Below are 72,089 nucleotides of genomic sequence, written 5' to 3'. Positions count from 1 at the left end.
AATTTGATTAGCAGGGACAAAGAAAAAAAAATTAGATTGGATTGATTAAAGCTACTATATCATTAATAGTTTGCCAAAAAAAAGAAACTTGCGATGAATGTAGATTTCTTCCATTTTCTGGTAAATTATTAATGACACAGTAGCTTTAATCAGTTCAATTTCATTTTTCTTCTCTGTCCCTGCTAGTCAAATTTGATTTATAAATATTGTGAAATAATATTTTGATTCTTTACTGATTATTTGAATGATTAATATAATTTATAGATATGAAGTGAACTATTTAAAATTTTAACAATGATTATTTCGTTATTTCAGCATTTTAAACGTGAACTAACTATTTCTAAAATTACTTACTACAATATAAAAAATAATGTAATATTTGAAATAATATGAATTTAATTGTGCTGAGGACTGGTTTGGACAAGTTCATTATTTTTATTTATTTGTATCTGTTTTATTTACGCTTGAAAAATTACAAATCTCGTAATATGGACGAATGCATTTTTGAGGAGTTTTCCCTTGAATTTTGTGTTCTAAATAAAAACTCTGTCTCGCTGGAGTTTTTCTAATTGACGTTCTGTAACCACTGTTACAACTGAGAACAGTATAATTTTACACGAAAAAATATGTCGAAAACATGGAATAACTTTGTTTTAATTTGTGGCCAGCCGTTTCAGAGAATCCTGGTGAAATTGTATGAAATTTTGTGGAATATGCTTGCACTTGCTTGATTCGACTAAATATAGATGGTATAATAGACTGGAAATTTAGTGAACCGAAAAAAATTAATAAAATATGAAGTAAAACATTTATATTTGAAAATTATCTTTTTCAAACGAATTTTTCAACTATATTTGTATTTGATTTACTGCTAATCTGAATATGTTAAAGCTTATTTTTCTCGAAACAGACATTTTAAATAACAGATTTTTATGTACATTTTTCACTTATTTTTGTATGTAAAATAAATATACGTACTTTTGATACTCTGAAAACGAGCTGTCGAATAAAAAAATTGTATTTTATATTTTCATATTAATTTTCTTGAAGTAGAATCACATAACTTTCAATTAAACCATCGAGTACAATGCACACTGAACATTTTATCCTTAAAAATAACATTATTATCATGAATTTATTACTAATATTCAAGAATTATAATATTCTCATAACGTTTAATATTATTTATTAATATTACGTAAACCAGACATATTTCTTCATTTAATACAGTTGATTAATCCAACTAAACTAATATTAGATATCGAAAATCGAAATTTATACACAGAAAACCTTTCTGTAATATAATTTTATTTTATTTCACACAACGTACATAGGCATAACTTGTTATTGATATCAATTTCATTAATTGAACTAGTGAAATTCTGATTGAAATCGGACTTCAATTTATTGCTGAGAAGAAAACCGCACAAATTTTTTTCCGATATTTAATATACCGCTTATTTAATTAACGAAATACTGAAATTGGAAAGAATTGCAAATTGTAAAAAATTACATTTATAAAGAAACTTTGTAGTCGACTGCCAGTGCATATTTTTTGGGGAATTATCTTTGATTTCTGTTATTTGTGTTTTTGCCAAGTGTTGAACTGATGAAGTTCACTGGCCAACATACGTGCTGCAACGCGACGCGGAGTTAAACGTTCCAAGTCCTTTTTGTTTCCTTTCAATTCTAAAGATTTCTATCAGTAGGTTTCCGTAGAAAACTTTGTGCACTTAAATTCATCTATGAATCTCAAAATGAAATTCATGTTTTTACTATTACGAGGACAAGTAATATTAACCCCCTGTAGTATAATATCCAATGATACCTGTGATAAAGATAACTAACTTAATTTCATACAAATTTATATTACTGATCGTTCTAAAAATCAAAATAAAAATCTACTTCGATATTATTAATATTTTACCTTCCAACTAGATGCGTATCTATAACAAAGAAAGTATTTTTTCTCGCTGAATTATTATTAATAAAATCAATTGTACTAGTAAGAAAATGTAATTATTAAAATCATAATGATTAGGTTATAATTAAATATTGTAAATAAATTTTATTACTAATAGTTACGAAAAAACATCGTATAACGATTAAAATAAAATTCTTCGAAATTTCAAAACACATATTGTTCTAATTTATATGAAAAATTATAAGATCACATTCAATTGAATTATTCGATAATATCTCTAAACAAATCTGCACGGCAGTGGCTCGCAAAGAATAAACATCCTTTTTCCATCGGGCCCATAAAATTATTCATAACTCACCGAACAAAGCTGTATCTACGAATGAAATATTCAGACCATTGTACGGGATTCCCGACAATATCCCAGCGTCAGTAGTTAAGTTTCCCCGATCACGCGGTTCGAGCGCTGGATACACACGTTTCCCGCCCACCCGCTCTGCGGGAGAACGTGCGCGAACAGCCCTTCGTTCCTTTCTCCAAAATAAATTTTCAAAATTTCATTCGTCTCGTGGCGAACACGGACGAGCCCGAAACGGCCCACCTATTTCGGAGATAAAGCATCGACGACTATGGGATTTCGCGCGGATATCGCTTCGCGTATCCATCATCGCCTGTCGGTTTCTCTATTCTATAAAACCAACGACAGAAAAATAAAAAAAAGCTGAAAATAGAACAGAACAAGAAAGAAACCAAAGTGAAGACAAATTTAAATTTATTTATAAAAGGCCGTGGGTATTCCGCAATTCTGACGGATGTCCGGATACCGTTTGACGCAGTTGAAAGTGAGGTGAGGGAAGAATGGCAAGAAATGAAACAGAACAAGGACAAGAAAATAGATAGAAAAATACAAAATATTAAAGAATGGAACAGAAAAGGAAATAAAAGAAAACGAAGACGAATTTATTGGGCCATAAGACAGCGTCGGTATTCTTTAATTCCGATGGGTGTTCGGGCAAAGGTTGGTGCGGTTGAAAATGGGACGAGGGTAGAAAGGCCAAGAAAAGAGCACAGAGAAGTAAGAAAGAAACAAAAATAGAGCAGAAGAAACAACAAAACAAGGGGTGACAAATTTATTAGATCGATGTAATGGCAGGTTTGGCGCGGTTGAAAATGGGGCGAAGGAAGAAGGGAACAGAACAAGAACAAGAAAAGAGAACAAAAAAATAAAAAAGCCGAAAACAAAACAGGAAAAGAAGCAACCTAAATAGAAGACAAATTTTAATTTATTTGTAAGCGAGCGTCGGTGTTTAGTAATTCTGATGGATGTCCGGACAGGGGTTGACGTAGTTGAAAGTGGAACGAGGGAAAAAAGGGTAAGAAAAGGAACAGAACAAGGGTAAGATAGATAGAAAAATAGTACAGAAAAAGAAACAAACGAAAGTCAAGACAAATTTATGAAGCCATAAGAGACTTTCGATATTCGGCAATTCCCATGGATGTCTTGGCAGGGTTGACGCGGTTGAAAGTTGGGTGAGGGAAGAAAGGACAAGAAAAGGAACAGAACAAGGACTAGACAAAAGATAGAAAAATAAAAAAACCAGAACTAGAACAGAAAAAAAAACCAGATAAAAGATAAATTTATTAGGCCATAAGAGACCTTCGATATTCGGCAATTCCGATGAATGTCTGGGCAGGGATTGGCGCGGTTGAAAGTGGGACGAGGGACGAAAGGACGCGTGGCGAAACAAAACACGGCTATCTCGGTGAGATCCCAGCATTTCCATGACGGCGTCGATGAGCCGAGAACGATCGTGGGCTATTCCATTTTCCATCCGAGTGGATCCGCTCGCCTAATCGATAGTTATAGCGCAGACACACCCAGCGCGATAACTCGGTCACCGAGACCGGCCGGCTGACCGGCCGACTGGCCGTAGAGCAGATGCAAAATCACTTCACGACGTTATCGACGGTTGGCCAGACGCGATAATAGTTATCAGTGCTATTCCGCAGATTTAATGGGACACGCAGGACGAAATCGGAGAAACCGCGCGGTCCGCGAATCAATCGACCGGCTATCGCGATAGTTGCTCTATTACCTCGCGGGTCGACCGCCACTGGGGGTCAAACGTTTTCGAATCTCCGAAGACCTGTGCTGACGCTAATTGTGTTCGAAGATCGTTGCAGTTTTCGACACCGGAAAGTCTCCAAAGGGTGAAATCGCGGTCAGCGATGGTTGTCGTACCAGCTGTTGGTACTGAGCACACGCGATGCGACCGGCTTTATCGTTGGTTCTGTCTCGCTACGCTTTTCTCAATGAATGGAAGCAGCCCTCCTCGTCGTCCTCCTCGCGCCGACGTTCTCCATTCTCCACAGCACTCATTAGCCGGTCGAATTGTGACGAGCAAATAATTGATGAAGTCTGGTAACTTATGCACATTACAGGTGATCTGAATCCGCTCCGTTAATAGGTCGATCGGGACTCCACGAGACGAACTGGTGTGACTTTGGGTACTGAAGGTTGGAGGAGTGAATTTAGATTGGTATTGTTTGAAGTTTTTGATTAACTTGCCTTAGGATTTGATTCTCAACTATGGTCGGTGAAACTAATTTGTTATTAATAATTTATTGAAAAAGGAGAAACGTTCTAAGAACATCCTATGCCTATGTTTCCTCTAAGATATATTATTTGCTAATGAAAAAGTAATATTTAATTTAAAATTAATATTTAAAAGGATTGGACAACGAAACAAGAAATCTCGATTTTACATAAATATTTATCTATTTAACTTCGCTAATTTCCATACTGTTTAAAAAATATTTAATTTTAAATATAGTAATATAAATTGATCTTCTTGAAAATCGTTGACTACAAGGTCAGTTGTTTGAAAATTAGCCGGTCTGTTACGGTACGTTTTTATTGATTCATTTGTTATTTATCGACTTCTTTATTGGTTTGAAGCAAATTATTGCGGATGGATCGTATTAAACCGATAGATGATTAAGAGACCGTGAAACCTGTGTATTAATAGCACACCCATTGAAATCGAATTTTTTGCATTGCACGGTACCAATTCCTTTATTCGAAACTGAAATAGGTGTTGTTAATCACGGTTATTGAGAATCCAATACTGCTCTCCCTACTGTACGTTCATTTCTAATGAATTATTCAGACTATCGTAATAAATGGACCGTTTATTTTGAAAGTGATACTGAACCACTTCTTTTTAAATTGAGAAAATGAAAAATTTACATATTCTTTAGTTTAAACTTGTCATTTATAATCAATTTCTAATTGACATCTCAACGGTTTAAGTGTATATTGGAAATTTCCATACATTTACAATAAATGCCTGACCTAATATATACATACCTACATTATAACCATTTTATTTAAACACGTGCCGAATTGCTTGTTTATACTTTACTATTTTGATCTCAAAATTCTATAGATACTTAATACTAAAGCACTTAATCATGGATTTTCGTGTATTGAATTAAGAAACTTTCGAATCTCCGGTATGATGTATCTTTTACCGACTACTTTGTAGACCTTGAAATTATTGAGGCACAATACTTCATAAGATCTTGAGATAGTAATAAATCTTTAACATTTGATGGCAAAGTAATATTTCTATTATATGCATGTTACATTTAGAATTGAACGTTTTTTAAAAAATTCTGGAACTGCTTTTAAAAATAATATTGTGAAATGATCGTACATATTACCTTAGAAATCAATGTATATCGGACAATGGAATCGAATTTGTTTAATTTTCGTTTAGATTATTCTGTAACTTAACTTACGTGTCTGATTTAACTGCAATGAACAATTAAAATTGTATAAACAACATTTGGACCGCATTCTAAATAAAAAGTTTTCGCTTCTTCGATATTAGTCGTCGATTGTTATTGTTTTATATTTAGTATTGATCATTATTATTTGTATTTTATATATAATAGAATGAAATTAAAAGTAACTAACCCTAAATAAAAAAATATAATCTTATGAAAATGTGCAATAATAGCGTCTAAAAATAAAGAATTCATAGAGAAACATCATTTAAAGTGACTATACTATTGAATTGAAAATGTCATTGATAATACGTTTTGCTATCTAACTCCAAACCTTCTCTGTTGTTTATTTCATTCTATACTTACTTTTACATTCTATTAATTTGAGATTATACTGTAATAATGCATTTTATACTGTTTAATGATGATATATGTACGTAGCTTGCACGTGGGTATATGTACAATATAACCTATAATACTAGGTATCTGAGAACTGACTTCATTAATGATATGAGACCTAACATACATCTTACATTACACAGTGTGTAATTACAGAAATTTAATTTAATTTCATTAAAAAATTCAAAATTTCCACCCAACTTAAGATTTATTATTAATAACATGTCAATAAGACAGTCCACGTTATAATACATTCATTTACAATTTCTTTTGTGGTCGTATTCAAAATATACTTAGATACTAAATATTATACATAGTGTTCATTCTCCAAAACTTCTTAAATATGGTATGACTTAATATTTCTTAAATTTCCTTATCGTATAGCAATGTCATATTACTAAAAATTATAATTAAGTTAATTATACATATTGTATCTTTAAAAACTGGCTTTATGTTCAAAATAAGAAATTTCAAAAGTTACTGATCAAAATTTTAAAAAGATTTTCTATTGTTATTGTTTTAGAATGAAAGAGTATTTGAGAAATTTTTTAGGACAAATTATCACACATATCATGTTGAAACTTTATACAGTTTTTATTCCGTATTTCAAAGACGTAGTAAAACGTATTAAAATAGCGTAGTTATAACGTGAACTAAAAATAAGATAATTGTTAGAAATATTGAAAACGCGCGTTAAACTTCACAGCATATATTCTTTGTTTGTAATCATCCAATTACAAAAATGAGTTATTTGAATAAAATTGGCTTAAAACATGTTTCGATTTATAAATTATGGAATAAGTAATAACAACGTCCTTAAAAAAAATATCAATTTTTATAAAGGAAGTTATAACCTTTTAAGCCTCAAAATTAGAATACCAAATAAACTTTATGTGCACATTTGCACAGCATAAAATAGATCAGACCAGTGAGATATTGTGTCAGCTAGATATAAAAATGGTGTCTTGAAAGGAACGCACTAAATGTTTTATGTATATTTTTATACTTGCATAAAGTGCAAAATATATTTACACCTAATCAGCTATTCCAGAGCCATATAATGCAGCTACCTCTATTTCGTGGGGAACGTTTATAAGCGCATTAACCTTCTATCAAACAATTTCTGGCTTTTCGATATCGTTTATTCGTGTTTTCTCTCGCAACCCATAATTCTCTTTCAGTCCCATGCAACAGTATAATTCGAACCAATCGATTAAGTTACCATTGCCATTGTTTCAAATATCCTAACAATGGATATTTGAACTTCCTCACAATTTGTTGCTGTCTAATAATTAAAATTTTTAATTCCGACAACAATAGGTGTATGTATATACTTTCAGAACAGCATAATAAGTTATTCAAACTTTGATTATTATTCTATTCGTTATTTTCAGCATTAATATTTTGTCCAAATAAATCAGTTGTTGATAAATCTCATTAATTTCAAAACTCTATCTGTATTACCTATTTTCTTTAGCAACAATTTAATTTTATTTCATTAATTTTATACAGTTTTAAAGTCCGACTGTTTCACTTTGTTTACGAATTTTCTTATTATCTTCATCTTTTTTATCTTTCATTTTCAGAAATCTTTTCTATTCTTTCATTTATAATTGACTCTATAAGTAATTTATGAAGGGATTCTGACATTAGGTAAAAATTACGCAATCTAATAAGTGACTCTTTTCCAGACGAAAAAATGCTCCGATTTAAACTTGCGTTCACAGTGGTCCATATTATGGAACAATTAAGGAGAAAAAAGTCAAAAATTGAAAGTAAAAGAATATAAGTACCAGTAAATGTTTCGTGCACGATATACACTAGTCAATACTAGAATTACCAAACAGTATAATTATCTAATATGTATCTTCTTCAGACTACATTTATGAAGACTTCGATTTATTTGTAAGTATTGTAAAATGCACACTGATAAATTAATCAATTCAAACATATCATAAAAAGCTATCTCTATCTTTTCAGAAATCATAAAAAAAGAAATCCAATACTATTCCGATCCATTTATTGATTTTAGTTATTAAACACATGGTAAACTTTGGTATCAGACTAATCTACAGTAAAATAAATCACAGGAATCATGTACAAAGTGTTCCATTTCAATTTCTAAATACAATTATCTCCCAAAGAATTCTCTACTTTAAAAATATCTTATACAATCTTCTGTTTCAAACCATCACATCCCATAAAAAAATATTATTCTACCTTTCCCATCTACTTTTCCACACAAACCAGTTTCCAACCCAGTTAAAATTTCAAAAACACCCAATACAGAACAACGCACAACACTGTGTTAGAACATTCGCGAAGAGTCTTATCTTCCCGATCGTAAAAAAACGTTTCCACAAGTACCTGGGCAAAATATTTCTGGCGCTCTTATCGCGAATTGAGTAATGAAGCATTTAAATAACGAAGGCTCACCGACAAATAAATCGGAAGGTCGAGCAACGTGGTGACACGTTTCGGCGACATTCATCCCCGGCTCAAATTGCATTCTAGTTCGTCGAATAATCGATGCTTCTAGTTGCTCGTGACACCGTTAAAGCGGCTCGTTTTGCTGATGCCGGGCGCACGAATAATTGGTGGAATACTATGAACAGCGGCGAGTCCGGTGTTATACTATGAATTTATGAACAACTCGCCGTTACATTGCAACAGGCCGCGTTGCCCGCGGTTATCTTACGCGCGGGCGCGACGTGTTTTCGCAGCCAATTAAAATTATATCGCAGTAACAAGTCACATGTAATTGTCCAGGGGAAATGAGATCGCTGGTCCGCTGGACGGCCTGGTTTTCCAGGTGACGACAGTAATGAAAGAAATTTATTGAGATGAATGGGGCGCAGCCGTTAATAAAACGTCACGACAATTCCGTCTATCAGGCCATCGACGTTCCCGCGCTTTAATATTACTTCGCAGAAGGTATTGGAAGTTCCGCGCGAGAGGAACTTGAACAGTGGAACTTGTTTCTCTTCGCTTTTATATTTTCCCGCCAAGTAATCGGGGACAAATGGAAATTTATTGTTTGACGTGGAGAATAAAGTTTTTCGCTGACGTTTCGACTTGTTTGTACCCGAAAATAGGACTGTGACCGGGCACTAATCGTGTAGTGGTGTTGATTTGAAGTCGGGATAAGATCCGAATCCAGCTTCTCTGTTTGTTCTCCGTAAAAAATGATGATGCAATTAAAAGAAGCGATCCGAATTTCAGAACGATCCAAACAAATAGATGAATGAGGGGATATTAATGCAATGTTAAATTCTTGTATTTTTGTTAATTGAAACTTTTACCTGTCGAATTGTGAGGTTTTTCTGAGTAAAATAAGAACAAACACGATATATTTAATAAATTACTATAATCTATTTTCTTTTAATAAATTGTAATTTAAAGTATGTCATGTTTGGTCTTGTTTGAATCAGAAGAATCTCGCAAATCCATTAGTGAAACTTACGTTCATAAAAAAATCCTTATCAAAGAGTTTTATGATTGCATTAGTATCGTCTCATCGATATTTACCACCACTGAACAGCGTATCATATTATTTACAACTACTCGAGCGTCCAACTTCGTGGCTTGACGGGGGAACTCGCCCTTCAGTGGTAATGACTGGCAAGAACTAATTCTGTTGTATGCATACAGAGCAGTGAATATGATTTTTTTATTGCTTTGTGTTCTTTTGCTACGTTCGAAAATATTTGAAATTGGAAGCTTCGAAATTTTTGCATTGAATAAGGTATCTTATTTCGTGATTAATTCGGTTCTGAAATAGAATTTTATTATTTTATTTATTACTGGTCTGAATTTTGGGAGAAATCTTAAATATTATTGAATTATATCGTGTGAAATTAATAGTTCAGTTGATACCTCGATTATATTCTGATTAGTTCTTATACTACAACTTCATGTTATTAATGCGGTCACAGAGACAACGTAATTGTGAAGATGATAATTATTTCACTAAAAAACGACGCAAAATCTGATGATTTCGAATTTACAATTGAGATAGGAGGGCAGATGTTCGTGCATTTATTATCAGAATGACAGTTAAAGTAAATATGTGATAGTTTCACGTAATAAAAGAATTAATTTTTTTCAGATACGTTACCTAGGTAGTCGATTATTTCTTTTATGAATTCTGAATAAATGATAGCAATGATAACATCGTTTACTTCTTTATTATATATTGAGGTGTATATAACATCTATTTATTTATTACTAGAAATTAAAACTGCTTCAAAGGAATAAATATTTTCTGTACCTTGAAATAAGCTACCGGAAGTAAAAAACCTTAATGTTCATTCAAACGTATTAATATTTATTCCTGTATTGACTTCAGTTTCTAATTGGTATTTATCCTCGTTTTCCACAAATGTAAGCTTACTTATTATAAATGGCTAGTGTTTATACAAATTCTCATTTCCATTCACAAATTCCAAGAGAAAAGATTTAAGCAGTATTTTATTTTCAGTAGTAATAACTTCACTAGATGAAACGTAATCTCCAACTGTATTAAATTATATTCAGTTTGTACAGTACTGTTCTTCTCAAACTTTTATAGTATTTAAATGTATAAAAATCTACAGTCTATTTATAAGAAATTGTAGATTCCCACTGCAAAGTCAGATGTCTTCGAAGTTTTTACATTTAAATGAATACAGAACAGTTTGAATTTAACGTTCAATAGACTTGAAACGGTTCTATTTCAATAACTTCCATAAGCCCCTGCCTCACAATATGAAATCAGTCTCGAGGATTTTACATTGAATTTAATATAATACATATGAAATTATTCAGTTCATATTGATTGAAGAAAGATATCGTTCATCGTTCCTCAATGTTTAATCGTTTCAGTAAATTTACTCTTACAATGAATATTTAATTTTTATTTCTGCTGGAAAATTATTAATATGTAATAAATTGTAATTATAATGAGAAAGAAAATTGTACTAAATTAATAAATCCTCGTGTGGCTGCGGTTAAGTCAAATAACGATTGCGCTATTATATTTTGCAATGGAAATTAGTATCACTTGATACTCTTGTAATTATGATGAGGATTTAAAAAATTCAAAGACTATTAAAGAATGAAGTATAAGATTATGAAAATATTAACGTAATTACTTGACACATTATCTATCAGTAGTTATTGAACTGTTTATTGGAAATTCACAATGAATGCTTAAGGATTTCTTAGTAAATATTTTAATAGCACTAGCAATTTTTATCCTGATCAACAAATCATTTTGGTAAATATAGTTTAATTATTTCCTTTGAGACTACTTGAGTTAATAGTTTAATTATTTCCTTTGAGACTACTTGAGTTAATAATTGCCTAGTAAATAGAGTGTCAAAATATTTTAGAAATTTGCAACCTGTTTAATTACATAGACTTTTAAGAAAAGGTTGCATAAATATGATTTCTTTTTTTACGACATAAAAATTACGGTTCCAGTACTAACGCATATTATATTCTTATTTACGAAAGCATTACCAAAATCAGTATTTACATATTATACGAACCATCTTTGTTTCTTCACTGAAGCTCACGCTGGTCAGTTATTTGGCCTGGATTTATTTAACCCTTTGAGTGCCAAGGGAAATTTTCATACATATTCAAGAAATGCGAAACAATTTTAAACAAAGATGCACGATTATAAGCAAAAATTTATAGTTTTAAAGTACATAAAATATTTACACAATACTAAAAACATGTTAGACATCCTTTATTACTAGTAAAGTCAAAAAGAAACATTTCGCAAGTGCATAAAGGAGCGATATATAACACTCAAAGTGTTAATATAAAAATATATTAATAGTAGTTTATTATTATCATTACCATTATTATTGTCATTTTATTTCTTAACGCCTTGCTCTACAATTTACTTCTGAGTTATGATCGATACAACTACTTGGACATTAGTATTTTATTGAAAAAACATAAAAATTTTATGCATATTGTATATCTACGCTTGCTCCGAAGTATAATTATTGATAACAGAAGAGTAATATTTAATTTGAATTCCAAAAAATTGAGTAATACTTATTCTTGTTAGATTTTCTTTAAAATATTCACCACGAGTCTGGCACCTTATTGCAAGCTAAGGAGTTAACACTAGAACTACCAAACGCGTCAAATGAACCTATTCATGAATTCTTCTTTCGCAATTGCTAATATGATCATAAGTGTTTTGAGGAATTACTAAAGATCGTAGATACGTCTAAAGAACTGCTAAAGAAATTGATTTAATAATAGGCAAATTGAATCATAAGTCAATTGAAATCTCAATTACTGCACCCTTAGAGCTCTTATAGAAAGATTCGAAAAAGTCAATTCGACTGCTTGATAGCTTTAGTGTTCACGAATGAGTTTAAATGGTTGCCTGGTAGTCCGTATAATATGCAAGTACCCTAAAATCACTTCTCAAGCGTATGGAAATCCGAAACAATCGGAACATACCTCCATCAACTCCCAGCGAAACAGGAAACAATCGCCGCGTCCGTTAACTCCCATTATAGATCAAAAAGGAACCATCGAAAGCTCGTTCGTATGGATTGAAAGAGCGCCAAAGATCGCGGCAGAAGCATCCATTAATAAAATTCGCTTCGCTCGTACTCGGGAAGCAAGGGAACGCGCACCGGACACAATAATATTCACGGTGGTGCTCTCTTTTCCGCGGGAAAAAGACCGGTCCGAACGATCAGCGGCAAGCGTTCGCCTGGAATTTGTTACGGCCCCATCAACCGTTTATTGTAAAATACAGCTGGCGATTTCAGTTTCAATCGCAGCCACCGATGGTGTTGTTCCGCGGCGTTCACCCTTGTCCCGAGATTAATACGATTTTCCGCATTTGGCCGTGAAACGCTACGCCCTCGAGTCGCATAGGTTCCACACGACACAGCCGTCTTTTCGGTGTCATCGAATTAAATTTGACAATGTCTCCGGTTGATCTTGTCAATAGTATATCTAGCAACACATTACCATACTTTAACTATCTGTTAACACAGTATTTTTACATCTTTATTTTTCTTTTATTATCTTATTGTATATATTTTCTTTATACTATATTATTTTTATTCTGTCACACATTTTATTTATTGATTGCAACAATATCATTGATATTTCGTTGGAAAATAATGATTATTTGGTCAGGAAAATATCCTGCAGTGCAAAGGGTTGACACTTTTGAGAGATTTTTAAGGGCAACACCTATCAATCGGAATTTTTCAAACACTATATCAATTACGGGTTTGTTCGCATGTTCACAAGTTTGATTTCATTTTCCAGGTTTCGATATCTTATATTAGGTATGAAGAAATTACTTGCAATTGTTTAAAATTTAATTCTTTATCAACAGAACGATTATTTACAAAGAATGTATAATGCCATATTTTTCAACATAAAATATTAATGAAATAAATCAACCTATTTTTAACTACTAATGTTAATAAAATGAAAGATACTTTTGAGACAATCTAATATATTTCAAAGTCATCGAAAAAGATGATGAAGCCTCTTTTATAAATAATTAGGGGAAATTAAGGTAAAACGGGACAGTAATGTTTTTATTATTATTGCCGTATCATTATCACAGTAATCTTTTATTTCTCTGTAGCCGAAGGTCTATTTAAGACTTCCCAAAAAGATGATTATTACAATTGAAACAAAAGCGTCCTATTTTATCCGATTTTCCCTTATCGTGTTATTGTTGAATCGACTTCGATCAACACTTGCTCATTTCTAAAAGAAAGTCGGGGGAGGGTAGCGTGACACAGGTGTCGATCGTAACCCGCCCAGGGGGTTGTTTTCATATCGATCCCCTCGTCCATCCGTCTCGCATGACGCGCTTTCCCGCGCGAACCCTTCGAACACGTCGGACAATGTCATCGTTACACTTTGATGCTTATGTTTGGCATTACAGTATCGCTATGGCAACTTGATCCACAGTTCGACCATGTATTTCGCTTCACTTCCGCAACCGCTTTCCACGCGGCAGGTTACTGGTTACGATTTTAACTGAGTTTGCCGATCGGTGGTCTCACGCGTTCGTCATCGATGAATTCATCGGAAAATCGCGTCCATTCGACGAGACAGGTGTGACGACTCCGCGAAGAATTAACGAGCTGTCGCGTTGGAGAATTTCGGATCCATCGCTGTCGCGAATTCGGGATGCCGGACAGATGCTTTTTTGAGTGTTAACGGTTGGAGAGTACTGGTGCGTAGGTGGAAAAGACACATAGCGGAAACAAAATAGTGGTAATGGTACAGTCATATACGTTGCATGTTGGATCACCAGTAGAAATGAGAGAAATTAAATAATGTATATAACGATTATACTGAGCGTGTAATTAAATTTGTTTAGTTCAGATATTCTTCTGTTTTCACCATGAGGTACTAGCAAAATGAGCGACGCGAAAGAGGACTGAATCTTAGAGTAAAGGATCTTTCTTTATTGTTATATTAATTATTAATAAAGAACCATTCTTTATTCTTAGAAAGAATCTGTCTATCAAGGTTCAACATTTCTGCATTGATATGTTTTGTGTAAAGTATTAATGTATCTTGTTAAATTTCTCATCTATAAATAATTAGTCTTGAATGAAACAGGATTTGACAATTAGTGTGTTGCAAAATTGTCTCATTTAATCTGAATACAGATATTTCACTTGAAAATATAGGATATTGTATTAATTGTCGTGAAGAACTTCAACTGTATTTCACGTATTTCATCAGATCGTATTTTCAGTTTTTTTAAATAATTCCAAAATTTTTAATTATATTTCAATATTCTAATTTAATAATACGTTCAGAATATTTATGTTATATTAGGTTTACGTAGCTTTACTATTAAGTTTACATAATCCTGTAGTATTAGATCTACGCCACAATCGTAAAACTGAAAATAACATTCAACTGGAAGTATTGACTTTACAACTGTTTTCATAATATTATCGTTCTAATTTTTAAACAAAATATGTTATGTCTACAATATACTATAACATGTGTATCTAAGGAGTAATAACAGAAAACTCGAATAATGTAATATTTTTAATTAACGAATATCAACTCAGCTGTGAATACAAAAATAAATGTGATATCTTCTTTTAACAATAATATATAATAGATTTTTATGCACGATACATTTGCATAATATTTTCATAATTAATTAATTCTTTACACAAATGTTTAAACCTTACTACGCAATCGCAATGAAATGTATTGTCATATTTAAAAACAAAAAATGAGGGAAAATTGTCATTCAAGAAAAACATAGAGGTTGAATCAGTACAAAATTAATTAATCTTTAACAGTGTTATAGTAAAAAACCATACTACAATTTTAACCCTTTGGAAACATTGTAAATAAATAGTAACCTATCAAATAAAAATATACGTATGAATTTTTTCTTACATTTATATACTTCACTACACTAATTTCGTGAAATAATATTGCATTTAGAACTAATAACAGAAATTTGGTAATGTGGGTTCATTTTTCATTTTTTTGTTTGATGAGTGAATTTACTTTTGCGTTGGAAGTAAGTCAGTATCTGTTTGCATTACCTTTACAATTACACATTATAAAAATGTCAATGTATGAGATTGTCGGAAATTGACCTCAGAATAGAAGAGACCGTCACTGTGTCTGACGAAACACTAATTAATTAAAAATAATGAAATCGACCGGGTATAAGTACGGCTAGTCGTACTCTGCGTTTGACGGTTCCCACCCCCACGAGGACCGTTGAATTATCGCAGGGGAAGTCGTTTTTCCAAGAGCTCGTTACATTTACCTTTTTCGAGATACCTTACCCACGAATTTTTGTATACAACCACGCTCGGCTAACCGGCAAATTTTATAATTTGTACTTTTCAGCCTGACGGACTCGCAATCGCAAAAATATTCGTGTTTGGGCAGAATTAATGGAAGTTTGATAACAATGACACTGTTGCCGGAGTAACGGAATTACAAAATATGTAATTTTGTTTTGTTAGGAAAAAGGTAGCATATTGTAACGTTTTAATGTATTGCATAAATTTTAGTTAAATTAAAATGACCATAAATTGTATTGTAATGATTGACTAATGTAATAATATTAATTAGTGTGTTATCTTTTCTTGATTTTTAAATGTTTTTCTATAGGCTTATAGAAATATTAAAATTTTTGACACCTTTACACATCGGTCTATAAAAAATGTTCTTTATTTGTATATTCATTTTTTTTTCAGAATACGATTAATTCATTGTTAATTTTTATAGAATGTACATACTTTGTGATTATAGATTATGGATCTTGAAATCTGATAAATGGGAACAAGAATTCACTTTTAAACAAATATTTTATTGTTTCCCACATTTAACATATAATTCCTATATCTTGTCATGCATTAAATCTAAACATGGAATTTCTCGTCATCCTCTATTCCTGAAAAACATAATTAAAAACAACAAATTCTTAAACTAAAATCTTATTTATAAATTAACCACAATAGTTATTCAATAATTTTCGTCACTGCATCATTTCACATGCTTTTCAAAATTTCAAAACCATCCGTGAAACCATTTACGAAGATTCCGTTTTTCCAGAATTCAATCTCCCAAAAATTAAAAATAATAAACCAATTCTTCCCAGAATCACAGATGAAACGAGAAATTTTATAGGAATCAACCAGTGAATATTGTACATTAAATGTCCCGGCAAACAGTAGTATTTGCAGTTTCGAACAATTTCGCAGAAACATTCGTCGCGATATTTAACCATGAAAAACTTGTACAAACTCTATACGAATAAATGTCAGTATTTTAAGTTCCACGTTCTTTTGAATGCAGGTTGGTTGTCGGTACATTCGACCGGCAGCTTTCGATCAGCCATATTCCTGGGAAGAGACGCCCGTAAAAATCCGCAGTGCTAGTCGATGATCTTCCAATCCATAGGATCCCAAACACAGGCGGCGAGATAAATTTGTATGCGAACAAGGTACACGCAGATGCAAAGCCTAAAGATTCGAAAGTTTTCCCTTGCTTTGGGGCCGCTGAATAAAAATCTCGTTTGCACAGCAACGTTACGGGAACGGGGAAGAAGAGAAAGACGTTGTGGAGAAGGGATCCTACGAGGGGGACCGCAAAATGCCGATTGATTTTTACTACTTCCCGCTCAGTCCACCGAGTCGGTCGGTTATGTTGCTCGCAAAAGCGATCGGTGTTCACCTGAACTTGAAGACGGTCAATGTGCTAAAAGGGGAGCACATGAAGCCGTCCTTTATAAAGGTCTGCCTTATAGATGCGAGGCATCGATTCTAGATTTTTTAAATATTTTTGGAATATTCTCTGTTTTATGTATTACTTATATTATATGTATTAATTATTGATTATTATGTATTAATATTTATTAATTAATATATATATAATCTATGTCCATGTATAACGTTGCAAATTGCAGCATGAAATGAACTTGCAAGGAAAGGTATCGAACGAAAATTCATAAAATTGTGAAACTTTGTGTATAAGTAGAGTAAGTCACGTATAATACATTACAATTTTTTTCGTGCCGAATTTCACTATGAAGGAGTGAAACCACCCCTTGAAGAAAATGTAAATTTTTCTTTCCCGTGGATATCTTGAAAATGGTAAGGGATAACGAAAAAAGTTTCAACGAAAAATACATGGTTCTTTCACATCTATAAAATTGTAAAATCAAATTTTAAAGATTCAAAATTCAAATTCAAAATTTTGAAAAATTGTTATTTTTATTTAATTTTCTAAATCGGAAAAGGTTATTGAGTAGTGTACTAAAGACACATCTCTGAAAATCCGCAATATTATATTAAAATTGAGTATATATATATATATATATATATATATATATATATATTGTTATTATATTATAGAACTCATAAATATTATACTAATTATTTAAGAAAATGATTTACAGAAATAAATCAATTTGAAAATGCGTTTGCTAGATATCATTGGGTTTTAAAGGATTAATTGGTTGTGTGTGTAGTATCGTATTTAGTTATAAATTCAAACAATTTTGAACACCATATTGACATATTTATTTATTATCCTAAAATAAAAATTTATATCTCTCAAACGCAATCGTAAAAAGTCATTTGAAAGAGAGAAAACTTACTGTTCCAGTTGCGTTTAAAACTGCACAAAAATATGAAATTACTTATTTTTCTTTCCGTCTGTTCAGTATTCAACACTTTTAATAAGCATTTGCGTAATGCTTTTCCCCTTGTTCTTTATAACATCTAATAATTTATCAGCAACGTTGTTAGGAGTACTTATATACATTACCAAACACAATTTTAAAGCTTTGTTTCAATTTTCTCGTTTAGTCTTCTTTTCTCTTGACGAGATTTTTATCACCCTTCTTTCCATAAATTTTATTTTTCTTTTTTATTAATTTAATTTACTTTTCTTTCTCTTTTTTCTGCAATATTCTTCTTATTCTTTCTTCTTCCTGTACCACTTCAAATCGTTTTTCCTTGTATTTCATCTGAGCACTCACTTAAAAGCAGACAAAGATGACAAACAAAATTATACTACTTCAATAATAAAATGTTATTAAACTATTATGAAAAGAATTCGAAATCGTAAAATATTTTGTCGTAAATATGTCTCGAGGCTTCAGATGGTTACATTGTCTTAGATAATTTAAACACGTATTTTATTCCGCTTTTACGAAAATGTACATCTTTCAGATAAATCCACAGCACGTGATACCAACCATAGTTGATAACGGATTCATTTTATGTGAAAGGTGTGTAATAATCGATTTTAACCCTTTGCACTCGAAAGTTTTTTGCTAGATAGAGGGTACACCAATACGAATCGGATCATTTTCTGTTTGACAGTGTGTAAATAAAAATACTTGAACATTAATTATTAGAAATGAGAAATCATTTTTAAATCTTTCTTTTGTAAAGAAGAAACGAAAAATGAGATATATAATTTATAATATAACAAATGTAGATTTGACTCTTATTTTGATTCGATTCGCCTTGGTTTACTCTGTTTATAAGTTTCTAATGAAATATTGATTAAATTTTCCATAATATTATATATAAATTTTAGACAATATTATATATAGATTGTATTTATATATTATATATAAATCAGATACGAATTAAGGGATAGAATTATTTTATTTCAATATTCCATGTCTGATTAAAATACATCAAATGTATAATCAAATGGCGACTGTGAAATACTTTTCGAGTGCAAAAGGTTAATTCGGCTGTTTGAAGTTTCTTAACAGAACTACTTCTTCACAGCCGGCCGATCATGGGATATTTAGTCAGCAAGTATGCGAAAAATGACTCATTGTACCCCAAAGATTCGAAAAAGAGAGCCAAAGTGGACGAAATGCTATTCTTCGACAATGGGACACTCTACCCGAATATACTGAAATGTTATGTATGTATTTTCATTTAAAATCTTGCAATTTAGTATTACCGATTCCTCACAATATCAAACCGATAAAATTATAACAAACAAATAATCAGTTGAAAAGAACAATCAAACACTATGTATTTTCTTTTCTTGTACATTATCATTAGATAATTTCTGAGAGAAAAGACTTTGGAAATGAGAAGAAAATATTTTCGTCTTGTTTGAAGAATTTTACACTTATCTACTATTTTTTATATTATCTTCATTTATCTACCAATAAAAATGATATGCAAATGTATAAATTGAAAGCAAACAGAAAATTCTATACAATGGTAATATTAAGGACAGAAAATTAAATACGTACCTATATTTTAAAAAAAGCTTTATTTTTTTAAGATTATTTTTATAGAATTAATTAAAAGATATGAACATTAGTAGTATAAAATTACTTCAAAGTAAGCATTTTAGTGTAAAATTATCTTATCTCGTTGGAACAAATCATCAAATAATTATTATTTTACTTCGTCGATGAAATAACTAATTTATTCCTCTATTATTTTGTTAGTTACTTTAAGAAACATGATTTACTACTTTTTCGTTTCATACATTATTATTTCTCTATGAATTGCTATTACAATATCTTACAAAAATTCAAAATGTCATATATCATTCATCTAGTAGTCAAATCGTCATTAAAGAACAAAGAATCTATGTAAAATAGAATTATAAAATAATCCGTATGTTCGTACAAACTTCATAAAGAATTTTGAAGCGGCGAAAAAGTCTTTAGAAAAATCCAATTTGTACTGCAAATAGCATCAATCGTTAAACTAGAAAAATGGAGATGAACTGATAACGCAGATTCACGAACAAAAAGTGCTGCTACATTTCTCGTTACAATCTCGCTGCAAAAGTAACCGGTTCCTTAATCCGACTATGTTTTGCAATAAAAAAGGCAGACATCGAACAAAAACTCAGAGGAAACAGTCGAGTAAACTGGTAGAATGAAAACAGAGAAATGAAAAAAGAATTCATTTACGTAACTCTGGGCTCGAGTGTGCGGTAAATGGCTCATGACTTTAAAACATGAGTTATAGAAGGAATGGAGGAAATATGTAACATAATAAATTATGTCACGCATTCATTTATTTAAACAATAAATTTATCAATAACAATAATCTATCAATTTAACAATAAATACATTTATTGGAATTTGATTTACGTTTATAGATGATAAATCATTTTCTCTTATCGTAGCGATATCAAATATTTCATTTTTATTTAAAATCTGTGAGGATTAATATAATGGAATATTACGAAATATGTTGAATCTGCATTTCAGAAGTTAACAAAGGTAATTAATACTGTTTCTATAAATATATGAATTCTGATATTGTGTACGTGAATAAATAACTGCAGTTTCAATAAAATATTAGACACATTGCATTTAAAATACTTTTTGAGTGTGTATTATTAGTATAAAATATTACAAACGAACGATGAGTATTATTAAAATAAATAGTGCATTTCTGCATTAAATAGTGCAGTGCTATTTATTTCTGCTAAATAAATAGTGCATTTCTGATGAGTATACATTGTCATAAAAAATAGGGAAAAATACAAGTAATCATAATTTTGTTTAAATTTATAAACAGGAATTTAAATTTTATAGTATTCTCTGTTTCTAATTGCACTTTGCACAAATTTATCGACAGTGAAAAGAAGAGGAACAAAAGGGGTAATGATCAGCCAGTAAAAAAGAACAAAGCAGAAGTTTTCAATAGCAAACGAAACACTAGCAGAATAGAATCCTGTGCTCCCTATATATTAAATGTGACGTTAAATTTAAATGAACATTCTCTTCTATTTTGATCTGTAAACAATATATTAAATGGATTATATTACATAAATAAACATATTATTACTTAAGTAAATGCATGTAAGTAATGTCTATAATGTTAAAAAAAATATACCAGTCATATATGTTTCGATAAAAGTTACTCACTTCATTTTTATAACTTCATATTTATTTTCATAAGTACTTGTAATTATTTTTCACATCTATAGTGTGATTATAACATTCATCCGAGAAAATAAAGTAAATAAACTAATTTCGATATGTAAGTTAAGTCTACATAATTAAAAAAAAATAATATAATATTCTTAGAATCAAAGATTCTTTTAAAAATGTTGTTCCATTGATGAATGCAGGAAAATCGATATTTAGAACATGCAGTGTGAAAATCCGCCCTTAAATGACAATTAGGTTTTGACATCCAAATTGCAATGGTAAATAGACTTCATTGTATGATTGTCTATTAATGATGTTGCAGCCTCCTGTCATGTTGGGTGTAAAGAACTCCATTGAGGAAAGTGAAGTGCGAGCAGTAGAGAAATCCTGTGAAAGATTGAACATTTTCCTTGAAGGCAATGAGTTCGTTGCAGGGGATGCACTAACGATTGCTGATATCTCTATCAGTACATCTATTATATTTTTACAGGTAAGTGTTCAGTCACAGATGACATAATAAAAGAACGTCCAACTTCAAAATATAGGAAGTAAAAAATACTTATAATGTTATTTACACATTCATAGGAAAGAGATAGAATCTTTTTACAAACAATAGATTCAGATGAACATTGTCTTCTATTTTGTTCTTTGATCGAGATAATTATTAAAATTGAATATGACAAACACTTTCAATAGTCATCATAGATTTTGCTTCATATAAATTATTGAATATGGATACTGGTTAGGTAAAGGACAAAATTCATTACAAATAATATTTAATTTGTTCCAACAAATTAGAAAATGAAATTTTCATGTATTAGTTAATAGAATCTCTTCTTACGGACAATTTCGTTTTAAATCTTCACCAAATTATATTTTATGTCTGTATATGGAATATAAATAAATATTTTCTATAGTTCAAAGTCTAAAAAACATAAAGTGAATGGACTAAAAATGCAGACTACGCACAATTAAATTCTTTTATTAGGAATAAATGCAGGAACATAAGTGTGTAATCATTTGTACACATTTCCCTTTGCTTGTTTTCCAAACAAACATACAACGATGTATAAGTTCTCAGTGAGCATGAGATCTCGTGCGATTTACTCTAATTTTGTAATGTAATTGACGCTGCATTTATCCTTCTTAAAAAAAGGTTCTCTCCCTCGCATTCTTCATAATTTTACTTGACCATATTAATACTAAAGAAAGAAAAATACTGTTTCCAAGTATTCACGAATACGTCAGAAATATTAAAACTGATAACAGCTAGTTAAAAAATTATAGAAGTACTAATATGAAATAAATAGAAATAAATTTATATACGTCAGTTTCTTACTATAAAAAATATTGCGTTAAAAGTATCAAAAAGATACTATCAAAATGATAAAGAAAATATTTAAAATTCAAATTAAGAATTAGAGTAACTTTGTTATTGTCAGTTGCCGAGAAAATTAATTACAAAAAATAATTTCACTTTTCTATCACATAAAATAATATTTTATTGAATATAAAATCCTTATACTGTGATTACAAAACGTAGTACGAGAAGTATAAATTTACGTGGCACGAATTTATACGACGACCTAATAAGTAAGTCTTGAAAATTCGTTTCTAGTTTCTAATTTTTATCACGTCATTAAGCTTTTCGCTATAAACGTTGACTATAGTTAACAGTCTACCGTACAATCGTGTTTCACCTCTAAATCCATTAGTAATGAAATAATCTTGCAATGTTTATTTCAACTTCGTGCATTATTTTCTACGTGTACTGAAAACATGTAATGAATTTGCTGCAGATTTAAGACGCTTTATATGAAGACACGAATTACGTTATTAGCTCTATCGCGCTATATTATACGCGGTCGTTTGCTAGCATTAAGCAGGGAACGACTGCGACACTAAAGAGGTTGATAAATGTTGGAAGACCTTATCTGTGAAGTAGAGATATTTTGAACCATTCTTAGGGGTTGATGAAGACACTCTAGAGTCACACGCGTAATTACATGTAGAAGTTATCATGAGCTTTGGGATTAAGAGATTTAATTATTTGCAATAGACGATAGCAGAGAGCTAACTTAAATGAAAGGAATTATTAAGCTATCTATTTCAAAGTAAACACTAAATATCGGAACATGTTCTATTTTCGTTTGAAATTATTCTATGAATAATTCTTGTTAATTTCATTGACCAAATAGGTTCTAATAGGGATTGTGTTCGATTTAATAGTAAAATTACGTAGTAATATTAAAACACTTTTTTTATTAAACTCTGAAAAATTTATGAAAATTAATTATCGTGTGTTTTAATTGTAATCCAATTTAAAAATGTATTTAGGGTAGTTTTTATTAATCTTTGTTAATATTGAAATCTTAGACAATTAGCGACCTAAAAATGAGTGTATAATCTTTTTCATGCATGTTAAGTTCCATGATTTTGAATTTCAGCTTTACGCCAACTGACATTTTATGACGATATATTAATTTTAATAAATTTTCTAGTTAAACGAAGAATTAGTTTCAAAATACACAACTAATTACAACTCATTAATTTATTAATTTATGCAGTTCGATGTAAGGATTTTTATACCATTCAGTCATTTAAAACATTGTCACAAAAGATTTTTTGACTTGCAAGTCGACATTCTGCTTTCGGAGAGGATTTATGTATGTTTATACAGTAACATAGCCCGCGTGTGGTTTTGAGTGAAGGTGAGTGAGGCTAAACCGAACTATCGTCGGACAATGACTGATGATGACCGCGTTAAATCTTGTTGGGGTTGTCTTAGAAAAGTTTACTTGAAACAGTGACAGTTGAAGGTAGCAAGCAACCCAATGTTGCATTGTCTTAAAACTACTTTAAGTATCCTATAACAAATTAATTCGTTGCAAAATCATGTTAATTATAGAAAATGCATACCTATTCACATATGTATAGGGTATTTCATTTTAATTTCCAAATGCAATTATTTCTGGAACTGTTCGTTATTTGAAAAATGTTTCAAGTGCAGTTCTTTTTGTTTTAATGGTTTGTCTTCATATAATAATTTGTTTTAATAATTTGCCTTTAGGTGGACGTGTAAGAGTTGTAAAGGTCATCGCTATTTTTTTCACTCTCTATAAAAAATTGCTGACCTATTAACGTCAAGAACTGATCGAAACAGAGAAAATTGCATTTGACATATTTTTTAAGTAACGAATACTGCCAGAAATAATTGTATTTATATATTAAAATGGGACACTCTATATACCTGTATGTATACGTATTCTAGAATAATACATATTTTCTTATTGTGAAATATATAATACTAAAACATACAAATGTACATATTGCAAATTTAATTTATTGTATTTAAATTTTGTATACTTTGAATATCATTTATTTCATTTTGCTTTAAAGTTTTAGTTTTCCTGTCGTAGACAGATTTCTAAGCACTGAAAGGAATAGCAAAATAAACAAACACAATGGTGTTAAATATCACTGGCGTGCTTCTTGTATCTCTGTGTAGTTTCTATGTTTCCAAGACAAACTGAACACTGTTCGAAGAAATTGGAGCGTGAACGATGTTCGCTCACATTGAAAACCCCTTAAGCTTTAAATATTTCTAAACGTCTACAATCTTAATAAAAATGTGTGTGATTCTATTTGGGATAATTTTCAGCAAGAAACATTTGTGTATTGTTTACAGTTAATGCAGAATCAATTTTTTAATTAAATAAAAGTTTCTTTTCTTTATTTTTTATATCAAATTTTTCAAAAACTGAGGATTGTAAAGAATATTTGTCAGATTTGTCTCCACGGCAACGAATATTCACAGACCTCAAAAATCAATGATAGAAGCATTTATTTAATTGTATATTTATTAGACAAAATACTTAGTACGATTTGAAGTTCACAAAATTATTTTCTTTAAAAAAATGTTTTGTTAAGAATTAATCATGAATGTGGATAGGTAATCAGTTTCACTACTTTCGCTCGCAATATCATGAAATATTATCAGCATTTTAACATATTATTAGTGTCTCCTTGAAATATGTATAGCAATATCGTACCATAATTTACTGGACAAGAGAAATGATAGTGGTATTGAAGATACATTTTATTTTCACTGTCACAATGAATAAAAATGATAATAATTTAAATTAATTATTTGATCACCAAAAATTAATAAACGAAAAGTATGTTCCTGAATAAAAGGTAGGGTATTTGTTTGACAGTGTTTCAGCTTCGATATTGGCAGGTATGACAACGTGGCAGCGTGGTTCAATCGTTGCAAAGAGCACCTCGATAAATTCGGGTTCGAAGAAGTGCACGCTGAAGGAACGAAACAGTTTACCGAGTGGTATCAGCAGAATTTATTGGGGCCCAGTTAACGCCGATACCCTAGCTGTTGTAAAACCATAGCGATCGATAATGGTTCACCGGTGATCGAGATAAAACGTGAAACCCGCAGTTCCTGTAATAGGACTATCTCGCATAAAATCTAATTTACAAGTCAGCTCGTTACAAATCGTTATCGTCCTTTTGAATTAAACTTTAACGTGATTCGCATAGGATATAATCAACTCTTTATTTGCCTGTGTCACTTTGAAGTCATATATTAATATATTGGCATCTTGCTGATTTCTTTCACTCTGCATAGCAAAATAACAAATAGAATTAAGTAATTAACCAGTTAAATGTAGAATTTAGTTTGAAAAATCTCTCATTGCGCACGCAATAAAATTAAATAATAAAGTGTATACTCGTCAAACACAGAGTAAATGCATCTGTAATATATTCTAATGAAAAATTAAAGCAAAACGAAGGAAAATTTCACATATATGAAAGAAATGAATAATTTATCGTTGAAAAAATTAGTACCATTTTGCACTTTGAGATAACGTGTATACTCAACGAACACAGCTAATTGGTTAACTAATTTAAATTTTTATACGCGCAGGCGTGAAAGTACAACGTTATTGTAATTTCAAAATTATAAGATATATTCGTTTTAATACAATTCTTAAAATTATTGAATACATTGTAAATTTGTATTTGCAGGTTGATATTTGTTAATTTTACACTACATACATTCTTTTATATGAAAATAATTCGAAAATAATAGACGAATTGTTACTCAAAAGTTTCGAACATTTGAAGTATGAATAAATTAATATCTCAGTGATACTATTATTCTATTCTAATGATCTCAATTATAATTCAGCATAAATTACAATTACATTGTACTTATTTTAGAGAGTAATAATATAATAATTAAATATAATAGAAAAAATAGAGTGTGCTTCAATTTCATGAGTTATAATCTATAAGAATCACGTAACAGGTTCTAAAGAGCATTAGGAATAGTTTGTATATTTGGCATCATTGTATTAAAATGCTAAATTAATACTAATTATTACAATTTTCTTGAGCAAATAAATTTGACGTTATTATTTTGATAATTTCCTTAAAAAAATCATGTGATTTTGAAAGTGTAACGAGGAACTTTTCTTTTAAATAAAAAAAAATGTCTTTATTGAATTACATTTTCTCTTTGTTAAGTAATGAGTCATTACTAGTGACCTTCTCCCATCTTTTACAATTTCAATATACCACTTTTATAGATATTCCCTCCCATCCACGCAAATAATAATTGAATGATTAATAATTATTGAATCTACGAAGTCAAATTATTTTCCACCCAAAAAATATCGCAAAAATTTAAGTAATTACTAATTCGAAGGGATGAGGACGAGGAAGTATAGAGAACAATGAAAAACATCTCAACTCAGCTTTCGTAATTTTTGTTACAACCGAAGGTACGTGTGAAATTTTGCTTTATCGTATAAAACGGTTGTCGCGCGATTTATCACACCTGGACACATCTATTTGATTGATGTGCACAATTCGTTTAGTTTATCACAATATATATACGAATAAATCCTTGTATTGCAATCCCACCTAATCGACAACATGCTAGTCCCTGAGGGTAAGTTCACTTAAAAATATAATTAAAAATATAATTATAAAATATAATTTGTAGTAGTTTCTCTCAAGATATTCAAGATGTTTTCCAAATTGCATTACAATAGGTAATCTATAATATTTTACATTACCCGTAATCATTTTCTTAAAAACTGGGTCCTTTTCCTCACGTTTTCACACTGTTCACTCCTTAAGTGTCGTATTTGTTTTTTAAAGCGTGTAACTACCGAATTTTGATTCTTTAAATTACTTTATAAATCTGCTGCATCGTAATCCAAATAATATTTTTATTCATACATAAAAATCAAACCTGTAATATTTCAGTTTTCTTTATAAAAATCGAAGCTTATTTCAAAGTAACTTCTACAATTCAACTTGAAGCTCAGAAAAATATAGCATTGAATATATAAATAATTGTTAAAAATGTTTTTGTATAGATATATCTCAAAAACTAAGATCGAGCTGCGATAATATGTATGTAATATTTAACAAAAGTTATTTAAAGTAATGACCATAACAATATATTCCAGAGTCGTCGAAGACAATAATGAACATGTTTTTTTGTAAATAATTGTCATTACCTATTGTTATTATAATTTTTTTTCGAAAGTAAATAGTGTTATAAATATGTAGATATTTAGAAAATTTAACACGTTTCAAAATTTTTGAATATATTATACAACATTTATAAGGATAACTATAGGATAAGTATAAAATAAAGATAAGTTATAAATAAGTACTATATATATTTGTACGTAGTAGATTGTAAATAAATATAGTATCTTTGTGACCTAATTACATGACATCTGTGACCTAAGGATTTATAAAAATAGGGGAATAAGATTGTCAAAAGAAAGTGGAAATAAAATTATTTAAAGTCTACCGCATACGATATCTTTATTACTTTTTCCAATCAAGAAATATGAAAACTTACAAATCACATACAAAAAGCGACTTATTAATATGTTATAATGTTAAATGTTTCTATTATGATGAAAACTGTTCGACAACGTACCATAATAATATGGATATATAAATTTACATAAATTTGTATACAAGTCGTCCATCTTAAAGAAACTCCTCATTAAATCAATTTAAAAAATTATGCAAAATGTATGTAGCATAAAAAATGTGCAAAATGAAAAATATATTTCTGAAATTTCTATACTTTTTTTTCTATAAAAATATACATAAACATCGGTTCAATTTATCGATAGTTCAGTTATTGACTGTCATTCATTTCCTCGAAACAAAAAAGCATGTTCCAGACTACCTGTGCGTTAATAAAAAAACTCAAGGTCCAATAAGTACACTATGTTTATCAATCCTTGAATTGTTCAGATATACGTGAAAAAATTTATATTTACTAGTCAGTTGACAATAGAACGCCAAGCTATTCTCGTGTTTTCAGTTTTAACATATTAAAAACTACATATTTTGTACTTACGTATTATAAGAATTACCTTTGTTTTTAAGAAATAAAATATTCATATTTTATCTACCACTCCTGATCGAGACAATCACTTACTAGTTAATAATATGTTTACTTGCTAAGCTCTGTAACATTAAAATCGAAGTGTAAGGGAATTTTGTTATGTCGTTGTGATTTCTTTTGTTTTAAAGCAGGATAATTTTAACCCTTTGCAAACGAAGACTTTCCAAAGTATTCAAACGTTCAACAGAGAAACCTAAAACACTTCAACTTTTTATTTTATTCCGTGCAAAACTAGCAATATTTGAAACTGAATTCCACGGTTAACAGGATAACGAATAATTGTTATAAACATATACGAAGATGATCGATTTCTACTTCTACCCGACCAGCCCCCCATGTCGTGCAGTTATTTTAACAGCTAGAACAATCGGTCTTGACATGAATTACAAAGAACTGCCAGTTCTGACAATGGAACATATTACGCCGGAATTACTCAAGGTATAATCACTGAAAATTGCTGTGATTTGGAAAAAAAATATAATTATTACTCGCAAATTTAACTTTAAGCTTGAATGTATTTAATATTATATACAGATCAATCCACAAAAACAACGCAATAAGCAATAATTGTATTTTTTTATTAACCTCTTGTCTTAAAATATAGAATCAAACTCGTATATTGTGAAGACTTCACATTGAATCAAATACATACGAATATTATTTTCATGGGTTTGATTAAATGAGAATTTAACATGTATTTATTCCTAGAATAAATATAGATTTCTTTTATTGTTGGAGTATTAATCCCAATAAGGTAATTGTTGCGAGTTTAATTAGGAAAAAGATCATAAAGTAACGAGTTCATATACATATGTGGACTGTTAAAATAATTGTTACATTATTCTTTTTAAATCAAGTCCGATCAAAATTGACTTCCAATTATGAAAATAAATTATTTGTAGTCAATTGTAATACATATTTATATAACAGAAAATATGATTAAAAACAAAGATTTATTTTTAAAAATTGCACTATACTATGAGGATTTATATTTTATCAAGATACTGTAAATTTATATACTCTGTGCATTTATAATGTCCACTGTCTATTTGTTTTCCTCTATCCTATGCCGTGAACAAGACTAAAATATTGTTTACATGAAGTCAACTAGCGCACTGACGTAATTATGAATTATGTAATTATAAAGGGATTGACGAAGCAAGATTACATAGAGGCAAGACTAAGACTAAACAAAGTATCTAGGTACATTATAGTTTATGTCGAATTCATAATATTATAAAATTGTTTTTCACTATGGAGGAAATTACTTTAAAACTTGTTACATTATCAAATCACTTTAATGTCTGTTTATTTTCTAAGCGTATTATTTTTTATTTATTCCTGTTCCGGCACGGTTTATTTAGCTTAGACTAAGAAGTAAATTTTGGAAACATTTTATTGCTAGCTGCAATCCTTAAATCCGGTATCATAAATGACCAGCTGTCGAAACTAGCATGTCATTAAAAAGCGGCAGCTCAACCACCTAAATCCCCAAGCGCACAGCCACCGGTACCTTTGCAGGTCAGAAGGGACAACGTACCCCCTACCTCCACTACTACTAATGTGGGCGTAGGTCAAAATCATGACTAGCAACACCCCAAGTGTTTTAGCTTCTGATTTGTCACTAAGGACACCGCCCTATCGTAGTATTTTTATATATATAGAGAGACATACATCATAAGTTCATAACAATCACACTGTACTCACTGGACAACACACACACTTTAACTTTGTAAACACATACACTTCCTTTCACTCAATATTCAACAAATACAGTCCACTTTCGAACGAGAAAAGGAGAACCCTTTTTTCCTCACATCCATTTCACACAAGGTTAATTCGGCGTGTGAAAGTGTTACGCCAAGTCCACTATTACTGTCTGGACAGCGTGCACGACCAATTCCCATTTTGATAAGTCATCTACTGTAATTATTATACATTGCAGATATTTACGAAAAAATACATATCAGAGATATATCACTTTCATACATAAATAGTTCCGATATATTATATAATTACTTTCAACATACACGTCAATAAATTTATATATTTGAAATATTTTTTAAAATAGATAGAAACACGTAGAAATGCTGCTAAATAAATGAGAAAGTAATTGGGTCAAAAAAAGCCCAAAGAACGCAGCAGAGTTAGAATAATATATAGAATAATAAATATGAGAAAATTGATTGTGTTCGCAATAATTTAAATTTTCAATGATTTCAATAATTGAAATTAAAATGCATATATACGAGCAGTCTAGAAATTGTTAATGGTCACTACTTCCACGTGCTACCAGACGAAAGATGACAACGCTCTTATAACGCCAGCAGAGGTGTTAATTTAATATTTACAGCTATGGTTTGTACCTGCTGATTAGATCTAGACCACAGACGTCCAACATGAAAGGCAAAAGGAAAACGACAGAGAAGAAGAGTGAAACATAGCATGCAGGTGGACTTCGAAGAGCAAAAGTCTCGTGGTGCGGTGATCTGTGAATACAGTCTCCATTCCCTTTTGTGACTTTGGCTCGTGGCTTCACTCTAGGTTTTGCTCACGAGACGCGAACTGTCTTTGCTCGCCAAAGCCTATGTTGAATGTCATCAAGAAACAGCAGCAAACTTTAAAGGAATCATATTTTTTGGTAGCTTTTTTATTGTCTCTTTGCAAAATAAATGTCCTGCAGTAGAAAAATGAGAACAATGGGAGATCAAAAAGAAAATAAATTGAGATAGAAATAAATGTTATTTATAATATTATATATAAATATATAAATATATATATAAATATATATAATATTATAAATTATTGAAAATCATTAGTTAAAATATATCTAAATCCTCTATAGGCCAGTGTAACTTTAAAGTCATCAATATACTGGGTTACATTGATTTAGTGAATTTTTTGTGAAAATGACCAGTGAAATTAAATAATTAATCAACCTGATATTTTATACACACAGGCGTAAACGTTCTATGTTATTGTAACTTTAAAAGTATAACATACATTTGTTTTAATAAGATTATTAAGACTATTGAATATTAATTAATTTAATTGAATAATTATTAATTACTTTGCACTCATAGGTTGATATTTATTAATATCATACTGCATAAATTTTGTTACAGTTACGAAAAAAGAATTCGGCCTATAACAGTATATAGACAAATAGTTCACAAAAATGTCAAGTTTCTTTCATTAATTGTAAGAATTTTCTTCCACGATAAATATATGTTGACAGTTAAATATAACTCGAGAATAATGATTAAAAAAATTTTGTTTACAGTCGACCCATGATGGCATACCTAATGGAGAAATACGGTAAAGATGATTCCTTGTATCCGAAAGATCTGAAGAAGCGAGCAGTGATTAATCAGAGATTATTCTTCGATGCAATCTATCTGTATCCTGCCTTTGTTGACTATTTCTTAAGTCTATTTATATTATCGTTGAATAATAAGCACTTTAACCCTTCTCCTTATAATTACGTGTCAGACTCGTGATGAAAATTACAAACAAAACTTAATAACCACACATATTGCTGAATTTTTTAAAATTATCTTCTTTTTATTCAGTAATACAGTTTATTTTTTAGGTTCCATAAATAAATATCTTAACACTAGAACCAGCGTACCAATAAAAATGACTGGTTCTGGTTTTCTTATTTCACAATGATTGATATCCTAAAAGCATTGTATATTCTAAATGATTTTGAAAATAAATAGTTTCACTTAAATTCTGTAACAAATATCCAAAGAAACTACAAATAATCTATTACTACATTTTTCATAGGGATTACATATCAATTATATTAAATGCTCCGTAGTTCTAGTGTTAAACAAATAAAGCTTACGAGTTTTGTCAGTATTTTCATTAACTTCAAAAGAGTCTTTGAAATAATCAAAACAATATAAAACAAATTAAGGTTTGCATGGAAAACCTTAGGGCACAATTTGCTAAATTTCAACTTCGTGTGCTGAGAGTTAATATTAAGAATGCTACGAAATTTTCTAGTTTCCACATATCGGGAACAATACTTATAAAGACAGAACTGACGAGAGGGATGAAAAAGTAGATAACGCTTTGGAATTGCTTAATACATTTTTGGAGGGGCAAGACCACGTAGCTGGAAAGAATTTGACAATAGCTGATTTCTCCATCGTTGTGACTATTAATATGATTGAGGTAGTTAACATTATCTTTCCATTAATGCAACGTAAATGTAAATGTATTATACAGAGTGTAATGAAAGACAATGTAAGATATCAGGATGCTGGTATCTTGATAACGGCTTACACGAAAAATTTCATGTCTATTATTTGGAAACGTCTGAATGTCGGAGTATTTCATACTCTGTAACTTTTGTTGGACATATTTGTTCGTATCTCTGATATTTTTCGAGGTAATTCGGTATTCTTCATTCGGTTCTCATACATTTTTTTTAAAACTAACCCTATTTTTATGACGGAAACTATTAAGTTTTGAACCCATGTTCACTGGGGTTGTTTTACTCAGTTTAGTAAATTGTACACACTCTATCAACTGTGCGCAGTAACCTTGTCACACCCTGTATATACATATAAAAATCAAATAATATTACTACTAAACATATTCCGAACGGTCTACATGATTTGGTCCAAACGATTTCAACCCCTTGAGTGCTGTGAGCACATATATGTGTTCTTCGACCTTTCTAACCCGTTAAATGTGGAATTTAGTTTAAAACATTTCTTATTGTGCGCGCAATAAAATCAACTAATGAAGTGTATACTCGTCAAATGCAGGCCAAATGCACTTATAATATATTCTAGTGGAAAATTAAAGCGAAACGAAGAAGAATTACATGTTTATCTAAAAAAACGAATAGTCCAGCGTTGAAAACGTTAGCACCATTTAGAGTTTTCAAATGACGTGTATACTCGTCAAATGCAGTTAATTCGTTAATCTCACATCTGCTGTGATAACAATTATCAGTAAATGTGATTAATATACGCGTTTTTAGTATTATCCAATTTGGTGGAAGTGAGGAATTAAAATTAAAATTGGATTACAACTTACTTAAGTGTATGAATTAACATCGATCTTCAGATGGGTAAAGAAAATATTCCGTCCACGCGGAACATTTCGACTGGGAGTATTCAGCACTCAAAGGGTTAAAATTTGATTTAAAGTTTTCTTTCATACATTTGATTTTGTATCAATTCCTGTATTGTCTGATTAATCAGTCTTTCCAATTCTTACGTTTCCTCGTTTCTGTTTCCATCAAGAGGAATTTATCGTCTAATTTGTTTACCTTTATTTTGTAATCAGTTATTTGACCATGTAGTTACAGTAGGAATAAGTATATACAAAGAGCTAATACATTTAGTGTTAAACAAGTGATTTGTTTTCACCGATGTTTTACATTCTAAAGTAATTACAGATATTTTTTCAACTTCTCGATTTAAAAAAATACTTTGCTTAGGTACTGGACTATAGTTTAAGTGGGTATAAGAATATTATCAAATGGTTGACAAAAATTAAGTCGGAGATACCTAAATACGAGGAAATAGAATGTGAGCCGCTAAAAATCATAAGAAGACGGGCCTATGGAGGATTCTTGGATGAGACAAATCGCCTGAAAAACGCTACTTGAAACATCATATCAAATAGATTGAGTAAGATTTATATTGAGTATCATTGGACGACGAGATCGCTATTATAAAAGCAATAAAGTATGAACCGTAAAGAATTTTACACTATTTCTTATTATTTTGTATCTATCGCAATTATTAGAGTAGAAACTATAACTCGCAGATTTAATACGAATTTTTCTAAAGCTATTGATAGATTAGGATGTTTATATAAATAACTGCAGCTTATTTATTATTCTTTTATATAATATCACTTATAACTGTAATTGTCAGGTTTCTTTTATATAATATCACTTATAACTGTAATTGTCAGGTTTCTTTTATCATTATAATTATAGAAAACCTAAATATTTAATTTGAAGCATAGTGAAAAAGAATTGAAAATGTGGAAAGCTAATGCACACCTACTATGGATGCTAATAAATTTATAATTTAGATAAAATTTTCTATAAAAACTTATCAACTTCATCTATGGTAACAATAAATATATAATAATATAACAATAAATTTTACTTTAAACTCTTTAATTTTTAATTTCCACTTATTTCGTTATTTACAAACTGCTGTTAAATATACATAAATAAATAATATTTGCAGTAAAGATTTTTAGTAAATTATTAATAACCTCTCTAAAGTTAAATTATTCTGTTTCACACAATTAACGAACGAGCAGGTATTTCAAAAGACCTTAAAATGTAGGCAACCTTTGAAAGTACTCACTTTATACGCTTCAATACTGCATGATTTTATCATCAAAGTTAATATGTGAAACAAGAATAAAATAACGAATCCATTACTCTATTACTGTTTATTTATCCAACCTCGGTAAATATATAATATTTATTTAAAATATTTCGTTTCTTCATTAATTATTCATCTCAGGCAGTCAATATGATGCCAGTGTTATTCCACTAACATAAAATCCGATAGATTATCCTTAACGTTTTGAAAGCAACGAGCAAAACACCAATAATAAATCTGGATAAAAGAGACACAGTTAGACCCTTTATTTAGCTTTATTTAGTTTTGAAAAACGAATGGAGAAATGGGTTTAGTAGACTTAGTAACCTTTTGTTTTTATATTTCAACGTTGAATCACTACATGAGTCATTCGAAAAGATCCTTTGATTAAAATACTCGGTTTACTGCATATTTTTACTGCACCTATGTTCATACACTACAAATGGAAAGTTCCCAATCAGTTTTGTATTTTCCAACAATATAGTTTAACTGTTCAACGACAAAACAGAATCACTAATTAATCAGAATGTACTCCCAGTTGAAAAAATGACTTCTTGAAAATTTATAGATTAAAATTAAAGTAAGAATTAATAGAGTCATAAATTTGGAGTTAATCCATCATATTTACCAATTTATTTATTTATTTATAGTTCCTGCGTTTAAATGGAATACACAAAACGTATGAATTATACAAAATGTATAAAACGGAAAGTATATTATCAGTTAATTTAATGTGACATAACACACTTTTATCGAAATTCCGTATTAGTATCTTGTTCGATAAAAATGTTTGGAAAACACTCGTCACTAAAAGTCACAGTGAATTTTCGAAACAACTATTTACTTATTGATAACATTCGAAAAGTATCTTTCAATGCAACAGCATTTTTTAATTTCAATGAAAAGATACTCAGCATAGCTTTGCTGGACTCAATCTAATAATTATGAAAATGATATGAAATTTTATATCGTTTTGATAAATACAAATCACAATATATCAAAATAACTACATTGAATATTTTATGAAATACATGTCTGGATTCTTTTTTCCATTTTTCTTTCTCGAGAAATTTGAATAAAAGCATGAAGGACACCGCATACACCAATGACGTTATGTTAAACGTATAAAAAAGGTGCACCAGCCCGGACGGAAAATTGTACAGTGTCTCATTCAAATATTTTTCTCGTAGATAATTACTTATTCAAGAGGATAGACTGTAAAAACGACAGTGTGCGCTTTTATCTTGATATTTTCTTTAAATTTTTTGTACATATACAAAAAAGAAGGCATATATATAACCCTCATTAAATGTATAGTGTATACGTTCATTTTTCGATACTGTTTTAGAATGTACCTTTGTTTTAAACCTAATATAAGCAACTAATATCTTAAATTAATTATCAAAGATCATATTGCATTACCATGCAGTTTGCAAGCCAAAAGCGTTTAACCTAGCTGCTGAGATGCTATCACATTTTTATGCCAAGCCACTTGATTAGTACTTAACTCATGCCTATTATATTATCAATTCTCTCTACCATTTGTTTCGTAAAGTTAATTACTTTAACAGATTAATAACTTATACACTATAGGTGAAAACAGACATACATGTCTGCAAACAGAAATTTCTCGCATCATCGAAATTCGAATTATCGGGATTCATGTTATCAAGGTTCGAATTATCGAGACTCAAGTCATCGAAGTTCAAGTTATTCAAGTCTGACTTATCGAGGTTCACATAATCAAGATTCAAATTATCAAGCTTACAGTTATCGAGGTTTAAATTATAATGTTTCGAATTATCAAGATTCTACTGCCTTTAAAATGTATAAATAAAACATTTTTTTATATAATCTTCCAGATGCGTAAATAAATTACAAAGCGCAGCAAGGTTAATGCGTGTTTGTATGCGTATAGAACGATTGTTCTAAGAATTACGCAAGGAACAGTAATTCCTCTGTCGTTGTTCGGCGATGATGCAGCAGAATCTGGTGCCGGTTCCCTGCAACCAGCTCGACCGCGGCTTGAAAAACCCGTTACTTCCGTTCCCGGAATTCCTGTCCGCCGGTCTACGGCATTCTCCGTTCCTGAATTTAATTAACCCACAGTCCATTTAGAGGACCCGGCTCCGTGGATCGCCCTCGAGGAATCATCGAGGGGAAGATAATGTTTTTACAGGGGAAATTGAGAACGCTCGCTCGAGAACTTTTGCAACGCAGAGAGTGAACCGCACAAATTTTCTCTTCCATCTGTATCATGAATTCGGATTACTTTTTGTATCCTGGTGCTGCGAATCCATCGACCATTTTTCCTGCCTCTTGCTTTCGTAGAGCGTGATTTTCAATTTTATTTATTATTTCATCTTTAAAATGCATATCGTGCAAGAGAGGAAACAGGAATTCCCTTTTGTGGAGATAGATAATTAAAATGATATTTCAATTATATTTATTGCTCAACTGCTTTTGTCCGGAGGAAGTAAATTTTCATTATTACCGTTGTTTGATTTGGTTCAACGTGATATTTATATTTATGTTTGTTTAAAATTGATAATGACCTTTGAAATTTGTAAAATATTTGAATTGTTTTATGAAAGTCGAATACTCTTTTTCTATAAAATAAAGAAGAACGATACAATCAAATTTTTTTAATCTAATTTTATAGGTATCCGTTACTTCAATGATGATGTTTGAAAAAATTATTTGTAAGCATGGACACGTACATGTACAGAATAAAGTACACAGTTTTCAACGAGGTCGCAACAGCTAACTGGTTAATTTAAAATATTATATGAAAGGTTAAAGAATCATTTACATAGATTTTGATAAAAATATTCGAATTATCGTCATGCACAGTAAGTATAGTATAAAATATTCATACTGAAAATTACTACTGTAACAACTTTGAAGATATGCATACGCTGTATGTATTACAATACTATCTTTGCGAGTAAAAAAAAGAAACGATTGGACATGCGATAGCTAGCACGAAAGTATTCTGCAAAGTGAGGTCCGTATATCTGAAGAAAATGGAAGCGTTATTGAGTTGGAGCATAAAACAAGAGCCGTGAGTTACTGGAGAAAGATGAAAAACGAAAACGTTTTCCTCAGAAAAATGCACGAAATTGATTTAGGAAAGTAATATCTTTATCTGAACTCTATAAACAGGAACCTCGCAAAACCAATAACGAACCTTTATAGGATAAGAGAATTTTTATTACAAAATATATACAGGCAACCCTCAGATAACACGATATTTGAGTTACACAGAGTCTCGGCTGACACGAGTAAAAATTCCAATAACTCTTGTGTAACAAGGTAAAAAATTGTATGATTTCTTTAAAGTTCACTAGACTTATATGATCTTCGACCCCTTTTACTCGAGAGGCGACTTTCAATTGTCATTTGATTAAACAAAGCATAATTATAAAATTTAAAATTCAATATTAACATTAAATATCAATTTGTATTAATTTGCATTAATTTTTATTAATAATTATTAATTTATATTAATATTAAACGTACCGCGATCGGTCGAATGACGGGTTTTAAAATTTGGTTTATAATCCTGCTTTTCTTTCGTTCAATTAACTTTTTATCCAATTAATTCCTGCATTGTCCGATTAATCAGTTTTTCCAATTTTGTCTTCCCATTTGTTTTTGTCTCCACAAAGAAGAATGTATCGTTCAACTTGTTTACTTTTCCATCACTTAATTTATGCAACGTTATTCTTTTCGTTATATGTAAAACACATCTGCAATAGTTCATAAGAAAATAATTAATATTTACAATGAAAGTATTGAAAGAAAAATCTGCGTGAATCAAGAGTCAGGTGTAAGTGACATTGACATTCGGCCATAGCCTTTGGAGACAGAGAATGTGATCATATATTCTTCGTTGATAACAAGTAACTCATTACAGTAGAATCTTGAAAGAGAGAAAAATCATCGAACGACGAATTACCATGTAAAGTTATACTATAACAACTGCAATATGAAGTACGTGCTTTGCAGTATTATCATTCAAATTTTTAATATAATTAGTATATATATATCTTATAAAAATTATAGAAATACAATCTTTTTTTTTGTTAATGTTGTTTGCGTTACCTAAACAAAAGTATTCATTTTTTAAACAAGTTCGGATATTTAACACTTTTGTTACGTAAGTAATTGCAAGATGGAGAAATTGAAACCAGTTGTTTTCATCGGTATGGTAGCTCGTTTGAAGCAATTCCATAAAATCACGAACTTTAAACACCATTAACGATTGAAAATTTTTAAAAACTTGACTTTCTTTTACACGTTTATGTAGATTGACATTTTTAAAACATTATAAGGGAAGTCTGATGTAGAAATTCGAAGAAATAGGAGAGCCACAACATTTTATAGGAAACGGTCTAGGTTGCTTGAGGACTTAAAAAAACATTAAAAGCATTTTTCTCGAAAATACTTTTTCCCTTTACAGTCAGTGTGAAAACTCCAACATTCGACTAATTGACTTGGACTTTTGCGTGTAGGTTCCTAATGTCATTTCGCATCTGTTAACGAAGCTCCTTTTTAATTTAAGTCTCCCTTTTTCAACCATAGCGAAAGAAAAAGAGTTTATTCTTGAAAAAATCCGTCACGCTTTCATAAACACACTGATATTTCTTTATTTTCAAACATATTAAATAATTATTTAAAAAGTAAATTTTATTTTCTAGTTCATGTAATCATCTATCATTTTCACAGTTTGTATTCATGCTGCAGCTGTTTAATTTCAAAGGAGATTCCAGATATATTTATTATACTTCAGAATCAAAACTGATTATTAGCTCAAACATTTTACTTGAATATGATGAGGAGATAAACCTTGATGCCTGACTGGGAAGATGAATGTACTTCGATGATTTATAATAAACGAATCATTTGTTAAGTGGACAAAATATATTTAACAAAACGAGATTACATATTATACGGTCGACCATGTGACCACATGACTACGAGAAGGAACGCGTACATAACAACTGAACGAAACAAAAACGCGAGGGTGGACGCGTCGAAGATGATGCTCGATGTTCAGCGCGTGCTTATTGCCGCGGCTTCTATGAACAGCTCAACAGAATACTTCAGAGTACTTCGTCTAATAAATTATTGAAAAATGCCGATTCAAAATTATAATATCTACTTCTATTAAAAAACTGATTAAGAAATTTCTAGCTATTAATTAGTGATTTTAAAAAATTGTTTAATAATGTCAATAGATTAAATGTTGAAAGCTCGTTAGAAAGAAGCATTGACATTAAATAAAGAACACACACTAATATTCCACACTATTGAATATTATTAAATAGATCAGAGTAAGCAGAAAACGATTACATGAACAAATCACTTAGATTACGTTAAAAATTCACGACCTCAATTATCAATATCAAAATTGGCTTGTCACTTTTGGTTAGTCCTTTACGAAATGTGTACAGAAACAGAATTCTAAGAAAATTTCTTAAAACTGAACAAATTAAAGATAAAGTAAAGTTTATTTATTTGTCTATACCAATATGCTCATTAATAAACGAACATTTTTATAAAATTATAACAATCACCAAAAAATTTACAGACATGGTAACTCACACATGGATACGATCAATGCATCACAAACAATTTAATATTTGATTTTCATATTGTCTTTAAAGCCAGACACCCGAATCGTAGCACAATCCGATTCAAAACCACTATCGATAATTAACCTATATTTTCAGTAGCAGTGTTTCCATGGTAGTAACCGCAAGTGATTAGAACTACATTTCCGGTGGCGTACGCACTCGGAATGGCGTTAAATCAAAGGATTTGCGGTCTCCTTGGATTCCCAGGATTTCCATATTTAAACGAGAAGATCCGCGAAAGTCACACGTTTGCGTCTAATCCCGGTGTATGTCGTTTGAAAAATGGGTCGCTGCGCTGGCAAGGCCACAATTTTATAGATTCGCGTTTTACGAAGCGGCACGGTCACGTATTGAAGTTTCTTCTACGAAAATAAAGGAACTTATTTAGCGATTCGCCGATAAAAATGAACTACCCTCGATTCTTTTCACGGAACACGTAAATTCTTGTGAAACGAGAATCCTCGTTGTTGTATATACAGTGATGCCAATAGTGAAATTCTCGCGGACAGTGCACAGTTGGATGCAGTACATTGAGCAGCGAGGCGTCTGGAGTCAATACTTCAAAGCTGTACCACGACTGAGAAAAATAAACATACAAGAGAGAAAATTTTATTTTCAGTGATTTTCACTTCAGCTTCATAAATGTAACACCAATGGATTGCTAAGATTCTCCCGATTAAAATGAGTACAAATACAACGCAAACTGGACTAGTTTTATCGATCTTGAAATCGTGTACTTAATTTTATGATTTGTTTTAAATCGGTAAAATTCCATTGGTGCTTATAAAAATGGGATTAAAATTATGGAAAATAGAATTTTCTTTGTTGGACGTTTACTTGTTACAGTCGCGGTATCCTACTGATGTGTGTCTGTTACCTTTCTTTTCATTCTATTCGTTATCTGCGCCTGCCTAATGAGAGGGAGTTTGTCGTGCTCGAGGAACTAACTGGTGAGAGAAGGGTGGAGATAAGGCTTAGAAAAACCGTACGGGTTTTAGTGAAATTTAAGCGGGCATTACTGTATCTTCTAAACTGTTTGACGAAGCACTGCCACTGGTCCGCTGTAGTAACCTTACTTTAAGCTTCTTAAAGTTTCGCATTAGAAAACTAAATTACTTCAATCGTACGCTTCCTAAGAAATTGCAGAGCTTTGACATTTTAACACTAAACGTACCGGCTGTTTCTTTTTATTGTGATCGCTCAACTAACTGGCTACAAAATAAAGGTGAGCAAGTTAAGTGATACATTTTTTTTAGTGAAAACAGAAACCACAGGAAAGACATACATTGAAAAACTGATTAATCGTATAATATAGGAATTAATATAAAGTTGAACGAAAGGAAACGCAGGATTTTAGATCTGGCCATTTGATCGGTTTCTGGTAGGGTTAATGTTAAATTCCAATTAATTCCAATTAATTAATTATTATGTTAATAAATATTAATTATATTCAACAGTTGTATGATTGTCAAGTATAATAGTGTACTATTAACGTATATGTTAAATTTCAATGTTAATATGTATATGAAGTCTTAAAAAGTAAATTACATACCATGCCCCGTATCAATTGCAAAGAAATTCGGGAACTAGGTTCTTTACGGTTAGTGATTATTACATTGCATAAATAGAAACAGTACGTATACTTGTTTTTCTTTCAAACGTGCCCCGTCAACCCGCACTAAAACATTCTGTTTTTACGTCCCAGTTTTTAGTATTCCACGGTTCTGTGTTACGAATTCCCTGCCAGAATCAATCGACACGCGCGCTTTATTTCTTCCAATATGTTGTTTCACTAATTAAGAACGGTTCGCTCCTTTTTGTCGCATATAGCTTGATTGATATGTTTTTCAATAAGCAACTGCGACAACGATGTTGATAAGGTCAAGCTTTTGTGTGAAGTTTGTGGAATACACAAAGTATTACAAATGGGAACCAATTGAAACTGCACGCGAATTGTTCGAAATATTCAAAACGCCGGTAAATTTCGAAACATTTATTATTTGTTTTATAATCGATAACATTTCTTTGTTTAATATCGATTTGTGTTTTGAATAAGATAAAATTGATCTGTTTAAAAATATTCACTTCTTCGACATAATTTGTTAAATAGGCATCCAGTTGTAACAATGAAGTAATTAAATAACGTTTATTTATGAAAATACTTCGTTTTATCGCGAACGTAACTGAACAGTTTCGAATACAGTTTGTGTCTTATTCTATAATTTACATTTCAAACGTGTCTTAAAAGTTTGAGATAAAGTTCGTCTCGTATCTTTTGTTTCACTTTTGAGAGCCTCGTTCTTAGATCTAGACATTTGAATGCAAACGATGCATCGCATTCCTTTGTTATGAGATAATGAGAGCACAGAATCATTCTTATTGATGATTAAGTACCAAGAAAATATAGAATTGTTTCTACTTCTCTCAGTTTACTCAGTTGTACTGTATTGTTTATGTCTTGGTTCCACTTCTCATTGTGCGCCATCTGCAATGTTTCAGTTTGAATCCAATGATAAGAAGAATGTAACGATAGATTTATTCTGTAATGGAGACTGAATCGTTGCAATTAAAAAAAGAATGTAAGATGAAGTGGGTAAATTCGTAAATTGGGCAAGAGCATTTACTGGTTTTTTTATTATAATATCAGCGAAATTTTAAAAATATAGACGAAAATATAGACAAATATAGACGAAGAATATCTCTAGAATTTTTCTCTTTTCTTCAGTAAATCATTAATGATGTAGCTGTATCGACCATAATTAAGAAAGAAATCATAGAGAAAAGGGTTAAACAGTAATACCTGCGCAATGCGTTTGATACCAACAATGTCAAATATTGATAAAACAATCTAAAATACATGGGTTTACAGTGCAATTTTAGAAAAACCAGTCTGTACTTTCTCCATCTCATATTAATATCTATAATTTCGATTCACTTGTTTTCATGCTTAACCAGTCAACTGCGTTTGACGAATATACGTATCGTCTTAAAACTTGAAATGACACTAATCTTTTCAACGATGAATTAGTTATTTTTTCAGATACTCACGTGATTTTTCTTCGTTTTGTTTTAACTTTTCATTAGAATATGTTAGTAGTGCATGTGCATTGCGTTGGACGAGCACATACTTCATTGCTTGACTTCATTGCGCGCACAATGAGAGACTTTTCAAACTAAATTTCACAGTTAACTGGTTAATTGCTTCGATGATAGTCTAACTAGGTTCCCACTGTCACTCTAGTGACACTCCCTTACGACAAATTACCCACTACGCACTTAAGTACTTTTACTTGTTTCTATTGAATATTACATAGAACTGCTCACATACACAATCTCGGGCAGCTCCTTAAGTAGAAGCAGTGAGAGAACGCTGTTTCCGAGTTAGTAGTATAGGGAGAGTACATAAGTTAGACACCTCTGTAGTCGCAGTACCATGATGAAAATGCACCTGTATGTATTTGTAGTAACAACCTGTTAACTGTGGAACTTAGTTTGAAAAATCTCTCGTTTTGCGCGTAATAAAATCAGAAAATGAAGTACGTACTCTTCAAACGCAGGACCAATGCACCTATGGTATATTTTAATGAAAAATCAAAGCAAAATAAAGAAGGATTACATGTTTATCTGAAAAATAAAGAATTTATCGTTGAAAGAATTAGTTTAAACTTTAAGATGATGCATATATATACACGTCAAGCGCAGTTAACTGGTTAACATGTTGACTGCCACTGGAAACTACAGTGTGTTATATATTATTTATTCTCTCGTAACAAAGATAAAAAGGAACAATTATCAATTACCTGGTATGACAGTCTTTACGTTACACTATTATTTAAGTATTTAGGTTATTGAACATTTTTCTTAAACATTAGTTATCTCACGAATTATGATTGTTTTCGTGTAATTTGGTAGCTTCGGTCGTCGGTAACCGCCGTGGCAGTCTACGTGTTAATGTTGAATAACTTTGAAATAATATTTTACTTGTCATTATAGGAACCAAAATGCCGATCGACTTTTATTATGAGGACAAGAGTCCTTCATGTCGTGCTGTATACTTAACGATCTCTGCGCTCGGAATTCCAGTGAACTTCAAAGAAATCCTCATTCCAAATGGTGACACTTTGAAGCCCGAATTTTTGAAGGTATGAAAAGAATTAAACTATAGTAGAACCACGTACAAGTGAACATTACCACTAAAACTACCGAGCAAGTAGAATGACTTATTTCTACCTTTTTTATAAAAATTAGAACAATACATTTCTTGAGAGTCGAAGGGTCACCTAGTCGTGTACCTGTGTAAATACACAAATTGAATTGAAAATCTTTCGCAAAAACGTCTTAATAATTTAAGTACATGTAAAGTAAGAATTCCCGCGACATCACTAATAGGCTCCTTTTGACATACCATAGCTCACGATACCGAATGGTGTAACATGACCCAATCACTTATTATATAAGTTTTTATATCAATAAAATTGTAATAAATTTTATATTAATAAAATTATAAAATTCTATAACTAAATAAAATTATATAAATTACAATCGTAATTCTGTCGCATTTGTGTCATTTTAATTAGAAACATAATGATGAAAGTTTCATTTATCAGAAGTCAAAAATAAAAAAGTTTGATTTTGGAGTTAAAGATCTCAAGCTCACCGCGAGCCTTTAATGTTGCCGAACGCTTCGACTGTCAGTCTTTCTTTTTCCTTCACACGCGTTGTACTTCTTCATGATTACAATATTTTGGTCCTGATCAGTATTGCAATTATCCAACGTTCATTGTATAATGCGATTAAAAAATACCGCGTTATAGTGATTTCACGTTTACGAATCTCGCGTTTAATTTCCTTTTTTATTACTACATAATTCATCTTCTTTCTCTGCTTGTATTATTTTTTTATGAATAATCTCACTTTTATCATTATTTTTCAATAATTTTCTAATCATTAAATTTTATTGCGTGTTCTACTATACAGTCACAGTAGGGTGCATTTAACATTCTTCTTCCTACAGATGAACCCTCAGCACCTGATTCCAACAATCGACGACGATGGTTTCCACTTATGGGAAAGGTAAAGATATCTTAACGCTAACATTTATTTCCGTATGCAGAAGTCATTTGCGTAATACAGATAAGTAAAAACTGTTTTATATAGGTAATTTATACGAAGGAACACTGATATAAATATATGAATTTTTAACGATAGACAAGAAAATAAATTTTCATAAATTTTCTGTATTGAAATGTGTATACCAGTCCAATCACTGATAATACAATTACCAAATGGGATCAATTATTTTAACCCCTCAGTACTTTGCTGATGAAATGTATTGGATCAATAATATAAGCAATTATTCGCATGACAGATATGACTAACTTACTACTCTAATAACAGATTATTTGTGAAGACAAAATCAACGAACTAAATCGATTGAAATAATATATCAACACAGTAGTGAATAATTGTATATATTCATCGAACAAAAATACAAAATACGTTGAATGTTCGATACGAACGTTGTTAATTTTGTTTTTGTTTTGTGGAATTGGTTATAACAGTAAAAAATCAACGTCCATTGAAATACGATAAAAACATTCTTAATGTGTACTGACGTGACAATGTTGACAAATAAGCAATCCTCGTATAACTTACACTTAATAATATCTATTGAAATCAATAGGGTCGTGTGAACTTGCTCTCAATCGCATGAATACTTGATGCGTACCAATAGGAAAGAGTTACAGAAGAATCACTACAGAACATTACCTAACTGCAGCTATTATACACTTTATTGAATATCAGTAATACTCGTCAACATTACTTTCGTCACAAAAGATTTAAAGGTTGAATTCATATAACTTGTGTTTGACAATAGTATTGCCGGTTAGAGTGTTAAGTGTTAACCTCTTACAATATCGTGTCAGACACGTGACGAAGACTTAAAACTGATGTAGAGAAATTAAAATATTCAATTTTGCTCAATTCAAATTAAACACTATTTTTCTGCTGCCAATTGTTAACCTTCATAGTGTACATAGAATAAATATCAAATTTTATTTTTTTTCTAATAAATTATTAATGATAAAAATTTGTATCGTAGATCGTAAGTTTCTGTAATCCTAGTTTTAAGTCTAAAAAACATGCAATTTCTGAAAAGCTGAAATTAAACAATTATTGCGAAGATATTCTTCCACTCGCGAAATTGGTTGTATCGAACTAATATTCTATAATATGCATATTCTAGCTAACATTCCATAGAAACATTCCCTCTTTAATGATCTTGTCGCAGCCCAATGGAGACATTATTGCGTCAGAAATCCGCGACACTGTGGTGAAGGCAGATGAATATTGCATGGTTCATTCATTCTTTTGTAGCCGTGCTATTATGATGTACCTAGTGGACCAGTACGGCAGGTATGACTCATTATACCCGAAGGATCTCAAGAAACGCACTCTCGTTAATCAAAGACTGTTCTTCGATGCTTGCACCTTGTCCAGAGCCGTTGCAGACTGTTACGTAAGTTACCCTTTTATTGAATAATTTATTACCGCGATACAAAGTACGCATACGTTTTACGTTATCTAGTTGTCTTGTCATCATTGAAATACAAAGTTATGAGAGATAAAGAAAAAGTCTTTATGCGTTTAACCCTTTGCCCTATGATTTCTTCCTGAACTGTGATAACAAAGGAATAATACATAGTTTGAATTCAAACAGATTAAATAATATTAATGTTTGTTACATTCTATTTGAAATCTTTACGAGTCTGACACGAAATTATAGGGCAAGGGGTTAACACTGTGTTCTGTGTCTAAAAACAAAACAAAATAACGTATATCTGAAGTTCATTAATTGTTTTATTAAAAAGTAATAACAAGATTGTAAAACGTGACATAACTGATATGTTTATTGATATACATGAGTAAGCTTCGTATTTACTTGACTTTTTTCCTAAATTCGTGTAACTTAACCAATTTCATGGAATACAGAAATCAGTATTTTCGATTATTTTATTGTACTGTTAATGCTTTTATACTTCGTCTTTTCATCAGATTTCATTGCCAATCTATGTATCATAAAATTATATTATGACTCACAATATTACATTCATCTTTCTCGTAAATATTAACAGTGTGTAACAAATTTGTAATCAATAATTTTATTGACCCCCGTCAATAACACATTTTGACAGAGATCAAATAAGGAATAATTAATTGTAATCATTATTGATATATTTATTGCAGTTTTCCATGTTAATACATAATGCACCATTTGATCCAGCGAAACACGAGCTCATCGGAACGGCCCTATCCTTCCTCGAAATATTCCTCGAGGGAAAAGAGTTTACTGCGGGAAAGAATATGACAATCGCTGATTTATCCCTTATGACCAGCGTTACCACCCTAGAGGTAAAATTCTTAATAAGTATTTGAATAGCAATAACAATTGCAATCCTGATCCAACAAATCGTTTTGGTAAATATAATTTAATCACTTTTCTTTAAGACTATCACTCAATAAAAATTATTAAGCTGCTTTTTTTATATAAAACAGTTATTAAAGAACCTATTAATAATTGTCCAGTAAATAAAGTGTTGAAATACCTTGGCACTTTTCAACCTGTTTAATTCTATGGATTTGTAAGAAAAGATTGTATAAATATAATGTCTCTTTTTACAACATAAGAATTACAGTCCCAGTAGTACCGCACATTATATTCTTATTTACAGAAGCATTACCAAAATCGGTACATCTTTATTTCCTAACGGAAGGTCACATTGATCAGTCATTTGTGTTAGGTCTGGATTAGTATTTATTTAACCCTTTGTATGCCAGGAGAAATTTTCATACATATTGGAGAAATGCCAGATAGTTTTAAACAAAGATGCACGATTATAAACAAAAATGTATAGTTCTAAAGTTCATACAATTTTTACACAATACTAAAAACATATTAGTCTTCCTTTATTACTAATAAAATCAAACAAAACTTTTCGCAAGTACATAAAGGTGCGATAAATCGCTCCTTAGCACTCCAAGGGTTAAATTTCTACGTAAATTGTCCTACGGGAATCTTTAACACCAATTACTCGCTAAATAACCATAGAATTTCACATAATTTACTTGCCATTTATCTTATGACTATTTGTCATGACTATATACGAATGAGCGTTATCTTTGTACCAATTTGTACAAGTTTATACAGATGTTGCATATTTTCAAATAGACGATAAAAAAAATACTGACATTGAAATTCAATTTTCCTTATACAGTATTTTAATAAAATAAAAATAAAGTTAATCTTCATTAAATTTGACTATCATTTATACTTTATAATTTTCCATAAATTTGTATACGGGCTATAAATGCATAGTCAGCTATGAACTACTGATGAAATACAAATCTTGCAGATAAGTAATAAACTAATGTTTCACTATGTTAAATTTAACCTTGGGAAAGATTGTTGCAACAGAAATTAATCTGTATTTGAAAAAGGAGGTCACATCGAGTATAAACTTGTAGAAGTTTGTTTTACTCTTTCGAGACTACTGGGACATATATGTTTGCATTTAATTTAAACTTGACTGAAACATATATGTCCCAGTACACCAGCCAATTGGAACATATATGTCCCAGGCTGTATTTTTTTTGTTTTATCCTATCATTTTGAGTAAATTCATCAACTGAAGTATTAGAAATGTAGCCTCCCTCTTTTATTTTCCTTAAAAAAAATCCGTCTTTAAAGGCTTAATTATTTTGTTATTCTAATCATATCCTTACTATACATTTTATATAATATGGACACACTGCATAAAATTTCTATTAGGTTATGCTACTTTATAACCTCGTTTTTCATTTCAATATTTATATTATGATAAATAAGTATTGTATATAAACATATTGGAAGATAAACCAAATATGCACTACATAGTATAACGACATGAAATTGATCCTGAAAACTTCTTAAAAAATGGTCACCTTAATTGTACAATTTAATTTACCATAATTTAATATAAACAACTTTTTAATTTTAATTTTGTGCTCTCGATTTTTAAACAGGCCGTGGCGTACGACCAGTTTAGCAAATTTCCGAATATTACCAGATGGATGGCGAAGATGAAGAAAACGGCACCAAACTACGAAAAAGCAAATCAAGTCGGCCTGGAGAAAATCAATGTAATATGGAAGGCAATGATACCGCAAAAATAACTGCATTATAAATAATACAATAAGTAAATGAAAGAAGAAGTAAATTATAAATCGCATGTAATTTTTCATTTTGTCACGAAATTGTACAAAACGTCAACCAATCTGCACTTTCCCTGAAAATGAGGCAAGAGTATACTTACATATGAGTTAAAAACGCTTTGAAGTTTCATTCTGTACGTTTACATTGAATTTTATAAACATTATTTGATAAATGTGTAAGAAATTTGATGTTGTTGGTGATAGAAAATATTCAAAACACGCAAAGTTAATAAGAACAGAAATTTATTAACTAATTCTACAACAGAGAGCACACAAAGCACTATCACTACGCACTTGCTTTTAACCCCTTGTCTTACAACAACGTGTGAGACCCGTGGTAAACATTTTAAATAGAATTTAACAAACATAAATACTACTCAATTCCTTTGAATCCAAATTAAATATTTATCTTCTATCGTCAATTATTATATTCTAGGGCAAACATAGACGTAGAATATGCACAGAATTTTTATCTTATTTCAACAAATTATAACTGACAAAGCTGTTGTATCGATCATAATTGAAAAATAAATCATATGGCAAGTGGTTAAAGCACACTCTATTCGCTCTTTCTTTCTTACTCTTACACCCTTCCCACTCCCACCCTAACCTTTCGTCTATAATCAAAATTCACGCGGTCATGTACATATATATCTACACGCTTTATTCTCACGGTCCCAGTTGCTCGGTCACAAACACTCTTCTTTCGCGCTTCTCCAGGCACTCCACTTTTTCACGAACAGTCACCCTTATTTCCAAACAAGCCGGCGCCATCTTGTTACAAAACAACACCGGCCACCCACAGGCACGCTCAACCATCCATACCCACAAATGTTTATATTAATTTTGATTGATGCAGTTGCTCGCATATGTATCTTAATTGCGTGTTTTTAAATTCCTAGTTTCCAAGATCCAAATGAACGAACATCAACTTTTCTAGGAACAATAGAATAAATTGTACAATAAATGTCTGTAAACCTAGTGCTAATAAGCCTGTTATGATTTTTACCAAATTATAATATGTTATTTAAGTTTATCCTATCACTCAGTGGACAACACCTATGTCAAAGGGTTGATATTCACTTTTAGTAGATTGGCACATGTTAGTTATTCAAATTTTACTCATATTATATTTAAAAAAAGCCAGTAAACGTTCTTACTTACTCACTTCACCTTGCATTCTTTTTTTAATTACAACCATTCAATCTCCATTACAAAATAAATCTACCGTTAAATTGTTATTTTCATTGGATCCAAACTGAAGTATTGCAGATGGCGCACAATGAGAATTGGAACCAAGATGTTGGCACTAGAACTACTGCCCATTTAATACGATTGATATACAATCCCTATAAAAATTGTAACAAAACATTATTTTCAGTATCTTCAAACAACTGATAGCGCTAGAAATGATGATTTCCCAAATCTTTCGCAGCAAGTTATTTTGGGACAGGCCATCAATAATACAATTTTTTATCTTTCTTTTATTTCTAAGAATAAAGATAACCAAAACGTTTTCAAAATAATTATGACGTATACATAAACTATTTACAGATATTGAAGGAAAATACATTTTAAATTATAAACAGTTTAGTTTATCTTTATTTCTAAAAAGAAAAGAAATGTAAACACTGCATTATTTATGGGATGATAATATTTCTAAATAAATAGTTTTATTTGACACAGTAGACAACTCAACCCTAAACCATGGTTCCCGTTCGGTAATGAACCTACGATTTCCCTCGAAGTAAAGAATTATTCGCAAGGTCAAAGAAAAAAACAAGCTGCAAATGGTAATTAGCGTCTACGTCGTAATGCGTCAGGTAACCGGCCAAGAGTTACTGAATCTTTAATGTAACAGAAGGTTCTTCAGCGTCGTCCTATGACAAATGAGAACTGCTCGGCAGAGATCCGGGTGCAACGGCCTCACGTGCGCATAGTCGACAATTATTAATGCGATACACAATCGGGCCAGCGCCGGAATGGAAGCGGCCGACTCACCCAGAAGTTTAAATACACCTCCAAATAGAGCGTTCGTGTCGCGCGCTTATCCATTCCGCGTGCATTTCAGTGTGCGCTTCTTCGGCGTGGCCCCTATAATTCATCGCGCATGCGAATATTATACGAACCGTGATGGACCCGGGCCATTAATCCCGCCGCGTTTATTCGCGTTTTTCGTGTACGACGTGCGAAAGACGACAACCACGCGAGAAAGAAAGAGGAATCGTTCGCGGTCGCGCGTACAAAGGTTGAACGCTACTTTCATTCAGCTGCACCATCCTTGGAGATTCGCCCAAATTAGGCGTTTCCCCGATGAAAGTGAATGATACTACTTCGTCACGATTTTATGCGGAGTTTGTTTGGTCGAAATTTAACCCCCCGCAGTGGTCCGTTTCGGATAAAAGTCAAACAAAAGTCCTAGTTGATATATAACTAATTGAAACGAAAGAAAAGTAACTTTTTCTTAAGAAACTATGGATATAATAATAATGAAATTGTTAATAATTTTATTGAGGGTTTGATTTATTTAATTTGATGAAAAAACGTGAGTAAAAAAATTGTATTTAAAAACAATTTCAGCAATTTCTTTAAAAAGATGAATCTATACCAGAAGATTTTTTAAAAGAAAATACTAATTATTGTAATTTATGTTACATATATTACAATTAAACATTTTGAAAATCATTTTGGAAACCATTTTAGAATCACTACACTGTTGTTCATCACGAAAGAATGTTTGTTATCACGCTAAAAAAGCTGTGACATGCAATTTTTATTACAGTACACTCTCTTACAATACATTGAGCCTCGTAAACTTGGAGTCGTTAAAATATCGCAAAGTCCATCAACTTTTTGCTGGATATGGCAGGAGTTGCTAATGTAATATTTATTAACCTTCATACGTCGTATAGTCTGCCATTTTTTCACATGTCATCGAACTTTAATACTTTTCTTCTTGTCTTATCTGTTCATACTTGTTATATTCACTTATTTTGAGGAACTGTGTAGACTACTTTTTTGGAAATCCATATTAATATCAAGCTTGCAATACGAGTTTGCTTAAAAAACTTGTGCATACCATAACTGAGTATAAATGCGGTTAAAGAGATAATAATATGCTTTATGCACACAAATAGAAGTATAAAAATGTCTTTTTTTTATAAAATTCACATGAAATATATGTATATACACATTTATTTATAACAAGTGCTATTTACATGCATAAGACATATAATAAACTTAAAACCTGTAATGGTAAAAGTACAAAATTTTGTGGAACACTTGTCAATTGCAAAAAATATAAGAAAATGCAGTAACAGTGCAGAGAATATCACAAAACCGAACTGTGTAATTACCTTAAAATGATAAAGGATTAAACTCAAAATTCATAATTAAATTCCTAATTTATAATGCTTTCAAATTCGATAGAAAAAAATTACGGTACTTTAAAGACTTTTAAAAAACGGGGTAAACGTAGTATTACGAGTGTATGAAAATGTATTTTTAAACGAAATATAATTATCAAATAAAAGTTTCTATATTCCTGTATGAGGAGAATTGTTCTGTACAAAGTCGAATTATCATACGATTCAACGAATAGTATGATTGCTATTGAATACGAATTAATTAACCCAGTAATTATGGTAGCCTTGTGTTCTTCGGGATGCGGCCAATTTACTTCGCTAGTAGTCTTTCTGATTCGATGCTCACTTGCTAATTACTTCGGAGCTCTGTTTTAGAAGCGTTTTAATTGCCATGTAATATTCAGTGAACAGCACCTTTTAATCGGGGTTTCTTTTTTTACGGAATCACGAAAAACACTTTCTCTTGAATCGAAATTTCCGCCATTATATTAAAGACAGTATTACAATCAGCAGTTAATTGCTATTCGAGTATTGGTAAGTTCTCTATTTGATATATCGACAATTTTATTCCACAATTATCTTCTGCGAAAGCCATTGGAAATTTAAGATTTAACAACTTCAAATCTGAATTCGACAGACATTTAATTTTACAGTTAAATTTCAATTACTAAAATATGATTGAAGATTGATATAATAGTTCTTTGTATTTGTAATGTAAGATTGTCAATATAAAATTTGATGTATTTTATACTATTATTTTTATATTTAAAAATACGGTAATTTAATTTATGTAAATATTATTAATAAAAAACATGTAGGAAAATTTCAAATTTTATAACAATTTCAAACGATATTATTAAGAAAAACCGATTTCAAATTAAAGAACATTTGAACATTATATGGAATTTTGATTACAAAACTGTATTCACTCAAATTTGCATAGATCTCATTATTCTTATAATAAAGTCCTTTTTTTCCTTTTTTTAATTACCTAAACAAAAATTATATTTTAAGTATTATATATATTAAGAAACAACATGTTTTGCTTAAAATAAGTTGAAATTATTCAAATCTAACAATATAATACTATTTCCAGCATTGCACAAATATTTTGCAATTAATAGAAAATATTTCTCTATGCTATAAATTGAACAAAAATGGCGTTCAGTGTAGCTATTGGGCTGATCCACCCACCGTGCTATCTCCATTACTATATACAGTAGTGTCTTCTATATAGACCATGTTTATTGAACATATCAGCACAAACGTTGAAGGTCTGCTGCCTTTAGTTCACCTGTATAAACGGAGCAGTGTGTATGTTTCACATACCTCTTATTCCACACTAATCGCCACAGTAATTACCATTTATTACAACTTTATAATTGTAAGGTAACAGTTTTATTACCAATCATTTGATCACATGGCATTGAAGTTTGTAAAATGCAGTGGAAGTCTACTGACGTATTGATATTCTTAAAAGAAGAAAAAATATTGAATTAAACGTCACTCTTTTTCTAAAACCATTATTATGTTCCATCACAACACAGCACACTGTGCAGATTCTTTCACAGTATACAGTGGAGTGTTTTATTCTCGCGTATTGATTGTCTGTTAAACGCTCGACGTAGGAATGGTCACGCTGTCGTAGTTTTTACAATCAATATTTGACACCTTGTTCTCCAATGCATAGTAGAATCACAAATATTACGAATATTTATATTAAACTACTGAATTTTTCACTTTTATTTGTTTTGTCATAGTATTTACTTTAAACTTTTAATTATTTTAATACACAGTTATTTCATTTCATGAAGAAATATTTCATGAACTATTAGCGTGTTTTATTGAAAATGATAATAAAGTTCCTCAAATTCAATAGAAATAAATAATTGTAATGAGTAGCTTATTTCATAACACAATAAAGATAGCAATAGGAGATACGGATTGTAATAATTTTACATCCACCTGAATATTTTATATAACCTTTTTTATATAAATATATAAATATTTTTTAATATTATAAATGTAAAAATAATATTTGTTGTGACAAATCGTTTCACTTCATCTAAATATTTTAATATTTATGACTAAATTATATTATTACACAGTAACAAATATATTAACAGTTTTGACAATCTATTCCCCTTGGACTATGTAAATGATATATATGTCCATATACATACATAACATATTCATACAAGATATGTACAGTGTAAATTTACTTATAGATGATGGATTTACGAGTTTCAATCAAAAGTATAGAGAATAAAAAGTATGGTCGAAGTAAATGGAATATTTTACGACGTGCCCTTTGAACTATGCACATCGTTCTCGAGTGAAACAATTTTCAATAAAACCGATGTTTGTAGATTCCACGTGCATTCGCTGTCGCGTGGTATAGTCTGTGGAATTTTTCATAGAAGTTACAAAACAACCAAAATAATCGTAAAAGAAAAGAATAACAAGTATTAAAAGGAGGATACATCCATGTATTTTTATTTTAAGTATGTAAATGAATATTCTTTTTACGTTTTAGTCTATAAAACATGCAATATTGTCAAATTGTACTCGAGGACAAAACATTCTCCCACTAAGAAGTTCCAAGTCTATTTTAAATGTTATGAATGAAATTTGTTAATTTTAATAATGGAAATAATTGTATAACAACATACACAACAAATATACGAAAATTTTGTTAAACAATTCTTTAGCACTTGTTAAGAACTTGTTACAACTTGCGAAATCCATTTCTTTATTTTACGATTACTGAATTTATAAAGGTGTTTATATATAAAAGTTTTTAAAATATTAATTTTTTCATTTACGTAATGTAACTAAATATCCAAAATTTTAAAATATTCTCTTTTAGTCTTTCAATGAGTAAAGAACATATGTTAAAGAGATTTTACGTTTTTGGTAATTCGTGAGAACAAAATAAATTTTGTTAAAACTGGACATTCAATTTTGAAAATAATTTTTGTAAACATAACATGAAAGAGATTAAAATGCTTATTTTTTCACTTTTACTTTGTTTTGTTTTAATATGCATCAGTTGCACCTACTAATAGGTGCGTAATATGCACAGTCTCTAAAAAATGATTGAACATTCCTTCACCTTACTTACTAACATTTCTAATTAACTCTAGCAAAGAAAAGAATACTCGAGAAAAATCATTTAAAATCACTCTAAATAAAATTATATACAATAAAATCTATTGTCTTTTCATAATATATACATAATTATTTTCAATGATAGATATCACGATTATTTTGCAGAAGTCATTTCGTCGATATAGTTTGTCATTCCGATAATGACGGTGGATTTATATTACACACCACTGAGCCCACCTTGCCAAGCAGTTCTTTTAACTGCGGAAGCGATTGGTTTCCCTTTAAACCTGAAGGAAATCGATTTGATGGCCGGCGAGCATCTGAAGCCAGAATATGAACAGGTTGGTACAAATAGGATTTTTTGTAGGTTTCGTTTCTACAGAGATTTCTTCATGAAAGGAGCACACGGCTGAATTGCAAGTTAAACATGAATTGACGGCGGATGTTTATGCACTTGTAGCGTTTGTAGACGTGAAAAGGCCGGGAAAACGAGTAAATGTAAATGCTTAAGTGACGTTTTTACATCGTTTTCAATTTCTTCATATGAATAACTCATTCCTGTTTCCAATTAATCCCTGCTTCAGCGAATCAGTCTGCAAAAACGGAACTTGCAAACTATTCTGGGATCTAAACATCAATGATCGTTAAACTCTTTTATTAAAAGTCTGCTTTATGAACCCGTTAATTAAACTGCAACTTTATTTTCAATTTAAATATTAAAATTCTACCAAAAACAAGTAATTCAATTTCCTTTATTCTCTCAGTTGAAGCAAAGTTAAAAGTTAATACAAAAACCCTTTTTTAGTCAATTATCGAATATCCTCTGGCTATTTTAACACTAGAACTATACCAAGTGTTTAATACGATTAATATGTAATCCTTAAAAAAATTGTGGCAATAGATTATTTTGGATTTCTTTACATATTCACTATAGTCTTAAAGTGAAACTATTTATTTTTTAAATTAATTTGGATATTTAATACTTTTAAGATATCAATAATTGCGAAATAAGAACAGTGAAAGCGGCCAGTTTGACGGGTGAAGTAGTTTCAGTGTTAATTGGCATAACGAATTTTCATAAAGGAAATCAAAATTTTTTCGAGGAAAAGAAATTTATGGAACGTATCTTCTGAAAACTTTTCTCAAAAAAGAAAAATTCCACTGTTTTATGATCTTGCTAACCAGAGTTAATAGAATATATATTCTCTTGAAAATTTTAACGCGCATTATTCTGTATTTTAAATTACAAGCGAATACAATTAACCAACTGACGAACCATAAATGTTTTATAAATTTAACTGTGTCTGGCCTGTTTATCGTTTTGCATTTCCTCGCCGCTGCAGTTCATAAGATTCTAAACGAAGTTTGTCACAATGGGAAGCTGAAATATGAAATATTCTGTTACAGTTGAATCCGCAGAAAACAGTTCCCTTTCTTGTGGATGGCGACTTAAAACTTACCGAGAGGTACGTAATTAATGGTTTCACGTCGCACGCTATTTAATCGTTTGGTGAAAATAATGTCAAGCGCAATGAGAAATTGTTCACGTTTACGAGTTTGTTTTTTTATACAATTACGTTGCAGCCGGGCCATTATGTCGTATTTGGTGGATGAGTATGGCAAATCCCCCAGGTTGAATCCACAAACACCGAATGCTCGGGCTTTGGTCAATCATCGATTGCATTTCGACATAGGCACTCTATACCAAAAAATACTGAACTATTATGCAAGTATTTTTCTCGTTTGAACATTTGTTACCATTTTTTAAATTATTTTATTTTCTATACGTTTCTGTGCAATTTTCTATGCGTATCCGACTTAATTTCAGATATATTTAATATTCATAAGTATTTAATATCAATAAATATTTAAAAATTATTCAATAATATTATAGATTGAGAGAATGCAGAAGAAACAGTTCAACGTATAATAATAAGTTATTTCCGTTTTTTGCAAACATAACATACCTAGCATATATAATCTTCATTGAAGAATAATAAATACATTTTACAGTCATCAACATTTCAAAGTAGAAATAATTTATAATTAGACATAACAGAAATGGCCATATTCAGAAACATATCCCAGAATCATTTCAAGTGCCATTCTGATAAAACAACCTACTTTCTTTTCATTTGTTGAAAGTATTTACCTCCAAGAAAATACAGTTATTTAATTTCAACTAATAGAAACATTATGTTGTAAAATAAAATCGAATGTAAGAATAACTTATATTTTAATAATTCTAATTAATTTTTAGAAGATCAACAAATTCTCAATTTTCTTTTTATATATTGTGTGCAGACACGAATTATTCATAAAAGAAACATTCTTTTTTATACAAAAAAAATAACAACCCTTCGAAGGTTAATAAGAAACCACTTGTAGCCAGTAATGTTACTTCACTGTTTCGTGATAGATACTAGTAATAAAAAGAAATGTTGAATATAACCGAACTTATTTATGTTACAACACAGTAGTTTGCCCGATACAGCATTTTAGGGGGAAGACTAAGTACTCGGCCATTTTAAGAACCTGCGTTTATCTCAAAACTCGTTTTCCGAGTGACGTTATTACAATAAAGACACTACCCTATAGGTCAGTCTGAAATTGTTACGTCTTTTTACATGCATAACAGTAACCATCGTTAGCGTCGTAATTATGGTTATGTCAGAAGAGACAGAATTATCGGAAAATGGCAAAATTTCAATGTTACGAGCTAAAATGCGCGATTTTTTAATATCCACTTTTGAATTCAGTTTTCAATTTTTAATTTTGAATATCTAAAACACTATAACGACATTAATATAAATTAAGAATCTATTTTATTTTTCTGTTTCGGATAAATGTATGCGTTCGGATACCGCTAACACCAGCAAAGTGGTATTTTTTCAAACAGTATTCGGAGCCATGGATTCCAAAACAGCACGAGTTAATCAATCAACATTTCGAGCAAATCAATTTTTCAATATTTTTAGTATCATTAAATAAGTCTGAGTAAGCTGAAAACAGTTCCATCAATAACTCACACGAATAACGTTAAAAATTGGACTTCTGCTATTTTGGAATTCACGACCTCGTTTATTCCATACACAATAATTCATTGAAAATATAGATCGACGCACTTTTTAAAAATTAATTTTAATGGTATAAATGTATTCTATGAATAAACAGATGAAGAATTTAAATTATTCAGGTCGTTCGACCAAAATAAATCTCGTGCAAGAAATATCCGTTATACATTCGTGACTTACTTTCGGATAAATAAACACCTTTATTTTCGTTCCTTCCATACATATTTTATTGTATATTAAAATATATCAGAATCGAAATGTCGAGTTTCATTTGCTACTTCATATGTATTGTGAAAAGGAAATTTATTCGTGAAATTTTATTTTAAGGAATCTGTTACAGGGCCCAGTTGCATTTGGCTTGGCAGAAGAATATGATCCAGTACGGTACACAGAATTACAAGCTGCATTTGAAATTCTAAATCATTTCCTTGAAGGACAAGATTACGTCGCAGGACGTTACATGACCATTGCCGATCTAGCAATAACTTGTTCGGTGTGCACTGCAGAGGTTAGAGCAACCTGTACATTTGAAGTTATAAAGCGCATTAATAAAACAGTGGTTTCATAAAAATTGTTAGAATTAAAATATAATTTATTATTTTCATATACAGTTTACTATTTACATTAAAATAAACATCATAGGTACCAATGATTGAATGAACATTATAAAATCAGAAGATATATTTTATTATTTATTAGACTGGATGAGAAGCAACATTTATTTGTCTATATTAAATTTAACAATTAACTTTTATCCATTAGAGACCTTGAACTGCAACTGTACTTAATAATTTTTGTTAGATTTATCAAGATTGAATTGTAAGTCATCGAACTTTTGTTACTTACCTATTGAAAGTTACTTATAACTTTCCTGGAAATTACTTTTTATTAACCTCATAGTACATTAACAAAGTCTCAAAATTGTAGACAGTAATTAATAACTTTTAAATTAATCTATATAGACTAGAGGGTAATAAAAGAAATTGCGTTTTTACACATTTAGTGTACCTATATTTGATTTAAGAAATTTCACTGTATGAATGTATTTAATTAAATCATTTACATTTGATCTAAAAGAAACATAAAACAATTTGCAGGTTTTTGGTTTCGAAATGGAGGACTATCCAAATGTTGTTAGATGGATGGAAAAAATAAGAAAATCTGCTCCTGGATATCGCAAGGCTGTCGAAACACTGGCGTTAAAGAAGAAAAGCCTCGAAGAATTAAAACAACCAAAATAATTACGATCTTATTAATATTTCAGGCAGCGTGATTAATCCAAATAAATTGCAAAATATAAAAATAAAAAAAGTACTATTACATTAAAATGATTAATTCGTCGTAAAATACAATACTTTTAAGTGAATTTGAATATCTTACATTTTCTTAACACATTGTACGACGGCTAAATTTCAGCTACTAAAAACGCCAGCGTCAGTGATTATATTGATACATTTTTAAACATCGATTAAACCGAAATTTCTAACTTACGGAAAAGAATAAGGAATTCGATTTTGTAAATTTTACTTTGGATTTGTGTCATACATATCTAAAATGTTACATTACCATAGGATTAGCAATTAAACGATAGACTAAAAATCCCGCATTATCGCGAGGCCGGCGCGCAATCTGTCAAGGAAATATCGTTTAATGTCACTACAGTTTTATATTAGATTAATTTTACTTTTAAGTGTCATTTCATTTACTAGAAAGTAGTGAATTATTACCTGTAAAGGACGAATTTTAATTCTGTGCTCGGTAAAAAGAAAAATTCAGAGCAATATAGCCAGAATTGCAATTGATCACAACGATGCCACTGAAGTCTGATTAATGGGTCGTGAATAAATCCTTCATCCAACGATTTACCGTTAATCTCTTTCCTTGCCAAATAGGAAATTTTAAATTGAAGGAACATAGGTTACATCATACACAATTTTTCTGATATTTTATGTAAAAAAAGATACTTTTCCTTTTATGAAAAAATTCTTTTATTCTATAAAATCTATACGTGTTGCAACTTCATTTATGAAATAGATATATTTATGACTTAATTTAAATTAATACAATTAACTTGTATGTTATTCACTCCTTTTATTTTATGTTTATAACCTTCTAGATTTATTTGTTTATTACGAATAACTCAAATTTAAAATATTTAATTCAATTGCATACTACATTTAAAAAGCTTTAGAGTGTGTTCGATAGAGCAAAGTTATTACCAAATTAATTTTATTGTAATTGACACATCACTTTCTATTGATATAGTAATAAATTAACAATCTATATAAAACGGACATCATTCTTTCTAAACAAAACATGCCCATTAGCATTTTGAATATTACTAACAGTTTTTAAATAAATATACTAGAATACACAGATATTCACATCAAATCATTATTGAAAATAATAGATTGCTCATTTACGCATTATCTATAATTCTTCATTATCAATTTCTTCTCTATTAACATTTGATTAATTTAACATATTAACATTTTCTCTTCTCGATTTTCTTGGTTTAAGTTATTAAGAATAACAGATAATATACGAAAGAAATATATTTAATTTTCAATCATATGAAGTTGATAACTAATAAATATATTTAAATGTCACAAAAAAGATTTATTAAAAGAAACTACAAAATAATAGTTAAGTGTTTAAGTAACAAAAGAGAAAGTACTCAAATTTATTTGTACATAAATATTTTTACCCTTTAGAGACTGGTGGTACCATCTCTGACACAATGTACAAACTGGTAGTCAAATAATTTGAAGTTGGAAGATATATGTACTTGCAGATGTTACGTAACCGATGTTACAGATCACTCACGAGTTCAGGCACCTACCTTTTGTCGGTGCTTCAGGCTCTGATGCCTCTTATCGACAGTTCAGCTAATCATGTCGATACTTGATAAAGTAATGTACGGAATTCTGTACTTCTGATTATTGTTATAATCTACCTCTTAATGTAAATTTTGGGAAGGTATTAACAATATAATAAATAAAAGTATTGCACGTAATACAAAAATGATATTAAATATCATATAGATACTTTAAACCTTATACAGAAGTGTAATCTTTAAACTTATAATACGATAAAATCTAATGACCTATGAATATGAATCTATTAATGTTTAGAATAACTTCTTAAGGTATTTAACATTTTTTAAATTATTAATTGATTCGTCGTAGAGAATGTTAATTATTTTTTAATATTTTATTTTAATATTATTATTGGAAAATGATTATTACATGGCTCGTTGGTCTAGGGGTATGATTCTCGCTTCGGGTGCGAGAGGTCCCGGGTTCAAATCCCGGACGAGCCCAAGAAATATTTTTTTTCATTTTGATAAAATACTTTTTAAATCTTTTCTTAATAACAGTATACAATCATTCATTCTATGATAATATTAATTTCGGTTTAGGTTTCATATTCATAATTATACATTATAATTATCTCTTTGTAACATAGTATCGTAAATGAAAATTGAATTATCTCTTGGTTCGTGCAGTATCGCAAATATCAAACATGGCGCTCGCATGGAATCCGTCGAAGAAACACAGTGATTGTGAAAGGTATGTCCATTTAAATATGTAATTGTTTATTTTAAAATTTTTGTAACTGTTTTCATAATGGCAATCGAGAAATAATGTTTTCGCAATAAAGTTAACTCAATAAACACGTTACGCCGCTAGCAGCTGCTACATAACCTCTTTGACGTGAAGGTGACAGATTTGGTTTTTGTTACAGATGGGTTTGCATTTATCCGGTTTATATAAACAGCAAAAGAACGTTAGCAGGTGGTAGAAAGCTTGCAAAGGATAAATGTGTGGAAAACCCTACACATCAGGAGATCCGTGAAGTTTTAGTGGCAGCTGGTTTTAATGTTGGTGTAGAAAATAAATCACATCCAAGAGAACGTAGCAAAGAATTATTATTTCGAGGACGTATTCGTGTACAATTGAAAAATGATGATGGTACACCTGTGAAATCTGACTTCCCCACTAGAGACTCCCTTTTACTTTACCTAGGCACTACTATACCCAAATTAAAAACTCGCCAAGGTAAACAATCAATGGGTGAACAATCTTCACAGTCATCTAGTTCATCATCTAAAAAAGGAAAGGGAAAAGGAAGAAGGTAATGAGGAAACAACAGTGTAATAAAGATAATAAATACATTTCACTTATATGCACTTTATTATTGAAGTAAGAATTATTTTCATGTCTGAAAATAAATTATATGTATTAGACTTTACATAAAGTTACTATGAAACAAATTTAAATTGCATATTATTTACTTGTACAAGTTATTACTTAATACAGTTTTTGAATGCTTAATGGTATTTTATTATATGTTAAATAATATTCAATAATATATTATGTAAAAATAAGTTTTCCTTTGTAAAGTGATCATGAAATACCTCTATTTATCTTAAACTGACGAATATATCTTTAAGATTTACCCTGAACCTTTGTATTTTATTTATTGTCATCTTGTTAGTATTAATAATGTTATTATTTTATTTACTATCTGCAGTTTTGTCCAATACTGGATCTTGCTGAGGTATATCTATGTCCTCATCTTTATTTTTCACAGAACCTACATTTTCTTCTGCATTTAAGTTATTATTTATACAGTTAGAAGATTGTTGTGACGAACCAACAACTGGTGATGATAATTCTCTGTTATGTGGTACAAATTTTACAATATATCCAGTAGGTTGTAAATCTGGAAAGTAGTTAGGGTGAACCACTTGTGTTGCAGGGGTCTGTAAATTATAACTTTAATGAAATATTTGCAAATGTTTAATATTATATAAGGACTGTATAAATACTTTGCTACTGTAGCTTACAGGAGATGCACCTAAAGCAGGTTCATAGTGTCCATTTAAATTTGTTAAATCACTCACAAGATTGGTTTCACTTTTACCTAACTAAAATAAAAGAAAATGAAAAAATAAATTATTGGTTGAACATTAAGTATATAAGTACGCTGTATTGAACTGTTACTTACTGATTTAGGACTTCCAAGAAGTGGTTGATGTAAAGGTTGATATAAGGGTTGATGTAAAGGTACAGTTGGGAACAGTGCATGTTGCAGTTGTGATTGTGCATTGGCCAAACTATGTACCGGCAGACTAGCAACTCTAAAGAGAGTACTAGGAAGTGTGTGTAACCTATTAATATGGGGATGGAAGCGAGGATGTAAAATTGACCGTAATATATTTCCCCTAAGAGGAACATGTGGAATAGCAGTAGCTAATCCTGGATGATATACAGAATGTAGTCCACCATTGTTAAAATTTAATGGTGGGATATAAGGTTGTAATGCAGGAATGTGTGGGACACCAACAAGGGAATCAGAAAAATTAGTATTATTATCATTTTCCTTCCCAGCCAAGTTGGCATCATTTGCATTCTTTGGGTTACTTAATCCAACTATGTTACTTTCATCATTGTTTGAATTGCAGTTAGATGATCCTACAAAGTGAGAATGGCCTTTTAATGGTCCTCCAGTAAGGAAATAATTTGCAACTTGATGTGCATCTCCTGAAGATAATTAAAAGAGTATAAAAGAATATAACATCTGACATTCTTATATTTTATTAATTTTTGTTCTTCTTACCCTCTTTTAAATGTCGTCTAGATCCTAAAACACTTCTTGCAGCACGACCTTCTTCTGATAAATTATTAATATTGGTTGTAAAATTTAATTCTTTTAATTCTCTTTGTGAACGAAGTACTTAAAATTTTTAGACAAATAATATAGTCAGTAACACTCATAAGGAAATTAAACCTTTTTTTGTTATATCTAAAATTAATGATAAATATCTTTTACCTTCCCGATCATTATGTGTATTAAAAGTCTCATCCTTTAATAGAGCAGATTGTTTGATGTTAGTAGATTTTGCGCAAGAAACACCACGTGTGTATTGTCCAATAAAATATAATACAACAATTATGTATAAATATTGAATTCCTTTCATAGTTGCATGAAATAATTGATCTTTAAAAAATAAAGTAACAGCAATAATGATACGCTTCCGTCAGCTTATACTTTACACTGGAGTTGCGCCTAATTCCACCTGCAATTTATTCATCGTGCAGTAAAGAATTTGCTGACAGAAGAAGAATTTGTTTATTTTTCATAACGTAAGATGCTTACTTCGATTCTTACAGCCGTAATCGGTTACACCAAGTTTTAAACAACTGATGAAACAAAGTTTCTTTTTAAGTAGGTGTTTTCCTAAATATTGTGAAAAATTAATTCTTGCTAACTTATATCAAATTTTAAAAAATGATTTTATTTCATATGGATTACATTTGTTAAAAACAGTATTAATGTTTATATTAATAATATATTACGAAAACTTAAAAGTAATTAATTATACATAATTTGTGTGTTTTAATGACTATGTAATAATTTATGATTAAAAAATGATAAAAAGTTTTTAAAAATTAAACCTTCTCCGTGACAATGTTTTCACATTGCCGTGACCAGGATTCGAACCTGGGTTACTACGGCCACAACGTAGGGTCCTAACCACTAGACGATCACGGCTATTGAAGGTCATGTTAAAGAATTTTGTTTTTTAACAGAAATAGTCAATATATTGCATAGTTAAAGTAATGAACTTGCTCATTATTTTATAATAAAATATTTATTTAGTAAATATAAATATAATTTACATTGACTTTGGAAGAATTACTTTTCAATATGAAAAATACACTGTACTATTATACACATTTCGATAAATAGTTAACTTTTCCATAACTTATCGTAACTTTAAAAAGTTCACTGAAAAGAACTTCTACAATTTTTCAAACTCCAATGAATTATTTAATAAACAATATTCAATTTTTAATTATTTTCTACTTTGACAAGCTAAAAGTATAAGAACAAATATTCAGAAGTGAAAACCCAGAGTATAATATTAGTTCCATAAAGTGGTTTTAGATTTCTACATACAATTGCGTAGGATATTAAAAACATATTTTATTATATTAGTGCAAGGCATTAATACTTGGTATTAAATTCACTAAATTATTGTGCCTGTTTAGTGTTGCATAATGTTACATATTATGAGGCAATGCACAGTTACTAATATTATACTACATACATACATTATACTACAAATGCATATAAATTATAATTGTAATTTATATTTCAGTCTTTAGTACAATGCTTAAATAAATTTTTGATCACAGTGATCTACAACATTAAGTAATAATGATAATTCATTAATCGAATAAATTAATAAATATATACTATAGACTATATAAATACTTATGTATTTCATAATAATGTTGGATTTGAAGGAAAATTCTGATAATATAAAATGTATAGACATTGTATGAGCAGAAGAAGATATTTATAATTTTTAATTATATATTATTGCTGCTCGTGCTATTTTCTTATATAAAGAGATATAAATAAATAATTGAATTGTTATCGATAGATGGCGGTATTCACTGCTTTAACAACAACAATGTTAATCGTATTTAAATCATGACCTATAGATGGCAGAAGCATTCATTTTGACGACTAAGAAGAAATAGCTCCTCGCAGTATCTGTTAGCCTAGTATAATCCGGCTTCCAGTGACCGTCGTTGTGTCACCGCAACGCCGTGGTTTTAGCAATAGTGGTTCAAACTGTGTAGAAAGTGATTTCTATAAAAGCGTATAAAATATGAAGAATTTCGATGCACGGAATCAGACAAATATCCGCTCTGTATAACGATTGTAAGAAGATAGACTTTTAAGGTACAGCAATTTGTATCCCGAGGAAGATTCCCGCGCGAAGCGCACGCAGGTATGTATCTATTTGAATAGTCACGAATTGTTTCAAATGTTTTCCTATATATATGCATAACATACAAGAGTATAAATTAGAACTTTCTATACGAAAGATATAGTTAAGCTAAATTATAGTATAGTAGTTAAATTTAAGCGAACAATTTCATTCAAGCTTTAAATTAGGCTTTAAATATTTTAAGTGCTTTTTATCCAACATTATTAACCTCTTAATACAGACTAATTATTAAAATGTTTCATTCAAGCGTTTGCACAGATTCTTGAAATGAACTATATAATTGTATCTTCTGATTTATTAAACCCATTATTAAACTTGTCTTCATTAAAATAGAAATTTTTAGTATTAATTTAGAACGTTCAATTGTTACTTAACAGTTCTTTTTTTTTTAATTGCAGTGGAAACATTAAATACACATTCTTCATTTCTATTTTTTGAAATTCAGTTTTTAATGCAAACATCAATTTGTTTGAAGAAACAGATTTTTCTTTAATGAATTTCCATCTTTCATTCTGTCATTTTCTTGGACGTAAATTAATAAATTTATACCCATCGAATTTTTTTCTACATTTGACAACAATTTCGTGAAAGCCTGCAGTTATTACATTTTTTTCTGTTAACGTTTAGTAAGTAGAGAAATTAAGATATTCATATGTAAACGGAGTAATTCAAGTTAGAATTTGACGAAACTCATTCCAGATGTGCAATATAGAATTTAAACTTTGATTTAAAAATCACCTAACAAACCGTTGGATCACGGTCCTGAGATCACGTACTCAGTAACTTTCTAGTTTGTTCTGTTTTCCTGATCATGAGAATCTTCGTACGAGCCTGTCTCAACATCAGCTTCACAGTATACAGACGACAAATTCGCGCAATGGACATAAGAATCAAACCTGATAATAAATTCTGGATTGTAATAGATGAGCTGCCAAGTACAAATCGCGACTAGATTGCGATAATTTGTACTGATTGAAATCTTTATATATACATGTAAAAATATTTGAATAAAATGAAACGTGATTTTCTGAGTTAGTAAATTTTATACATTCAGAATAAAGTACAAAGGATTTCATGGAGTGTATTAAATATCGCAAGTTTTATCACTTTTTAGAGACTATTATAGAAATAAAATGCATTATGATTTGCAATCTGACAATTACTACGTAAAAAGAAATGAAAAACTTGAAGTTTTCAATTAAGTAATTATATAATTACTTTTTCATTTCAACCCGTTAAAAAGTCCCTCTATTATAATTTCTTGTCGATAGGTGATCCAGTATGTACTTGAGATCTTTTTAAATGAAATTAACAGACATATTCAGATCAGTCTTTATGGCCATATGTATTCTTCTTTAAAGAATACATTGGACTTTTGGTTAGTCCAAAGTAGTAATTTTGTCTAAAATTATATCACTTGTACCAGGGTGCCTGAAATAATACTCCTCTGCATGTCGGATGTTATAGTTCCATAAAGTAAAAAATTTTAAACTATTTGTAATCTGCATGAGTATGTACTGAACTAGAACTGTGTAAAATGATGAAATGACAATATCTCAAAACGGGAATTTCTATTTTTAAGAATAAGTTGATTTATATTTTAACTTTTAAGATGCGAATTTTGCAAATACCAACTTAAATTTAGTACTTGTTCAGACGATTAAAGAAGATGCTCCGAAGATACTCGTTAAATTTGAAAGAAATTAAATTATTGGCTCACGAGATACTATGTGTGTTACTTCAAAAAGTATTTTAACGATTCGATCACTTCAATCCCGTATAAGTAATTTCCTCAGCCAGCTATTATCATCTGGTGTCACATAAGTTTGATTTCGTATCATTACTTTCAAATGGCGAATGAAAGTGATTTTAGATCACATATTTGGTGTTCATATCTTACTAAACCCACTCTCTTTTGTAGAAAAGTTATTATCTACGCCTTTTAATATTGTATCAATGAATATACTGTAATTATTAATTATATTACGATCGACTACCTAAATAATGCTGACAACAATTTAAAGTCATCAGCAGAAAGGTACGGCCCTTAAACTGTTACATAAACCTCAGTTAAAGTTTGCACTATCAATTTCTCAAAGTTTATCTACGATATTTCAAGATTATATTCATAAAACACAAAAAGTGCAAGAACGATTCAATAAATTGAAACCACCAAAGAAAGGTTTTTGAAAAAGAACTATTCTTATTTTCGCTCGAGTTGGCATGAACAAATACCAAAAGGGAAGAAGAAAATATGAAATAAAAGAAGACTCTAAAGAAGTATGCTCAAATATTTTAAAACTAAAAGAAATCAGAATAGTACACTTAATTTAATCAGTAATCCACAACTACGGAATACACAATACAATCCTATATACAGATAATCATCTGCATAATGTAAAGTAGTTGTCAATAATCCAATGGGGTTGACGCACCTTAAAATATATAATAAAACTTTAATACAATACAATACTAATAATACAAATTTTATTCTCCATGATCCGATTGACGATTGCCACTAATCTTCACGCGGATCGCGTTATCCTAAACGACCGCCATTGTAGGTGTAACAATAGTTTCCCGCGGTGTCGCGTGTACAGAGGAACATTTCGGAAGCTACATTTTCACGTGTTCAAAACTCAATTAACGTAAATTCACGTCAATGGGAAAGGTTTCCTAACATTACGAACGGAAGCACCTGAGAATACAATTTAATATTCTGACAGAAATATTTGTGGTAACTTGAGATAGTATCGATGTCCGTTTCCCCGGTTATCTGCGAAACAAGATTCAATAACAGGAATACTATTCTCGTTATCGGTAATGTACGTATAGGATGAGTCTACAATTGTGGTAGAATCATGACAAGAAATTAACACTTTGACTTCCACATTACATGAAGGAAACTGATGTCGAATCAAAATATTCAATAACCCAAGTAATTAAAAAATAGTGTAACTCAGGAACTATGATACCAAACTATTGACCAATTAACTGCGTTCGACGAGTATACACGTCACCTTGAAACGCAAAATGGTACTAATTTTTTCAACGATCAATTCTTTATTTTTTCAGATAAACATGTAATTCTTTTTCATTTCGCTGTAGTTTTTTGTTAGAATATATCACAGATGCATTTGCCTTGTGTTTGACGAGTGTATGCTTTACTATTTGATTTTATTGCGCGCACCATGAGAGACTTTTGAAACTAAATTCCACAGTTCACTGGTTAACACTAAAACTATCGAGCAGTTGAATCGACTTTTTGAAATTCCTCTATAGAAACTCCACGAGTGTATCTATTGAGACTTTAATTGATTTATAATTCAGTTTGCGTATTGCTAAATCAATTTCTTTAATAATTTCTTAGAGAAAGATCTGTTACCTTTTGAATAATTGCAGAAGAAGAAATCTGGAATGGGTCATTATGACCCATCTGGTAGTTTTAGTGTTAATAAGCAATTTCAATATCATTTGCTTTCGTCACGAAAGAACAAGTAATATTATACAAAACGATTAAAATTCTTGTGGCGGTCAATCTGTTAAAGATGCAGAATAAAATACACTTGGCTAAGGTTCTGTTTTTGAATTTGAATCATATTTTTGCATGAAGAAGCCATTAGGTCTAAATGGGTCTGTCTGTTTTTGAATTAGAAGGAAGTGGCATCGATGAGTTCTCAGACACCTGATGATGCCAGCTGCAATGCTAGAAAAATGGTGGAAAATTATTCTTAATGCCGGAAACTTTGAACTTTTATCATAAAAGAAAATAATACATATAAATTAATTCCGAATGAGATGGTCCGATTTCATTTAGACTGTTGAGCATCTATATTTTCAATTGTTTTCAAATTTTAAATTAAATGTTTTTAAATGTTTGTTGTTTTTAAATTAAATCTTGAGCAGATGCATACTTGACTATTCTTCGTATATGTAATTTACTTTTATAAATATATTTTGTTTTATTGAGAATTAACAATATTTATGGTGTATTAGTTCTTTCAAAACAAGCGATACATATCTTTCTGACTTACTCTACTGACACTTATTGAACAATATAATTTCCATTGTTACCAATGACCTCTTCCCAGTGTAATGGTAATTTGTGGATTTATATTCGATAGTTTTTTACTTATATTTTGTATAGATTTTATTTCTGAAACTACCTTTTGCTTTTTATTCATATATTACCACTATTTAGTATATGCTTAGTGATTTTGTAGTTATTATTGGATGGACTAGCAGCAATTTTACGTATCAATTGTACATTTTACCAATTATATTTATGTGTTATTCGGTAATAATAATAATATCAAATTTTTCTAATCATTTTTGTCAATTAATAATATTTGGTATTAAAGATTTCCATGTTGATTTCCTTATAGATGTAAGTATTTATATTTTGTAAATACCATCAGAAGGAAGAGGAATACGGAATTAATTAGAACATCGTCAATTTAAAGAAA

The 72,089-nt window shown here is 30.4% G+C and overlaps 6 protein-coding genes and 2 non-coding genes across 25 annotated transcripts; 6 read left to right on the top strand and 2 right to left on the bottom strand.

The window, feature by feature from the left end:
* The first annotated feature begins 14,103 nt into the window (after positions 1–14,103).
* Positions 14,104–28,470, top strand: LOC116425635 (glutathione S-transferase 1-like). 6 transcript variants are annotated; one of them, XM_076373417.1, is made up of 8 exons: positions 14,104–14,336; positions 15,998–16,123; positions 16,952–17,099; positions 17,180–17,389; positions 18,832–18,890; positions 19,405–19,546; positions 21,856–22,023; positions 25,751–28,468. In XM_076373417.1, the coding sequence occupies exons 4-8, from the start codon at positions 17,249–17,251 to the stop codon at positions 25,904–25,906; spliced, it is 666 nt and encodes a 221-aa protein (XP_076229532.1). In that variant the 5' UTR covers positions 14,104–14,336; positions 15,998–16,123; positions 16,952–17,099; positions 17,180–17,248; the 3' UTR covers positions 25,907–28,468. The 6 variants fall into 6 exon arrangements, with proteins under 6 accessions (XP_076229532.1, XP_076229531.1, XP_076229534.1 ...); XM_076373416.1 differs by having other exon boundaries at positions 14,104–14,377; XM_076373419.1 differs by lacking the exon at positions 15,998–16,123.
* Positions 28,471–28,604: 134 nt separating this feature from the next.
* Positions 28,605–33,324, top strand: LOC116425627 (glutathione S-transferase D1-like; the record flags this gene model as incomplete). The annotated part of the gene is made up of 6 exons (XM_076373368.1): positions 28,605–28,613; positions 29,296–29,433; positions 30,143–30,198; positions 32,279–32,491; positions 32,819–32,852; positions 33,007–33,324. Coding segments are annotated over exons 1-6 (768 nt in total), but the record flags the coding sequence as incomplete, so codon positions are not given.
* An 8,203-nt stretch (positions 33,325–41,527) lies between these two features.
* Positions 41,528–51,014, top strand: LOC116425628 (glutathione S-transferase 1-like). 3 transcript variants are annotated; one of them, XM_076373413.1, is made up of 7 exons: positions 41,528–41,771; positions 41,855–41,958; positions 45,002–45,150; positions 46,023–46,081; positions 47,387–47,528; positions 48,257–48,421; positions 50,072–51,014. In XM_076373413.1, exons 2-7 carry the CDS (start codon positions 41,871–41,873, stop codon positions 50,219–50,221), a joined length of 753 nt encoding a protein of 250 aa, XP_076229528.1. In that variant the 5' UTR covers positions 41,528–41,771; positions 41,855–41,870; the 3' UTR covers positions 50,222–51,014. The 3 variants fall into 3 exon arrangements, with proteins under 3 accessions (XP_076229528.1, XP_031829454.2, XP_076229529.1); XM_031973594.2 differs by having other exon boundaries at positions 41,533–41,652; XM_076373414.1 differs by lacking the exon at positions 41,528–41,771 and having other exon boundaries at positions 41,897–42,233; positions 50,072–51,013.
* Positions 51,015–54,873: 3,859 nt separating this feature from the next.
* LOC143175242 (glutathione S-transferase 1-1-like) lies at positions 54,874–62,068 on the top strand. Of its 10 annotated transcripts, none has more exons than XR_012999989.1 (7): positions 54,895–55,014; positions 56,902–57,077; positions 58,144–58,202; positions 58,321–58,462; positions 59,231–59,334; positions 60,151–60,318; positions 60,908–61,057. XR_012999989.1 is itself a non-coding variant. In XM_076373424.1 (7 exons), exons 3-7 carry the CDS (start codon positions 56,937–56,939, stop codon positions 61,049–61,051), a joined length of 654 nt encoding a protein of 217 aa, XP_076229539.1. In that variant the 5' UTR covers positions 54,909–55,014; positions 55,854–56,129; positions 56,902–56,936; the 3' UTR covers positions 61,052–62,067. The 10 variants fall into 10 exon arrangements, 9 of the variants coding, with proteins under 9 accessions (XP_076229541.1, XP_076229545.1, XP_076229537.1 ...); XM_076373424.1 differs by lacking the exon at positions 59,231–59,334 and adding an exon at positions 55,854–56,129 and having other exon boundaries at positions 54,909–55,014; positions 60,908–62,067; XM_076373425.1 differs by lacking the exon at positions 59,231–59,334 and adding an exon at positions 55,854–56,129 and having other exon boundaries at positions 54,912–54,979; positions 60,908–62,067.
* A 992-nt stretch (positions 62,069–63,060) lies between these two features.
* On the top strand, positions 63,061–63,132 carry TRNAP-CGG (transfer RNA proline (anticodon CGG)). The gene has a single exon. It is a non-coding gene; the product is annotated as a tRNA-Pro (tRNA).
* An 80-nt stretch (positions 63,133–63,212) lies between these two features.
* Positions 63,213–63,996, top strand: Srp19 (signal recognition particle 19). The gene is made up of 2 exons (XM_031973545.2): positions 63,213–63,382; positions 63,558–63,996. The coding sequence occupies exons 1-2, from the start codon at positions 63,336–63,338 to the stop codon at positions 63,949–63,951; spliced, it is 441 nt and encodes a 146-aa protein (XP_031829405.1). The 5' UTR covers positions 63,213–63,335; the 3' UTR covers positions 63,952–63,996.
* Positions 63,997–64,172: 176 nt separating this feature from the next.
* Positions 64,173–65,893, bottom strand: LOC116425596 (uncharacterized). 2 transcript variants are annotated; one of them, XM_031973543.2, is made up of 5 exons: positions 65,649–65,893; positions 65,436–65,552; positions 64,824–65,359; positions 64,645–64,743; positions 64,173–64,578 (listed from the first exon to the last, which is right to left on the bottom strand). In XM_031973543.2, the coding sequence occupies exons 1-5, from the start codon at positions 65,794–65,796 to the stop codon at positions 64,330–64,332; spliced, it is 1,149 nt and encodes a 382-aa protein (XP_031829403.1). In that variant the 5' UTR covers positions 65,797–65,893; the 3' UTR covers positions 64,173–64,329. The 2 variants fall into 2 exon arrangements, with proteins under 2 accessions (XP_031829403.1, XP_031829404.1); XM_031973544.2 differs by having other exon boundaries at positions 64,663–64,743.
* A 406-nt stretch (positions 65,894–66,299) lies between these two features.
* Positions 66,300–66,371, bottom strand: TRNAH-GUG (transfer RNA histidin (anticodon GUG)). The gene has a single exon. It is a non-coding gene; the product is annotated as a tRNA-His (tRNA).
* Positions 66,372–72,089: the final 5,718 nt, after the last annotated feature.

Source organism: Nomia melanderi, chromosome 13 (genome assembly GCF_051020985.1).
Source record: "Nomia melanderi isolate GNS246 chromosome 13, iyNomMela1, whole genome shotgun sequence".
Taxonomy (NCBI): domain Eukaryota; kingdom Metazoa; phylum Arthropoda; class Insecta; order Hymenoptera; family Halictidae; genus Nomia; species Nomia melanderi.
The sequence above is the reverse complement of the archived record's forward strand: the minus strand, read 5'-3'. Positions and strand labels throughout refer to the sequence as shown.

What these genes read in the sequence shown, in the direction of transcription:
- LOC116425635 (XM_031973614.2), top strand. Translation starts at nt 17,249, where the DNA reads ATGCCGATTGATTTTTACTACTTCCCGCTCAGTCCACCGAGTCGGTCG. An exon ending in CGAATATACTGAAATGTTAT is followed by an intron (nt 19,547 to 21,855) that starts GTATGTATTTTC and finishes ATGATGTTGCAG; the next exon opens with CCTCCTGTCATGTTGGGTGT. An exon ending in CATCTATTATATTTTTACAG is followed by an intron (nt 22,024 to 25,750) that starts GTAAGTGTTCAG and finishes TTTGTTTGACAG; the next exon opens with TGTTTCAGCTTCGATATTGG.
- LOC116425628 (XM_076373413.1), top strand. Translation starts at nt 41,871, where the DNA reads ATGTGTGTCTGTTACCTTTCTTTTCATTCTATTCGTTATCTGCGCCTG. An exon ending in GAGCCGTTGCAGACTGTTAC is followed by an intron (nt 47,529 to 48,256) that starts GTAAGTTACCCT and finishes TATTTATTGCAG; the next exon opens with TTTTCCATGTTAATACATAA. An exon ending in CCAGCGTTACCACCCTAGAG is followed by an intron (nt 48,422 to 50,071) that starts GTAAAATTCTTA and finishes ATTTTTAAACAG; the next exon opens with GCCGTGGCGTACGACCAGTT.
- LOC143175242 (XM_076373430.1), top strand. Translation starts at nt 56,937, where the DNA reads ATGACGGTGGATTTATATTACACACCACTGAGCCCACCTTGCCAAGCA. An exon ending in TGAAGCCAGAATATGAACAG is followed by an intron (nt 57,078 to 58,143) that starts GTTGGTACAAAT and finishes ATTCTGTTACAG; the next exon opens with TTGAATCCGCAGAAAACAGT. An exon ending in AAAAAATACTGAACTATTAT is followed by an intron (nt 58,463 to 60,150) that starts GCAAGTATTTTT and finishes AATCTGTTACAG; the next exon opens with GGCCCAGTTGCATTTGGCTT.
- Srp19 (XM_031973545.2), top strand. Translation starts at nt 63,336, where the DNA reads ATGGCGCTCGCATGGAATCCGTCGAAGAAACACAGTGATTGTGAAAG. An exon ending in AAACACAGTGATTGTGAAAG is followed by an intron (nt 63,383 to 63,557) that starts GTATGTCCATTT and finishes TTTTTGTTACAG; the next exon opens with ATGGGTTTGCATTTATCCGG.
- LOC116425596 (XM_031973543.2), bottom strand. Translation starts at nt 65,796, where the DNA reads ATGAAAGGAATTCAATATTTATACATAATTGTTGTATTATATTTTATT. An exon ending in TAGACGACATTTAAAAGAGG is followed by an intron (nt 65,360 to 65,435) that starts GTAAGAAGAACA and finishes AATTATCTTCAG; the next exon opens with GAGATGCACATCAAGTTGCA. An exon ending in TTCTTGGAAGTCCTAAATCA is followed by an intron (nt 64,744 to 64,823) that starts GTAAGTAACAGT and finishes CTTTTATTTTAG; the next exon opens with TTAGGTAAAAGTGAAACCAA.